General features: G+C 42.1%; 3 protein-coding genes across 3 annotated transcripts; all 3 read right to left on the minus strand.

The window, feature by feature from the left end:
* Nucleotides 1-6,553: 6,553 nt before the first annotated feature.
* Nucleotides 6,554-21,249, minus strand: unc93b1 (unc-93 homolog B1, TLR signaling regulator; the record flags this gene model as incomplete). The annotated part of the gene is made up of 13 exons (XM_084318301.1): nt 21,046-21,249; nt 20,540-20,659; nt 20,272-20,413; nt 19,489-19,642; nt 19,140-19,301; nt 18,873-19,002; nt 18,628-18,721; nt 16,234-16,358; nt 15,158-15,340; nt 14,708-14,981; nt 14,351-14,469; nt 14,118-14,240; nt 6,554-6,817 (listed from the first exon to the last, which is right to left on the minus strand). The coding sequence occupies exons 2-13, from the start codon at nt 20,657-20,659 to the stop codon at nt 6,554-6,556; spliced, it is 1,890 nt and encodes a 629-aa protein (XP_084174427.1). The 5' UTR covers nt 21,046-21,249.
* Nucleotides 21,250-35,303: 14,054 nt separating this feature from the next.
* Nucleotides 35,304-39,269, minus strand: timm10 (translocase of inner mitochondrial membrane 10 homolog (yeast)). The gene is made up of 2 exons (XM_084318158.1): nt 39,060-39,269; nt 35,304-37,958 (listed from the first exon to the last, which is right to left on the minus strand). The coding sequence occupies exons 1-2, from the start codon at nt 39,128-39,130 to the stop codon at nt 37,763-37,765; spliced, it is 267 nt and encodes an 88-aa protein (XP_084174284.1). The 5' UTR covers nt 39,131-39,269; the 3' UTR covers nt 35,304-37,762.
* Nucleotides 39,270-39,550: 281 nt separating this feature from the next.
* LOC311231552 (uncharacterized protein) lies at nt 39,551-43,904 on the minus strand. The gene is made up of 2 exons (XM_084318176.1): nt 42,635-43,904; nt 39,551-40,156 (listed from the first exon to the last, which is right to left on the minus strand). Exons 1-2 carry the CDS (start codon nt 43,722-43,724, stop codon nt 39,804-39,806), a joined length of 1,443 nt encoding a protein of 480 aa, XP_084174302.1. The 5' UTR covers nt 43,725-43,904; the 3' UTR covers nt 39,551-39,803.
* Nucleotides 43,905-72,089: the final 28,185 nt, after the last annotated feature.

The following is a 72,089-nucleotide window of genomic DNA, read 5'->3' on the forward strand; positions in this document are numbered from 1 at the left end:
GGCAACAGTTTTTGTTTGTTTGTTTGTTTATTTACACATATAAAAACAATAACATATATAATCCACAAGGGATGTGTAGGAGAATTGCCTAAAACCCCTCTAGGGGCTTGCACGTGGCATTCACCAGAAAGCAAAATTACACTGATATTATATCAAGATAAAATATAAAATCCCCCCCCCCCCCTCCCCAAACAAACACACACAAGCAGGGCCCTATTCCCCGTACCTGGCTAACTGAGTTAGCCGGATAATTTTCAGCATAGCTTGACTTAAACCAGACCTTTCCGTTCCTCGACGTCGGATTTTCTAAGTCGCTATGGCAACAGATCGAAAAGTTTGAACCTGCTCCAGAGCAGGTTTAGTTGAGTTAGCTGGATATAAGCTGGCCACTCCCTCGGAACAAAATGGCAGCTCCCTTCCTCAGAGAGATTGTTTGGAAACGTACAGATTGCAGAATGGGGTACAATACAGTACGGCTCAATACACACAATTGTTAAGGGGATGCAGACCCAGAGAAAGACTTTCGTCTTGTTTACATCAGGGTCCCCCATTTTCAATTCATAATGACATTTATGACATACAGATATATCATGATTGACATTTATGACATACAGATATACAGTACTGTTACATTTGTGACATACAAGATATGCAAATATACAGTACTGTTAAACAGAGATCCTAACAGAAAATATATATACGAGGGGGAGGAAACTGTACATTGGGAGGGGGTGGGTGGGAGGGGGTGTTTGAACATTTACGGGGGCCAGTTTCGAATTGCAGCCTCCCGTAGGTGCTCTTTGATCCCATTATACCATTCTGAATAATGTTTTCGCGAGATGATTTCCAGAATGTATTGATTTCATAGAATGTGTGAAATAGGCCTATAATTAAAAACAATTAAAATACATTAAACTGGTAAAATAAATGCTTTTGAAATGTAAAATAATAGACCTAAAATTCTGATAATAAATAATATTCAGCCTATGGATTTCCTATACTACACGACACCTGTTTGAGCTGCGGGATGAGGCGCGCTTGTTTCTGATGGAGAATGTGTCCCAGATCGCTGCCCACCTGCCGACTAAGTTTAAGTTTATTTGGATCCCCATTAGCCACAGCAGTGCTGGGGCTATTCTTCCTGGGGTCCATAACACATAAAATACAGTTACAGACGTATACACTCACAACATTTACATGTCATACAGACAATTAAAACAACAATAAAAACCCTTATACACTCATAACATTTACATGACATACAGACCATTAAAACAACAATAAAAACCCTTGTACACTCAACATTTACATGTCATACAGACAATTAAAACAACAGTAAAAACCCTAATCAAATTCATAATACAATATAAAAATACAAAATTATACAATATTTTAATAATATATCCCTATCAGACACATGCCTTTTCATCCATATATACCTATCTCTTTATCAGACACATACATTTTAATTTACGTACACACTATCTATTAGGGAATGTCAATTTCTTTGGTTGAAAATGTTGTTTTACCACGATTTTGAAATTTGACTAGATATCAATTGAGGGGGAATACGCACAGCTATACCTACCTATTCGAAAAAAACATTATCTGCACTGACTTATATAAAAAATAAGTACAGATCACGTCTGAATGAATGTGGAGGATGATCTCCGAGTCGCTGTCTCCAAAATTAAACCCAGACTATTGCCCATCCATCTCATTAGGTGAGTTGAACATTATAGCCTTCTAAATGAAACACGCTATATGTATTCATTTTATGGTTGTTTGATTATTGTGTTATTTTGTGTAGTTATTGTGCGTGTTAAAAGCCTCCAATGCATATGTGTGCGTGTGAACGTTTGCATGTTTCAACCACCTCTATATAATAGTGGGGGCCGCGGCTCTCTGACACCGTTATTACGGGGGTCGCGGCCTGAAAACTTTAGGAACGATGTATTTATTATATTACATGATACCTAAGCGCATACAGTACAGATATCCTCATAAGTATCTATTAATTCGTATCAATTAGATATACTCTTTATCTTTGGGCTTGTTTTTGTATACTTATTCTGAAAGAGTTGAAATAATTATTTTCGCTAGCAAGATCTCATTCGATTATTCATTCCATTAAGCCTATTGCCAGCAGTTACATTTAAATAAATATAATCTGATTGATTGGGGTAATGAGGGACTTAAAATGTGCCTATAGATTATGCATTTAACTTGTCGGCGAGGCTATTGAGCCGTACTGTATTGTACCCATTCTGCAATCTTGTTAATAAAGTTTTAAATCAATCAATCAAACAATACCGTTAGAAAATCAGGATTTCTGCGATCGACACCTGCTGTCTTTTCAACTGAAGCGGCCGCGCGCACTTATCCTGAGTATCAAGTCTGGTTCGAATGAACTAGACTGAATCAGCGTTCGAGGAACAGGGAAATCCCGGATTCAAACATCGGGTTAATTGAATCTGGATAATGGGACTTTTGATCGACTTAGTTGAACCAGGTACGGGGAATAGGGCCCAGGTCTACATAGACACTGAAGCAGGCACCCGTGCCATACGATTTCTGGTATAGAGAAAACAACTAATGACAGGAAGAATATATAATAAAACGAAAATACAATAACAAAATACAACAAGCCATCATTCCTTTACAGTTTGTAAAGGAAGTCCATATGGGAAATATTGGTGATCTAGGAAATGAGATTTCAGTGCTCTTTTGAATTTCAGAAAAGAAAATTCCAAAATATGTGGAGGCAAAGAGTTCCACAACTTTGACCCTGGGTAGAGCAAACAAAACTGAGATTGGGAAGTGCGGGAAAGGGATGGTCTAAGCAAACAGGAACTACGTGTGGGGTAATTATGAATTTGGTGATTGTGGGCAAACATGTCATGAAAAAAAGGGGGAAGGGCTCTGTTTAACCAAATTGATAGTTTGTTAAGTTCTTCATTTATGACCCTAATGATGGTATCAGGATCTTTATGTGAATAGAATACACTTGTGTCATCTGCAAATAAAATTTTCAACAGCCTGTCTGAGACGTTAGGGAGGTCATTCATATATAACAAAAATAACAAAGGCCCAAGAATTGAACCTTGGGGCAGACCGCAAAGTAAAGGAAGAAAAGGAGAATTTTTCCCATTATAGGATACAGACTGATGTCTATCTTTAAGGTAACTGGTGAACCATAGCAGTGCATTGTTTTTTATTCCAAGATGTGAGAGCTTCTGCAGGAGGATATAGTGATTGACTATCAAATGCCTTTGATAAGTCTAAAAAAATACCTATAGTGTTTTCCTTTCCGTCTTTAGCTTTGTATATTTCATTAATTAGATGTGTGATTGCCATATATGTTGCATGTTTCTTTCTGAACCCGTACTGGTGAGTGTAAATAATATTGTGCTTATTAAGATGTTCAATTAATCTTTTATAGACAAGCTTTTCAAGTATTTTTGACAAGGTAGGTAGGATGGATATAGTCTGTAATGGTTGAAGACGGCTGGGTCATCATCTTTATAAATAGGGATGATCTTAGCTATTTTAAGTTCCTGTGGGACGATTCCCTTCTCCAGTGATATATTAAAAATATGACATAATGGCTTCACAATGGATTCTTGAATGGATATCAGTAATCTACCTCCAATACCATCATAACCCGGAGAAGAGTCCGCCAGGTTTATCAAGATCTCCCGAACCTCATCCTCTGTAACCGGCAAGAAATTAAAACTGTCATTGATTGGAGGATTCATAAACTGAAGGGGACTATGATTACTAAATGGAATCTTTGCAGCCAGTGTTGGACCAACTTCTGAGAAAAAATTATTAAAGTTATTGGCAATTAATTACGGGTCAGTGATAATACCCCCATCAACCTTAAATTCATTAGGCAACTGATTACGTTTATTTTCTTTGTTGAGGATAGAGTTAATTGTTCTCCATAAGTCATGTTATTTTTGTTTTTAGATAATTCCATATTGTAGTAATGCTTTTTAGCTCCTCTGATAATGTGGTTTAACTTATTTCTATAGTTCCTAAATTGAGCAAGATAAAATGGAGTGGGATTGAGAAGATATTTTTTGGAAAACAACCTATAAGATTCCCTAGATGGGAAAAGCAAGGCATACACTCATTAGGAGACGTTTTCAACAAACAGGGTTTTTGTAGTTTCGATGAAATACGCAAAAAATGTAATCTCACCAAGTCCACATATTATTTTTACGCACAGTTATTGGCATGTTTGAAGGCTCACGGTGTTCCATTAACGATACCAATTGCACACCACAGATACCACAAATTTTTCTATGAAAGAGAGACATCGAGAGGTTTTGTATCAGATTTTTATCATCAATTACTAACAGCCTCGTATGAAACCCTCCACCTAGACTCTATTTGGAGGAGGGATATACCAGACCTGGAAATAGATTTTGAGTGTCAAGAAGCCTGGGCAAATGTTCGACTTGAATCAAGGAACCCGGACCATCAACAAATCAATCTTAACTATATCCATAGGACATACTTGACTCCTATAAGACTGAACAGAATGGGTCTTAAACAAGACTCCAAATGCTCCTTATGTACAAATGGGGACGAGGGGACATTTATGCACATGTACTGGGACTGCCCACCAGTTAAAATATTCTGGAAAGAGGTGACCCAGCAATTATCAAATCTCTTAACTCTGAATATACCTGTACACCCCTCTGTATTACTGCTGAATGATGTTTTTGAGAATGCAGTACATCCACAGCTAAAGAGATTGGTTTTATCGGGTATCACAGTGGCTAAAAAGCTGATAGCATCACGATGGTTCCAACCGGAAAAAATGTGCCGAAAGGTCTGGATTATTACATATCTCGATGTGATTTATCAAGAAATATCTACAGCAAGAATTTTGGGTCTCAATTAATCAAAAATGAAAATGTGGTTAGAAGTGGTGGAGATAATAAAAGCTAGCATATAATGGTAGTGTCTGGTTAGGAGCGTGGGATAATGGATGGATTATCCAATGGGGGGTCCGGGAGGGGGGGGTACGAGCTAGAGCATGTGTGTAGGGTATTAGATAGCAGGTATTGGGGGTATATCCTGTATTAGACATTTAACTATATGGTGATTTCATTGGATGTGCACTGTTAATAATGCTTGTATATCTTATCGTGTGTTGTCATGTTTGTTTATATGTTTGTTTAAAAAAAAATTAAAAAATAAAACAAAAAAGATGATATTTTTTATAGAATCTACGTTTAGTATTTAGGGATTTGATAATAGCTGGGGTTATCCATGGTTTGATCAGTTTATGATGAGGCTTGTGAGATGCCTGTACAAGGGGAAAACATAGGTCATAGGCCTGGGAGATACGTTCAGAAAACAAAGTAAGACTTTTTTGCATCAACAGAGTGGAGGATATCTGTCCATGGATACTCACCGACCACTAGTCCAAACCTGGTCAAACTAGCTTCATTAAAGCTTCTCTTATATTTAGGATATAGTATAGATGGAGACTTATCATGTTCCCTATATAATATGAGAAAGATTGGACAATGATCAGCAATATCCATGCACAGAACTCCTGATTTCATGCTCTTATCCAACACATTAGTAAAGATATTGTCAATCAGAGTGGCAGATGTCTCCGTCACTCTGGTTGCTACTGCAATCATAGGATGAAAGTAGTGGGAATACATTGTGTCAATAAACTCCTTAGGTGAGTTATCATTCTTATGGTTTATAAAATTGATATTTAGGTCACCCATTAAATAGCATTTTTCCCTTCTTTGGAAATGACATCCAGAACATTTGTTAGATCAGCATTGAATGCAGACAAGCTAAAGCTGGGAGGTCTATAAATACATGCAATAATGGCCTGGTGGGTTTCAACAAAAACACAGCCTCAGCAGAAAGGGTTAAATACTTTTCGATGTCATGCCTTTCTTTATACACCATGTTCGGATTGAGATATAGAGAAACACCCCCACCCTTTTGGCCTTCTCTGCATCTATGAATATGCTTATAGTTATTGAATTCATACAAATCAGCATGAACCCCTGCTCTATGCATCTAGTGCTCCTACTGCTGAGCAGTTGACCTTGTATTAACATACATATTAGAGCCTGACCGATTTAATTGGCTGATATTGGCCTATCAAAGACATTGGCGTGTTGGCCGATAGGTGCCGATATGATTTTTTTTTACAGAACATAATGAGAAAAATCACTACTAAAATGACAATTACCTACATATAAAGATATGGATAAGCCCTAAATATCAAGTATCAGTCTGGCTCTAATATACAAGAAACTTGAACTTGAACCTGATGAGTGTTGCCACAAGTATTGTTGCATAACTAATTAATGTCCTTCTATATACAACGTGTACTATATATATATATTACAGTATGACTCATCTTGATCATGACTTATTTGTAACCAATGTATCAATATTCTAGCAGGGCACTTCATGGTGTCATGAACACTGTTACCTTACTTCTTCTCCTTCTCTGCCCTCTACAGACCCTTTCCTCTCCTCTTCCCTCCCTTCCTCTCTTCTATCATCCCTCATGCTCCTCCCTCTCTCCCACCCGCCCGCAGTTGTCATCCCCTCTCCGACGACGACCCCTGGCCCCTTCCCTTCCGGCTCTGGGCGAATCAGATCCCTGGGATCCTGCATCCACGCCACAGTCCTCCCTGTTCTCTGCTGCTGCTCCTCCCTCCTCCCCCCGCTGCTCTTCATCCTCGTCCTCATCCTCCACAATGCTCTGCTCTGAGTCAGACTCGTCCGAGTTGTCCTCCTCCAGATAGCGGTAGCCCTTCACCTGAGGAAACAAATGGAATGATATGGTAGTGAAGGATGTTCTTTTGGCTAAACCAAGGTTCCTATTATGAAGGTTTGGTGACCGATGTGGAAGTCAACCACTACTGCAGTGCTGACTGCGACCAGCGCTCTAAAGTGTGTTGCTTTTTCAGTATAATCCTGGCCCCAGCACTGTCCTGTGGGCGCTGAATGTCTGAATTGTTGTTAAAGAGGACATATTTTAGTCCTTCTCAACAAGTAAATACAGGTCTTTGAGGTCCCCTAAACATGTCTTTGAAGTTTTTTTGCAGAGCAAAAAACCCCATTAGGATTATGCATTCTAGCAGCCCCTCCGTTTCAGTTCTGTTCTCAATGGGCTGTTTCTGTGCCTGTAACGAACAACCTGCTTTCTTTTTCTTTTTTTCAAATTCTTTATTTTCTCTTTATTTTTTTTTCATAGAATATAAAACAAAACATGACAGCACATAATACAGTAATAATAATAATAAACAGAACACCAGACAATAACAATAGAATAACAAATATAATACAAATAATAAATACAGAACCTAAAAAATATAAACAAATTATATGATCACAAACACCACAAAAGACATTGGACATTTCCCAGGACCAACATCCCAACCCTATTGTACAAGCCCTTTGGGCTTCGTTCCCTCCTAGCACTGTTTTTTTTTTTTTATAATGTGCTAAATAAATAAACTAAACTAAACCCTGCTCCGCTGCTAGATAGTGGCCTTTACTTTATCGGCCGTTGCGACCCACAGCTCAATGCTGGTCTGTCCCACCCCAATTATACGTGCAGTAGAGATTTCCATATAGATGATATCCAGTAGTGTCAGACACCAATTAATCATTGTGAGTTATCAGGGTCTTGGACAGAGAAACGCAATGGTTTGAAAGCTCGGCGTTGCTAATAAACATTTAAAATCATTTTTATAAACTGGTCAACACAGCTTTATTTTCGGCATCAGGCAGCTAAAGCTGTTTTGAGCAGTGTTGACCAGTTTATAAAAATTATTTTAAATGTTTATTAGCAATGCCGAGCTTTCAAACCATTGCGTTTCTCTGTCCAATACCCTCGTGCAACTGTGAGTACCTTTGAAATTTCTCTGCGATACTTGTACAACGAGCGTTTCGTGGAGGACCAGTTCTTCAGAGTTAATTATGGGATTTTCCTATGAAGGAGCAAGGGACTGTGGATTCACTCGTCCAAACCCTGTTGGCGTGCATCACAGTCACAAAAGGGGCTACCCCATAGTATGAACTCCCCTCCTCTCCCATTGAGGAATATTAACAGGTTTGTGACCAACAAGTAGTTGTTGGTTATGAAAAATTGGAGTGTCAAGTTGCCATGGGCATTTGACAGCACAAGACCTCTGTACATTACGCCATGTTTGAAATACGTGGGATATGATCAGTCCATATCGTAATTGGCATTTTATATAGGGATATTGGAGTATACTACATCCTGTAGTCTTTGTGGTAAGACCACTGCTGCTTCTAAGGAGCGCCAAGACACAGCAATTTCAGGGTCAAATCAGCTTATCAGGGGTCTCAGCGAGGAGGACCAGAAATACAACTTAAAATCGGGGATTGCCGAGCCCCCATCCTGTTTCCTACGTTGATTGGTAGTTCTTTTGATTCTCAGGCGTTTGTTATCCCAAATAAATGTAGATATCATACGTGGGATATGATCAGTCCATATCATAATTGGCATTTTATATAGGGATATTGGAGTATACTACATCCTGTAGTCTTTGTGGTAAGACCACTGCTGCTTCTAAGGAGCGCCAAGACACAGCAATTTCAGGGTCAAATCAGCTTATCAGGGGTCTCAGCGAGAAGGACCAGAAATACAACTTAAAATCGGGGATTGCCAAGCCCCCATCCTGTTTCCTACGTTGATTGGTAGTTCTTTTGATTCTCGGGCGTTTGTTATCCCAAATAAATGTAGATATCATAGTTTGTGTCTTGCGCAAGTGGTCTATTGGAGGAGGCAGGGGGAGCATTGAGGTAACAAAATGTATCCTAGGTAGTATGTTCATTTTGATTATGGATGGACAGGCCTGTAAAGAGTTAGGAAGGCTCGACCATCTATCCAGATCTTGGTGTATTTTATGTACCTGTGAAGTTATATTTAGTGGTAGGGCTGGGCGATATAACGATAACGATAAATATCGCGATATATTTTAATAATAGATATCGAATATCGAAATTAAAAAAGAATCGAAAAATCGTTTTTTTTTTTTTTTTTTTTTTTTTTTTTTTGACCTGCAACAGGGCAGTTTTAAAACCAGAGACAGTGGACAGACTTGTCTTTCTTGCCTGCAACTTAAAGTAATGACTTTGCTTGTCCAAATGACAATACTGACCAAATTGAGATGTATTTTTCTCTTGTCCATTTATTTTGTTTGCTTTCTAATTTAAAATACAGTTTGAAACCGTCTGTACACAGTAGGCTATGTGTGCTAGCAGAGCTAGACTCCAGTCACGAGTCACGGTGCACATGTGCGGTGGTTTGTCCACCAACAAAGCGCCAAAAGATCGAAAATAAACTAGCAGAGCCAGAACTGTTCAACTCCCCTGGAGCCACAGCCAGCAGAGAAGCCGGTTTACTTTAGCTTTTAAACCAGCTGCAGCCTGAGAACTGGAGTGTGAGGGGATGTAACACTAAAGATGGTGGCAATGACAAAGAATTGCTGCAAAATAAACATACATCTGTTGTTAAAAAAAAAAAAAAAAAAAAAAATGTAAAACAATTCGATAATTATCGATATTGAGAAATATGATAACATTATCATATCGTTATCGCGATATGATTTTTTTCCATATCGCCCAGCCCTATTTAGTGGTCTGATTTAGTGTGGGAAAAATCTCTATGCATACTGGGGTTGTAACAATAAGTACTTAAAATGTTCAACTATGGCAGTGTTTCTCAAAGTGTGGGGCGCACCCCCCAGGGGGGGCGCAGAGGCATGACAGGGAGGTCCTTGAGATAAAAAAAAATAAAAATTACAGATTACAGAAAATTATCACTAAAGTGCTATCTGTTGCCATATTTGGATAAGTTTGACCATTTCTCAAAATCTGAAAATCATTATTTAATAAAACACAGAAAAGGATCACCAAGTTACTCTGGATAAAAAAAAAACTTTACAGACAACATTGAGACAAAGCTTCCTGACACATCTCCATCCAAACTCTTGGAAGAACTCATTGAAATCTCATCTGATACCACCTAGAGAGCTAGTTTCAGAGTGTGGTGCTGAGTACCAAGTATCTCATGATGCAGCAGTTAAGGTGTTGATACCATTCAGCACCACATATCTGTGTGAAGCTGGCTTTTCATCCATGACAGCTCTGAAAACAAAATATAGGGCCAAGTTGAGCCTTGAGGATGACATGCGTGTTGCCTTGTCAAAGACTGACAGCAATAAAGACTGTTTGCTTATTTCCTATGTTTGCTTTGTAAATTCCCAGTCACTGAGTGAAGATCTGCTGTTTTGCAAATATGAAAGGTCACGATATTGGTGTTATTTCAATAAATTTAAACATGGCCCATTTCATGACTATTTTGTTGGGGCGAGGGGGGGGGCCAAAATATTTTGGTCCACCAAAGGGGGGCCTGACAGAAAAAGTTTGAGAAGCACTGAACTATGGGGATGTCAGCCGGTAGTTGCACCGCTTTGGCCAACTCATTAAGAGGTAGACAAGCTGATTTGGGCCAGTTCATTTTGAAGCCTGATAATTTACCGAAGTCATCAATTATATTAACACGTTGAGTGCCAGCAGGGGGCGCACGATTTATCGCTTGAATGCCAGCCTTTTTGGACTGCTTTTACGATATTTCATGATTTTCACAGAGCTATTTCTATATTCTATATTATGGCTATGTGTCTAATACGCCTATCGCTTATCAATGACTTGCTTGCAGTCAACATGTATGCAACGGATTGTTTTTTCATCTGTACATTTCCGTTTTATACCGTTTTGAAAAACGAACGTTTTTGGAAATCTCTAGGGGGAAAAAAAGATTCCGTGATAATAGCTCTTTACTGGAATACACACAACACGTTGTCATTTTCCGGCTGATTTATGAATTGTTTTCAAATAAACGCTAGATTATCGATAGTATATGTGTACTTATGCACGCTAGAGAAGCGGGCTGAAAAATCGATTATCTATGCCCTGCCTGGCGCTAACGGCACGCACACACACACATAGGAGACACGTTGTGGAATGTGTGAAAGAAACATCCGATTACCCCGAGACTGGTAAAATAGATTCCTTACCTCACATCAGATGTTCTGCAAAAAGATTATTCCAATTCCTGATCAGAATAATTCCAAATATCCAAATATCGATCGCGTTTATTGATCCAACGATCCAACCTCGAAACACATATTCCACGCTGCTCTGAGTGTCCACAATGAATCCAATCGTCTCCGGTTACATGACTGAGAAGTAAAATGTGGATTCCGGGTTTTTTTCCCCCAATGCATTTCCATTGAGTCCAATGGGTGCATTACCATCCGGGAGACGATAGGGGGCGGTATTATCCCTGTTCGAGCTCATAGACAGTCCCAATGATAACGTGAGGCTAGATTGATGAAAAATGAATGGATATCGCTAATAAAAGCAATAACGAGATTTCTCGTCCCTGGCACGCAACGCATGGCATGAAATCACGAGATTTCTCGTGGCTGGCACTCAATGTGTTAAGTAACTTTGTGGCTGATTGGGAGGGGTCTTTCTGGGAGGGGTCTTTCATAAAAAAAATTAAGTAATCCACTTAAAGAGCAATTTTGTGTGTTGTATCTAGAGCTGCCGCGGTATCGGTATTACCGCGGTATCGCTGTTACATCATGCCCACCGCAGCGTTGGGCTGAATACCGGCATCACTGCTGTTTTTTATTATATTATTATTATTATTATTATTACGCTCTCGTTGGGCTTGCGGCTCTGCAGATATACCCTACTTCTCTGTCGAGATTCCAAGCGACCCTATTGGGTACCAGAAAAGTCACATGAAACACTGCAGACCACTGATTGGTCAGAAGAGATACGCGTCACATGCTTGGAGCATCTTGCAGTGCGTTTACTTCCTGAATCTCAGCCATCACAACACGGCTAATAGTACGTTAGCTCCCACCGGAGACCGGAGTGGATTACCGACGCCGTCGCTCCTCAGGGAACGAGGCATAATGATTTTACTGCAACGAAATGTTATAATAAAAGCCCTTCGTTCTATACACTTGTCTGATTGAAAACTTTATTAACAGACCGCAGAATGGGTACAACTCGGCACGCTCTGAGCAAAGAAAGGAACTTAGATATTAATTGAGTAACGCTTGCCTTGCTATGTGGTCCGGTAAATACGAACGTGTAACTATACTAACGTTAATGCCACAAATCGAATGCCTTTGTAATCATAAGTAGTAACGTTATAATAATAAGAAGAAGAAAGGGTCGGGGGGGTAACCGGCGGGCGCGACACCGAGGGGAGACTTCGAATCAGTGTTTCACTTTTAATAACGAATGCGTGCATGCCGAATCCCAAACAATATTCATGCTGCAAAGTCATCCTCTAAAGATAGACATTTAGACTAGAGGCAGGCTATATGCTATATAAAGAGTAGACTACAAAAAAAATGCATTCAAACTTTTTTTTTTTGTGTGTGTGTGTGCGGTAATACCGCGGCGGTAGGAAATATTTTGCAAATGTGTGCGGTAAGGAAAACATGAATACCGCGGCAGCTCTAGTTGTATCATTGATTATTATAGGGGCGATTTCTTCTGTTTGCCTAATAAATTGGGCTAATGGTTGGACGGAAAGCGCAAATAGTCCGGGGCTCAGAGGACAACCCTGCCTAGAAGACCTAGAGACCGGGAAGAGTGTGGAGCATATTTTGCCTGGCATTATCATTGCTGACGGTCTCTGGACCCCTTTGGAGGCTGGGAGGAAGGTTCCAAAAGAGCCCCCCATCCAACACTTGCCAAGAAGTCTGCCAAAAAAAAAAGATTAGAAAGGGACGGCCACACAAGATGTGGCCAGCGAGATAACAAGAGGGCCTAATTCAGCCCGCTGGCCCTACTTTGGGCAGCGCTGCCCTGGCACTGAATCAGGAGGGTTGGCCAATCAGAAAAAATGGATTGCGATATTATCGGCCTACCGATATTGGCATTAAAATGTGATATCGGAAATTATCGGTATCGGTTTTAAAATATATATATATATTTTTTTACATTTATTTAACCTTTATTTACCCAGGCAAGCAAGTAAGAACAAATTCTGATTTTATTTATTTTCAAAAGTATGCATAATGTTGTGTTAGTTAACCCATTCTCCGCCACCACTTTGATTCGTCCTAATCCCTTCTCTGCCAGCTCTATTTGTCTATGGATATGTTCACCTACTTTGCAGGGCCATAACTTTTTAAATTGTATTGCTAAATTGACATTACTATGGCCCATTCAACATCGATTAGCTATTGTCAGATAAAAAATTTCAATTGTACAAGGTCCTAAACGTCATGACTCATCATCTGCTGGTGACCGGAGGGGGGGGGGGGGGGGGGGGGGGGTCGTTTATAATGCAATGACCGACGTTAAATGAATCATGTAGTATGGGTGATATGTTGATCATAGCAGTTTGTATGGATAATAATAATCAAACACGCTGAAACTCACCGCAGCTTCCTCTGACTGTTGGGTGATCAGCGTGGAGCAGAAAGATCGCTATTATGGGATGTTGATCTAGACGAACCATTTCCGGGTTGTATAATAATATATACGTCCAAATAACGTTGTTTATTGAGTTATGGCAACCGATCGATTATCCAGTGTGTCAAGATGGAGTCCCGCGAGCGATCGCGAGTGGCGGACGGAATAGGGGTGACACCAAGCACTTCCGGCCCCACTTCCGGTTTGGCGATCGGCCACCAGGTGGCGATATTGAACCGTTGGAGAGTTGAGTGGAGATCCCCAGCACCCGTCAATGATGCGTCGGTGAAATATGATTACCATGACAGATTTTTTAAATATTGATCTCTATGACGGCGTAATCCGTCATTGGCAGATTAAGCATGGCGAGGAATGACGTCTGAATCCGTCATTGGCGAAAGATGGGTTAAAAGATATATGTAATGTTAATTACGTGAAATTATTCCGTTTTTTTGGGGGGGGGAAACCCTGCATATATGGGTATCGGTTGATATCGGTATCGGAAATTAAGAGTTGGACAATATCGGTATAGGTAAAAAAGCCAATATCGAACATCCCTAATTGCGATTGGTTACCTTGTGCTGTGGGCGGGGGATCCGAGGCAGTCTGAAAGGCACCTTCCTGGCCAGGCGACGCTCCATCACCCAGTAGCAATAGCAGGCCAGTAACAGAGTAACCAATAGGATGGAGAGTTTGGCCTAAGGAGGAGGAATGGAAGGACGTGAGAAATATATTATATAGTTCCCAAGTTCTTCACCAGGACAGGAGTGACAGGAGTGTACACACAAACACACAAACAGTCACATACCCTCATGGGCAGTCTGGACCAGAGGTAGACTATGAAGATGGCGATGGCCTGCCACCAGTGGTAGATGGTGTAGACAAAGTCCAAACGCTCCTTATCCTCATACAGCATACCCAGTAGAACTGGCCCACGGTGAGGAGGGAGGAGAGAAGCGGTGAGGGGGTGAATACACTCCTGTGAGTCTGTATGTATGTATGTATGTATGTATGTATGTATGTATGTATGTATGTATGTATGTATGCATGTATGTATGTATGTATGTATGTATGTATGTATGTATGTATGTATGTATGTATGTATGTATGTATGTATGTATGTATGTATGTATGTATGTACGTATGTATGTATGCGTGCACTCACTGCTGAGTCCAGTCTTGTTAAGGGCCGTGCCAAGGCCCCAGAGTACAGAAAAGACCAGCAGAGGCCCCAGGAGGCCCGGGGAGCGTGGAGGTGGAGCCCACCACATCAGCACTACCACCAGCACCAGGTGCACGGCCGCGCCCCCTAGCAGACACAGCCAGCGTGGAAAACGCAGGAGGAGGAGAGAGAGGGAGGAGAAGAGGGAGCAGGAGAGGCCGTAGACCACTATCAGGAGCCAGAGATGTTCCAAGCCCACTGCACACACACCATATGACTAGGAAAGGAGGAGGAGAGAGAGAGAGAGACCATGGATTTGTTAAATGATCATTCAGCAAATAGTATTCGATAGTTAGTCATACGGAGAGAGAACACTGGCTGACATGTAACAACCACAAACGGAAAAGGAAATAGTTATTTTCACATCAACGCAGGGCAGTGATGTGTCCATACCAGGGAGAATCCAGTAACAGCGAAGACCATCTCAAAACCACTGTAGACGAAGAAGGGGCAGAGCAGACGGAGGCGGTAGTCCCTCAGGTGTTTGAAGGGCAGCTGGAAGATGTTGCCCCAGCCAATGCTGCGGAGGTCTATCTCTTCTGTTGGACGGTAGGCAGCGCCGCACAGCACCAGGAACTGCAGGGGAGAGACAGAGCGATCCATCTCTTTTGTATCCTGCCGAGTGATGTTTTCTGATGAGCCAGCCATGTTTTACTGTGATCATTTGGGAAGCCGGGTGCAGAGGAGAAGAGGGCTAAGCAGCCATGTTTTACTGTGATCATTTGGGAAACCGAGTGCAGAGAATAAGACTGTTTAAATCAAGACCTCAGGAACATTGATGTACATGGCATTATGTGTATGTAGAGGGATGAATGTGGTTTAATGTCTTGCTGTACTGCATGTCCTGCTGTACCTGCAGGCCTGTCCTTGTACCAGGCATGTCAGTACATATACAGTACTGTGCTGTCGACCACTGTTACCAAGACAGATGACTATACGTTCAGTGTAGCCTACTTGGTGAATAAAGTGTTACTGGTAGGGATGATGGACATGATAGGGATGATACATGATACCGTTGGCATTTTACTATTGGATAAATCCCCCACCCCTCTCCCACTCCCAGTTTACAGGGATCATGGTGACTGATGTTATGATTCAGAAGGTGAGCTTACAGTGATCATGGTGACTGATGTTATGATTCAGAAGGTGAGCTTAGTGATCATGGTGACTGATGTTGTGATTCAGAAGGTGAGCTTAGTGATCATGGTGACTGTGATGTTGTGATTCAGAAGGTGAGCTTACAGTGATCATGGTGACTGTGGTGTTGTGATTCAGAAGGTGAGCTTACAGTGATCATGGTGACTGTGGTGTTGTGATTCAGAAGGTGAGCTTACAGTGATCATGGTGACTGTGGTGTTGTGATTCAGAAGGTGAGCTTACAGTGATCATGGTGACTGTGGTGTTGTGATTCAGAAGGTGAGCTTACAGTGATCATGGTGACTGTGGTGTTGTGATTCAGGTGAGCTTACAGTGATCATGGCCAGGAATGCGAAGGCCATGAGGATGCTCTCCACCTGGATGAGGAGCATGGAGCGAGGCAGGCTGACCAGCACCGTGGTGTTGAACCCTGGAATAACTCCACTGATTTCTGCACCTGAAAACACATGTGTCACAGTTGATGAGTGGGGGTGAAGGCAAACGTTTGAATTGGGCAGTGAAAAGGAAGAAAACAATGAGAGTGAAGGTGGCTCATGTGTTTAAGGGGAAGTTCAGACTGTGGTGTAACGACAGTAACTGCTGCTTTATGAAAAGACACAGAATCACACTGTAGCACTCAACACTTTGATGAACATTGTTACTCAGCTGATAGAGTTGTACTGTACATACTGTACATGTTTTTTAAAAGAGAATTTCATCATTGGCTTCATGAAACCATGTGAGGTCAATGCTGTAGATATAAGGGGTCTATCATTTAACCCCTTGCGACCTACATTAGCCCTTTGGTGGAAGGTGGGGGCAGGGGATCATGAGAGGGGGACACAAGGTCAACAGTAGATACCACATAGACGTGTTATAAACCCTGAACACTCATCCACCAGGAGGCTAGGACCCTGAACACTCTTCCATGAGGAGGCTCGGACCCTGAACACTCTTCCATCAGAAGGCTAGGACCCTGAACACTCATCCATCAGGAGGCTCAGACCCTGAACACTCATCCACCAGGAGGCTAGGACCCTGAACATCCATTTGAGAAACAACTTACACAGTGTGAAATTATTTTCTGTTCATCAAAAGGTAGAATATATAATGTTGTCAAACAGCAACCTCTAGGCAAAATGTGACAACATGGTATTGGTGCTTTGTTTAGTTTTTTTTTAAGATTTCTTTTTAGCGTTTTTCCAGCTTTTTATGGTCAGACATGACCGACAGAGGAGAGGGAGAACGGGAGAAGATGTGGGGGAGAACATGCGGCAAATCCGTCCGGAAGCGGGAGGTGAACCCAGGTCTACCACCGTAGGTCTGCGTCGCAGTATGCGGTGCACCACTCGAGCACCCCTACAGTTTTTGTTTTTGTCTGATGTCTGGTTTGGATTTTAATTGTGATAGGGGAGGGGTTGCTACTGCTGGCCACACCTCAGGCTCTGTCAAGAGAAATTCAGTGTACAATAAGTTATTAAACTCCAACCCACACGTCAGACCAAAACAAAAAAGTAAACAGAGTGCAATACCTTAACTTATTCCCCGCCAACAACAAGTTTACTCGTTACTGGGAGCCAACGCTTGAACGCCAACAAGTATACTCGTTATTTGATAGTTTTTCCTTTTTTTCCGATATTTGTATTCATTATTCATCCAGGGACCTTGGTGTTACCATAGGGAATGAGTCTGAAATCACCAAAGTGCAATACCGGCCGCATCCAGCTAGACGGCGGTATCAAGCACCCTTTGTAACCTTGTATCTTGGCCTGTGTAACGGCCAGATGTCTCCAGCCTCACTTTTCCTTGTCGGGCGAGTGGAGCGGTTCTCCCGGTTCCATTGAAGTGCGTCAAATATCCGCGATCCATATGTTGTGGTGGGTTATGCCGTGGACCAAATGGACATCGGATGTACCAGATGGCGATCAAACAATTGGAATATTATTTTTGGAATACTCCCGATCACAGGTAAGGACTATCTGACGTAAATTTTAGCTTGATCCTGCAATGCTTTTATACCGATCGGGCTGATAAGCATTTAGTGTTCAATACGAATGCCGTTACTGACGATCAAATAATCAGAAACACCCCCCCCCCCCTTTCATGCATTCATGATGAAACATAATACCTATGACATAGATGTGATTTGGGAATAGTAGCGTGTACAGGCAAGAAACGGCAACGTCTATAGTAGAATTGACATATAAGGCTATTACTCAGCCTTTTGGGAATTACCCCAGACCACGCTATAACGATACTTATATTCACCACGGTATAACACTGGAACGTATGGATGGAAAAATTTATTCTTTTTCACATATTGAACGATAGATAGGTGATGTTAAATGGGCCATAGTATTGTATCCATAGCTATAATATAGAATATAGTTATAGCTCTACAAACAAGGTGATGCACTCCTATCTTTTAAAGCGTGGCAGTGCTAGAGCGGGGCCCGACTAATTCCCGGCGGTCAATGAGTTAATAATAATAAGCACTGTTTGACTGCCTTACAAACTGGCTGCAATTGTAGCTTACCACCACCGGTATGACTGTGTATGAACGAATAATGGACTCTGTGAAGCGCTCTGAGTCAGAGAAGAGCGCTATATAAATCCAATCCATTATTATTATTTATTTATTACAAAAGTTATTAGCTTTAATATGTAATACACATTGTGTTTTGAATGTAGACAAAGTGGGAATAGAGTTGAAACAGTGTCTTTACCACAGCTCTGGACCCTGAAGAGCGTATGATTGTAGTTGTGCAGGATCCGGTGGAGAAAAAGTCGCATGGGGAACTCCGCAAACACAAAACTCAGCTGAGGGGAAAGAAAAGGAAGACACATGCAACAGTGCTTTTTGTTTTGTTTTGTTACATTTATTGTGAATACTTGTGTAATTCAGCGGTGATGTGAGCGTACAGGAAACTTGAACTTGGAATATTGTAGAGATGATAACTTGAAGACTCACATGGAAGATGATGTAGAAAACAGATTGGAAAACGATGATGTAGCTGTGACACGCCCCTTTTGGCAGTTTCTTCTGCTCCTGAACGTGCTCCTCCCTATAGTTGACATACTCATAGTACTGTTGTGCCATTCTGTGTAAGGTAAGGTAAGGTAAAGTTAGGTAAGGCAAGGTGTTGCTAATTCCTACTATGTTGTATGTGTGATTATGTTTTTACTATGAAAATGCAGCACAGAGTAACTTGAAGTTACTGTATTTCCCTTTCCTCACCTAGTGATGTAATTCCCCAATGAGGCCCACAGGGGCACAATGGCTACACCAATAGCAACGGCAGATGGAACCAGGGTGTAGTAACGCTCCCAGTAATTGGTAGAGACAAAGAGGGCATAGATCCCAGATGCCAAGAACATCATCCACTTAGTGCCAAGGAACCTAGATAGATAGATAGATAGATAGATAGATAGATAGATAGATAGATAGATAGATAGATAGATAGATAGATAGATAAATAGATAGATAGATACACTTACATCTGTGGGCCTGTACAGTGTGTGTGTGTGTGTGTGTGTGTGTGTGTGTGTGTGTGTGTGTGTGTGTGTGTGTGTGTGTGTGTGTGTACCTGATGAGTACAGGGGTATAGAGCAGGCCTACGATGGGGGTGACATTGATGCCCATCAGCATCTTCTGGTCAATGTCCTCCAGACCCAGGTTGGTGTACTTGACATCCCGGTAGGTCACGTCATAGTGTAGGATAAGCTGCATCTGCAACAGCCCTAGTCTCACACACAGGAATCATAATCACAAACCCATTATGAAAGAACAGTATTTTTTCTGTCTCTGAGACTCTTTCTCTGTCTCTCACATACAAACTTTTCATTTCATGCTCCATACTGTAGTTACCTATGTATATCGTTTGGCATAGTATGGTCTAGCACAGTGGTTCCCAAATTGTGGTGCGCGCATCACAAGGGGTGCGTGAGCGCCCTCTAGGTGGTGCGTGACATGAAAAGGCTAATGGTGGTAAATAAAAAGAATTAAAAAAAAAAAACATATTTTTTTTTACAATAAAATGTCATACAAATCTTAGTCAAACCTTTAGTATTATGGATATTAAACATGCTGGCAAAGTACATGCATCCATGTTGTCGTGAACATTTGAATTAAATAAAGAAATTCCCTATCCATAGTCGCCGTGGGAAGAGATAAAATAAAAAATAAAATCTGTGCACGGAGACCAGCAAAAAAAAATTCGAACAGAAACCCATTGGGGGGTGCGTCAGCTAGGTCGGGAGGTGATAGGGGGTGCACGGCCAAAAAAGTTTGGGACTCTAGCACATAATGTTTTGACAAGCATATATCAAAATATATATATATTATTTTTTTTAACCAAAAATATGCCTACCCATGTAAACACTATATACGATCATGCCTCCAACACTGGCTGCCAGGACATTCTTTATGACTCCCAGCCTCTTCCTCCTGTAGTACTTCCTCTCCTCCTCTTCCTCATCATACTCAGTCTGGGGGCCTAAGAACTCCTCCATCTGACAGAGAATGGGAGGGAGGTGGCTTTGTGTTAACCACTGATTATTTCTAAGGATATTTTGCAATTATAAGAGGAACATGTGATTTACTAGAAATGTATTGTAAAAACAAAAACTCCCGTGTACCTGTCCCTGTATGTTGCCCTCTTCGCCGACATTCAGCAGTTCATTGATGTTGCCATTGGGGGGCACCACAGGCTGCACCACAGGCTGCTCCACAGGCTCCTCTGAGTTAGCTCTTTCCATCTGGTGGAAAATATTAAACTATTTTATGAATTAAAAAAAACATTGCATTTATTCCGCTGAAAGGGTGGGGTTTTTAATAAAGATTAAATTAGTTACTTGTGGGCATACAGATGAGGTGTGTATTTTGAGCTGATAAGTGGGTAACGTTGAATTGGTTGTTAATTACTTACCTAGTTAAATAAAGGTTAAATAATACTCGTAAGGAGAACACCGCTTACTTAAATGTTTAATCCGAGTTAACTGAACAACAAAAACGTTATCTTCAACAGGATTTACTATCATTATATTTTCTAAAATTCAAAGAGGAAGTCTTGATGAACTATGGCCTATATGCCTGTTTATCCCACCCTTTATGCCCGTGTACACGATTTAAAAAAAAAACTTACCCTGGGGTGCTTCGCTCGTACCAACTTGACTTGTATCTATGATAGATAGCCGTGTTACTGTTCGTTCTAAGGTTCGACGACCACTCGTCAAACTACTCACTTCATTATCTGTATAATTTCGGTTCCCCTTTCCACCCCGCCTCATAAAAAGGACATTTGACGACATGGGAACGAGAAGTGAAACTGAAACCGTTCTTGTCTCCTCCAACTTCCAAGGAAACTATTAAAAAAAAAACGGGGGGAAGAGTCATCTCGTCAGAATACCAGTGTAATATGTTCTGCTTGGTCACGGTGGCAGTTCTATTTGGAAGATGTAACGTTGAATAATACAATTTATTATACTAGCTGTCGTATTCGATTTAAAGAGAATAATCTTCAGGACGAGGAGATTGCATTAAGATGTTTATTCAAGGTAAGCATTAAGTAATCATGAGTGTAACTCCATCCACGGCTGGCAGCCAACTGGCTGTCAGGACCCCTTGTGCAGGTATTCATAATAGCAGGGTGCGCCTGGCGCGCCTGTCGTAAAATGAGATATTCAAAGCATGAATATTACATCCTCCTTCTTTTAAAGAAAGCTTTATAAGCTATGAACAAAATTGAAATAAAGAAGGTTGTGCAATACTCTGTAAGAGTTTCTTTGTAAACAATAACCATGTGCGTTACATGTGTCAGGACCAGGCAATGTAAACAGGTAAGATTAATATGTTAAACATAAGGATTCTTGTATCAAGGTATTACAGTTCGTATTGTGTGCCCTCTTATTCTGGAAAGTCTGCTTTAATATTTGAATACTTCAGCTGTGAATAAGGTATATATTCAAGGCTTATTTGGTCGTGTGTCTCACCACTCTTACCATATGCAGCTCTTGTTTGTAGAATTAGCTTGCTAACAAAATGGGAGTATATCGACAAGTAAGCAAGGTAAGTAGGTCATAGATTCAACACATATAGTAAGTCATCATTTCAGCATACATTAATATTTTGTTACATTTCACCACCCCCTTTTTATTTTATTTTTTTTTAATGGGGTAAACTGTGTTATAATAGGGCAGCGATCCGCCTGCACCCTGTACATTTATAGGTCTAAAACGTCCCGAGGCTTCACTGCTCGGCCGGATCTGGTGTAGTATGAAGCTGAGTTCTCTTCTGAGTCCTCTGACAGTTCAGGGTCGTTGGTCTCCGGCGGTTGATCGACGCTCTCTGGCATACCGTCGCTGTCCTGGAAGTGTTCCTCTTTTGTGTCCCTCAGGTGCCTGCGGTTGCGGCGGTATTCGCGTCCATCTTGGGTGCGAACGTGGTATGACCGTGCAGTGTTGGCTGGTTGTATGACTACTGCTGGCCTCCAGCGTCCATGTTCTTGGAGCCTGACAGATTCACCACAATGTAGTGGGGGAAGTGGTCTAGCTGACCTGTCATAGTATTTCTTCTGGTGCTGTTGTCTCTGCACTCGTTTGTCATGTCCATCTTTGGGGCTTACTACCCCTGGCCGCAGCTGTTGGTTGGTGCTCGTGAGGGTTGAGCGTAGCCTGCGGCTCATCAACAGCTGTGCCGGCGATTTGAAGTTGTCGACTGGGGTGTTACGATACTCCAGGAGGCTTAGGTACGGGTCTCTTCCGTCTGCCTTAGCCTTGTCCATGAGTGATTTTGCCGTCTTCACAGTTCTCTCCGCTAGTCCGTTGCTTTGCGGATAATGTGGGCTTGACGTGACGTGTGTAAACTCCCACGACTTGGCGAATGCCTCGAACTCTTTAGACTTGTATTGTGGTCCATTGTCTGAGACTATGGTCTCTGGGACGCCATGCCTGGCACAGGCTGCCTTTAGCTTGTGGACAACAGCTGCCGATGTGGTGCTGTGAAGTCTGTCTAGTTCGAAGAATCTGCTGTAATAGTCGACGGTCACAACATAGTCCTGGTTGTTCCAGTTAAAGAGATCTGTCCCTACAACCTGCCAGGGGCGGTCTGGGATACGATGAGGCATCATAGGCTCCTTGGTGTTTGATGGGCGGCGCTCTTGGCATATTGAGCACTTCTCCACGACTTGCTCTATATGTCTACCCATTCCAGGCCAGAACATGATGTCTTGTGCTCTCAGTTTGCATTTTTCCATTCCCATGTGGCCTGCATGGATCTTGATCAGCATCTCTCCTCTGAGGCTGGTAGGGATGACTATTTTCTCCCCTTTGAAAATGATTCCATTCGATTTGGATAGTTCATCTCGGTGATTCCAGTATTCAGTGATGTTCTGGGGGCATTGTTTTCTTTCCTCAGGCCATCCCTCCAGGATAGCCTGGCTGAGCAGCTTTAGCTGTGTGTCATTGTCTGTTGTTTCTCTGATCTCCTGTAGCCTGTCGTCGTGCACAGGTAAGCTGTTGTATACCATGTGTACCTGAAGGTCCATCCCTTCACTGAGACCGTCGTCGTGAGAGGTGAGTGATTTCCTGGACAGCGTGTCGGCAACTGGGATGTCTTTCCCAGGGCGGTGCACGATCGTGAAGTTGTACTTGTGTAGTTGTAGTATCATCCTCTGTAACCGCGGTGGGGCTGCGGCGATCGGCTTCTTCATGATCGACTCCAGGGGCTTGTGGTCAGATTGCACCATAACATGGCGACCGTAGGCATATTGGTGGAAGCTTTTGAATCCATAAAGGACTGCGTACATCTCCTTTTCGATTTGTGCGTAGTTGACCTCGCTGTCCGTGAGTGATCTGGATGCGTAGCTAATGGGCCTTCCTTCCTGCATCAGCACAGCACCCAGACCATACTTTGATGCGTCCACTTGCAAGCTGAGCTCCTTATCTGGGTCAAAGTAAATGAGGACTGGCCCCGGTTCACTGGTAAGTATGTCTTTCATCTTTTGGAATGCAGCGTCATGCTGCGCGTCCCACAGAAACCCATTCGATTGTTTAAGCAGCTGTCTCATGGGTGCGTTGATCTCGGAGAGGCTCGGGGCGAATTTCGCCAGATAGTTGACCATACCTAGCACGGTCTCCAGTTCTGCACGGCTCTTTGGCGCCTCCATCTCCTTGATGGCAGCTATCTTGCCTGGGTCAGGCTTCATGCCGTCGGCTGAAAGGACGTGCCCGAAGTAGCTCACTTCGGTGGCTCCGATGGTGCACTTGTCTGCGTTGAGCCGAACGCCTCACGATCTCACCAACATTGCATGTAGATTCTTATCGTGTTCCTCTCTGGTCGCGCCATATACAAGGATGTCGTCTACTACAGCTGCTACTCCGTTCAGTCCCTCGTATGTCTCGTCGATTTTCCGTTGGAACTCGTCCTGGGCAGAAGCGAACGTCGTCAGCTTCGATGATTCTGTGGAGAGCTTGATGGACCAGTATCCCGACCTTGCATCCAGTACGCTGAAATAGCGTGCACCTGTTAGTCTGGGTGTGATGTCCTCTAGTGTCGGCAGAGGGTAGTGCGGGCGCTTGATAGCCTTGTTTAGCTCCTTAGGGTCCAAACATAGTCTGAGCTTGCCTGTTCGTGGTTTCTCAACAATGACCAGTGCACTGACCCACTCCGTTGGTTCGATGACTTTAGCAATGATCTGTGTGTCTTCCATACTCTGTAGCTCCTTTTTTAGTCGGCCACGCAGGGCGATCGGCGTCCTTCTCAGTGGGCAGACTACTGGCGTGGCGTCTGGGTCTATATGGATGTGACACTCTCCTGGGAATAGTCCGATCCCTTTAAACACGTCGTGGTATTCTTCCATGATGGTCTGTTTATCTGTGTAGGCATTTACTGACAACACTAGTTTAATGAGGTCTGTCATGTACGAAGGTCTAACGACCGCACCGAATGGTATCTGGAGCAGGCTGTACATGAACAGAAACAGCCTCTCTCAGTAAATGTTTTCAAAATAGTCCCGGGCAGGTAGGTAATAACAAACACAAGACGTTGTTCCAAAAATAGTAAATTATATTTATTATGCCGGGTAGGAATTGAAACCTCCACTGATGTTTAGATAGGCAACCAAGGGAAAAAACAACCCACAAACAATTAACAAACAGGGAGAAGGTTAAGGGGAGAACAGACAAGGTAAATATAATAATAAAGTAAACTAGGTAAGCGCCCACAGACACTCACCAACCAGCCAGGGGTTGGTACTGGGAAAACCCCAACAAAGGTACCAAAAGTACAATTCCACACTCAGTGGGATCTAGGCCTAAAGCCAACAGGAGAATCCTTACTCCAATGGAGGAGTGGCGCAGAGGCCAACAATATCTATATACATATACTAGTACTTTAGTCCACCCGAAGCAGCAGCTAAGCACAGTATCAATTCCACCACAGTGGCAAGCAATGGCAACCTCACTCTTCTCTGGTCACGGGCAATTGACAGAATGAGGCGCCCCGACGTGTGTGTGCTGTCAGGTATTTGGCTACCCATCCCTCTCGAGGTGATTGCCATCAGCTGTCATTCATTAGGCAATCAGCACTCTTCAGTAGGAATGGGCAGCACCTGACAGGGAGAGAAAAGAGACAGCATTAGCTCTCATGTTCACACACACACACATCACATACAAAACATAACACATTAAATATACTAACCTGATGTTCAGAAGGTGTCATAAATACAGTAATAATGGTAATGACCAACCCACGTACCCAGGTACGTCACAAGGTCCATATTCAGGCATGCCTGTAAACCTAGAACTGGGGGTGCCTGAGTGTCTACTATGTAAAAGTCTAACATGTCACGCTCTTTGTATTTACACTTTAACGTGCATGTGCCCTTTACCACTAGTTTCTCTCCACCATATCCTGTCAGTCTGCGTGAAGTAGGCTGTACTTTGCGTTTATCTTGTAAACTGTGATACTCTCTCAAAGGAATTACATTTACTTGTGCACCTGTGTCTAGCTTAAATTTAAGCTCTGTGCCCTGTTTTCCTACTTGTATGTCTGCGAACGCTTGTTCTGTTGCATCAAACCGTCTGTCTGTCACGGTGTCTACATAAAGTTCGTCTGACTCTTCTCCTGACTCAGAGCGCATGCTAATCTCGTGTACTGACTTTTTCTGGAAACTACCGGCCCTGCAGACTTTAGCAAAGTGGTTCCATTTTCCACACTTCGTGCATTGTTTCCCCCTAGCTACACAGTTATCTCCTTCCTTGTGAGCTCTACTCCCACAGTATCCACAGTTCTTACGTGTGTCTGTGTCGCTCGCTCTGTTCGCTCTCTCTGTCCACTCTGTTCTGGGGCGGTACCTCTGTGCGCTATACTTCTGTTCATGTCTGTGCACCTCGTGCACGAGCTGCTCCTGTGCGCTGCTCGTGGCGCCAGTAAAGCTCTTTATCTGTGATTGTGCTAGCTCGTGGGCTCTAGCTATATCTACCGCTTTGCCTAACGACAAGTCTGATCCAACGTTTAATAGTTTCTCTCTTACTTTTGTTGAGTGTATGCCAAACACTATGCGGTCTCTAACCATCTCATCATTGTTCACATATGCACAGTCCTTCACGAGTAGTTTCAATGCAGTGACAAATTGTTCAAATGACTCGCTAGGTTGCTGGGTTTTTTCATGGAATTTGTACCTAGCGAAAATCGTATTCCTCCTTGGAAGTACGTATGCTTCGAAATTGTCATAGTAGCTTTTCAATACCTTTGCTTCATCTGCACTGAGAGTCCATGTGTTGTGAATGTCTCTCCCTTTTTCTCCGCTCCACAGTAGCAGGTAGCTACATTTCTCGTCCTCTCCTTTCTTCTTGAGTGGGCCCGAAAACATTAGCTCCGCGTGCTGCCTGAACTTCTTCCATTCTCCCGGTAAGTCCAGAGAATCCCAATTCATCCGTGGCGACGGGACTCCGTTGATATCCATGTTCATCCTGCTTCTGACACCATGTCGTATTCGATTTAAAGAGAATAATCTTCAGGACGAGGAGATTGCATTAAGATGTTTATTCAAGGTAAGCATTAAGTAATCATGAGTGTAACTCCATCCACGGCTGGCAGCCAACTGGCTGTCAGGACCCCTTGTGCAGGTATTCATAATAGCAGGGTGCGCCTGTCGTAAAATGAGATATTCAAAGCATGAATATTACACTAGCTATCTGAGGAAATATACGTCAACCAATATATCAAACGTTTGCTAATGAACAATGCAACAAAGTTCCGATTATTCTGACATCCGAGGTGTAGAAAAGACGAGAGGTAGGCAAGGCCAATAGGGGGTATCTGCAGAGCCAGGCGTGGACGGGTTTGAGGCGGGGCTTCGTGGCGTAGACAAGTATTAGTGGCCTGGACAAGTATTTGCACTACTGCGCATAGGGGGGGGGGGGGGGGGGGGGGGGCTCTGTGCGCATAGGGGGGGGGCTCTCTCGCTCGCTCCCTCTCTCGTTTACGACACACATACACAACTTAACTTTCGTCTCGTTTACATCAGGGTCCCCCATTTTCAACTTCACTTTCGTCTCGTTTACATAGATCCCCCATTTTCAACTTAACTTTCGTCTCGTTTACATAGGTACGTAGACAGTAATGTTACATCTAGACATTTATGACATACCAGATCTAGTAATAATAGAGTATATATGTAGCCGGTGTGATCTCGTCTGCGTTGTGTTTTAGTCGATTCGACCCCTGTTAAGGGATCGCCCTGAGTGGGAGTTGAACCCCGGACGCCCGCTTCCGGGTCTGGATGCCTCTGGGGAGTGAGTTTACTTGCAGCACCGCTTACCATCCACAGCCACGTCACTACTTGTACCCGTGACTGTGGATATACTGCGGTACCTCCGTTACATATACATTTGAGGGGGAATACATTTACATTTAGTCATTTAGCTGACGCTTTTATCCAAAGCGACTTACAAGTTCTGTACGACAAGCCATCAGGAAGGGCACAACTCTATCAGCTGAGTAACAATGTTCATAAAGTGTTGAGTGCTACAGTGTAGGTTAGTTTATTAGGACAAGTGCATGACAGTAAGGTTAGTTAGGGTTAGATTTTTTAAAAAATTTTATTCAGATAATGGTTGAAGAAGTGCGTCTTTAGTCGACGGCGAAAGATTGGACGGGTTTCGGCTGTCCTAACTGGGGTGGATAGTTCATTCCACCATTGTGGGGCAAGGACTGAGAATAGGCGACTTCTCTTTGATGACCCTCCCGGAGCTTGGATAGGAGTAGGAATAAACTGTACATATACAGCACTGTTTGAACCTGGCACACAACATACTTCACATGTCATTTTTCTTTTTGTGGAGACGAAGATGATGAGTACCAGTCTTCTCCTCAGACATATAAAATCAGTTTTTCAATACAAGTACGACTCAAGACAGAACATTAGTATGCAAAATAAAAAATTAACACAGATTTTGAGTGTGAATGAAAACTTTATTTTAACAAGATTGCAGAATGGGTACAATACAGTACGGCTCAATACACACAATTGTTAAGGGGATGCAGACCAGAGAAAGACGTTTGTCTTGTTTACATCAGGGTCATATCAAACTTAAACAGTTGGTTGGGAATGTATGTCCATACATTGTTTGCTGGCTACATGTCACAACAATATGACCAATCAGTAGTGCAAATACTTGTCCAGGCCACTAATACTTGTCTACGCCACGAAGCCCCGCCTCAAACCCGTCCACGCCTGGCTCTGCGGCTCTGCAGATACCCCCTACTCGGCAAGGCAGGTGAGCGTAGATGGTTATTACAGGGATGACACGATACAGTCTAGTCCTATGCAGAGCCACAGAGAGTAGGGGGTATCTGCAGAGCCGCAGAGCCAGGCTGGACGGGTTGGAGGCGGGGCTTCGTAGTCTGGACAAGTATTAGTGGTCTGGACAAGTATTGCGGATGAGGGGGGGGGGGCTCTCTCGCTATGTGTTGGAGTGCGCAATGTGTATGCGCATGCGTGTGGACTGGAGCATGTGAGAGTATAAAGAGTCCATTTTTTGAAACCCGTCCAATCTTTCGCCGTCGACTAAAGACTCACTACTTCAACCATTATCTAAATAAAAAAAATCTAACCCTAACTAACCTTACTGTCATGCACTTGTCCTAATAAACTAACCTACACTGTAACACTCAACACTTTATGAACATTGTTACTCAGCTGATAGAGTTGTGCCCTTCCTGATGGCTTGTCGTACAGAACTTGTAAGTCGCGTTGGATAAAAGCGTCGGCTAATCATAAATGTCTAGATGTAACATTACTGTCTATGTACCTATGTAAACGAGACGAAAGTTAAGTTTACTCTATTATTTCGCCGTCGACTAAAGACTCACTTCTTCAACCATTATCTGAATAAAAAAAATCGAACCCTAACTAACCTTACTGTCATGCACTTGTCCTAATAAACTAACCTACACTGTAGTACTCAACACTTTATGAACATTGTTACTGAGACGAAAGTTAAGTTTACTCTATTATTACTAGATCTGGTATGTCATAAATGTCTAGATGTAGCAGTACTGTCTATGTACAAGTTTACTCTATTATTACTAGATCTGGTATGTCATAAATGTCTAGATGTAACATTACTGTCTATGTACCTATGTAAACGAGACGAAAGTTAAGTTGAAAATGGGGGAAGGTAAGTTGAAAATGGGGGATCTATGTAAACTAGCATGGCTTTGTCATTATTCCAATGTACCCCCCCCCCCCACCTCCAATGTACAGCCGCACCCAACCCCATCCCACCTACCCAACCTCCTCCAATGTACAGTTTCTATGTCAAATGTATGTCAGTATTCAAATGTACAGTGTGTGTCCCCCCTACCCAACCCCCCCCCCCCCCCCACCTCCAATGTACAGCCCCACCCCACCTACCCAACCTCCTCCAATGCACAGTTTCTATGTCAAATGTATATACACTCTTTTTCTGGATTTTTTTAGTATCACAAACAGTACTGTATTTGAAAATCTGGTATGTCATAAATGTATAGATGTAGCAGTATTGTCTATCTGTATGTCGTGTGTGTCATATGATGAATTGAAAATGGGGGACCCTGATGGAAACAAGACGAAAGTCTTTCTCAGGTCTGCATCCTCTTAACAATTGTATGTATTGAGCTGTACTGTACTGTACCCATTCTGCAATCTGTTAATAAACTTTTCAATCAATCAACGAGACGAAAGTGAAGTTGAAAATGGTGCGCAGTAGTGCAAATACTTGTCCAGACCACTAATACTTGTCCAGACCACGAAGCCCCGCCTCCAACCCGTCCAGCCTGGCTCTGCGGCTCTGCAGATACCCCCTATTGGCCACAGAGCCCAACGTCTGGGCGGGGCTTCGTGGCGTGGACGTGGCTTGTGGCATGGACCTGGCTTTGCACTACTGCGCATGCGGATGAGGGGGGGGGGGGGCTCTCTCGCTCGGGTGAATACCAAACCAAGCCGCATTTCTCGGAGACGCTCTCTGATTGGCCGACGCCTGTTTCTACACTGGTTAAGCTTAGGCACTCTTCGAAGTTGGTTATGGTTAGAGTTTGTCTTAGAGCGTGACGGCAAGTTCTTTCGACGGTTAAGCTTAGGCACTCTTTCGAAGTTGGTTAAGGTTAGAGTTTGTCTTAGAGCATGGCGATAGAACGCCAGGTAGTTTGCAGGCTGTTTGGCGCCCCCCCCCCCCCCCCTCATCCGCATGCGCAGTAGTGCAAAGCCAGGTCCATGCCACAAGCCACGTCCACGCCACGAAGCCCCGCCTCAAGCCACGTCCACGCCACGAAGCCCCGCCCAGACGTTGGGCTCTGTGGCTCTGCAGATATACCCTACTCAACCTGACCGGTGTTTACTTCCTGAGTGACGTCAGAGTAGTACGGAGGCCGTCACGTATAAAGCTTGTGTATAGGACTAGCACAATGCTCTACATCCTTCCTCTTAAGTTGTGCTTGCAAATACTAACAATGCTCTACAGGCTAGTAGGCTATAACAAATTAAGCCAGATTACTACTAATATCTAGCATGTGGCTATTTGAACAAACCACAGGTTAACTGTACTTCAAGTGTACTGGTAATACACAACAGGTGTATAGTATGAACGTCATTACTCCTTTTTATTTTTTTCCCTGAACAGTCCTTGTGACAAACACTACATATATCTGCTGTTTGGCCTGCAGACGCGGCCTGCCCGTGAGATGTACGGAGACTGAGTGTGCGGGTGAGTCTTTTGAACAGTCTCTTGTATCCGGTGTTGTTGAGCATCTGCCTCCTCTGTGACAGGGTGACTGTTGCCTTCGGGTTGGCCAGTCGGATGTTGGAGAGTGATGTCGGGGTCGCTGAGGTCACCCTGTGGTGGTTCCGGTTCCGAGATGGGAAGAAGGTATCTCCGGTTCCTTCTGTACCCTCCTCCTTCTGACTCCACGACGTAGGACCTTGGTTCCTTACAGATGCTCTTGATTGTGCCCATCCGGTCGAATCCATGTGGAGTCTGTAACCTCACTACATGTCCCTGGGCCAGTGGCTGGAGGGGCCTGCTTGATCTGTCATAGCACGACTTCTGAATGCTGCATTTCTTCTCGAGCTGTGCTTTGATCATCTTGTTGTCCTTCGCCTTAGGAACCAGTAGTGTCTTGCAGATGGGTAGGGTGGTACGTGTCTGTCTTGACATGAGCCGCTCAGCCGGTGACCCAAGTGACTGGTCACGTGGAACGTTACGGAGGTTGAACAGATTTAGGAAGACGTCTGTTCCGTCCCGTCTGGACCTCTCCATGAGTTGCTTCGCGCTGCGCACAGCTCTCTCCGTCTCCGCTAGTCCATTCGCCTGCGGGAACTCCGGGGTACTGGTCACATGGTCGAAGTCCCAGGCCGAGGCGAACTCCTTGAAGCGCTGGCTTGTGTACTGGACTAGCACAATGCTCTACACGAGGTAATACTTTTAAATTGAGTTTTTTGCGATACCATTCAACTCAATATCGGCCGTACTAAAATATTCCACACTTTGCACAACCACAACAGGTGGCTCCAATGTGCGTTCACGCGCTACATTGACAGGTCAGACACACAGCCCTTCCTAACTTCCCTGGTCTCTTCGACCGGGGTAAGGGTTGGTGCTAGATCGGCGGAGTCATCAGCGTTATTGGTGGACTGGTGGTATCCGTTTTTGGCCAAGCTTTGGCAACAAAGTAGTCGTAATCTTAACCATAAACGATTATAAAACATATCCCTGACTTTAACCACTCCCACTACCTACAAAAATAAAATAACTGTAAACATTGTCTTCCGGGCCGTCCAATCGACCAAAACCAACAGCTACGGTACGCGTCTATACTTTCGACAACAAATTTGTGTTTCCGCGTTCGAGTTTTGCGCTCTGATTGGTCACGCGCGTTTCTGGTCATGTGACATGTGCGCCAATCGTGGGACGGCAAGTTCGGCGCCTATTTCCGGGTCTAACAGCCTGCAAACTACCTAACGCCTAGTTTATCACTGGTTAAGCTTAGGCGACTCTTTCGCAGTTGGTTAAGGTTAGAGTTTGGAATCAGGGCAGGCGTTCTATCGCCATGCTCTAAGACAAACTCTAACCTTAACCAACTTCGAAAGAGTGCCTAAGCTTAACCAGTGTAGAAACTTGCAGTCCCACGATTGGCGCACATGTCATATGACCAGAAACGCGCGTGGCCAATCAGAGACGCGGAAACACAAATTTGTTGTCGAAAGTATAGAGGCTTACGGCGTAGAACATTTTTGTAAATTCCAATCACAGACTCATTGTATGTAGAATGTTTTCTCAATTTAAATACAAGTTTGATTGTATGTGTATCAGGCAGAGCATCGTTAATCCAGATGAATACTTTATTAACAGCTCAGAACTCTGAAATTACATACCTGGGTTCCATACTAGAGGAAAATCTTTCCTGTGACAAAATGGCATCCAATATAATCAAAAAAGTCAACCAACAAACAAGATTCTTGTACCGGATCTCCTCTCTGGTAAACAAGAATACCCTGAAGACTCTGGCAGGAGCACTCATTCAAGGGTACTACGATTATGCTTGCACCTCATGGTACCAAAGCACCTCAAAGGCGCTAAAAACAAGATTACAAACATCACAAAACAACTCAGACTACTACTTGACCTTACTCCTAGAACCCACCTCACCCCTGCCCACTTTGACTACCTAGGATGGCTTAGAGTAGACGACAGAGTACAGCAACTTGCAATGGGCCCGGTCTACAAGATACACTACACCACACAGGTACCCATGTATAGGCGGCGGGTCTATTAGGCCAGGGGGGGCTATGCCTCCCCAAAATATTATGCTGGGAATTTTGAAATGTATATATAATATATGTGCGCAGGCTGCTGGCTATTGTGTGTCTTGTGCTGCAGCCCGCTGGCCGAGGTGTCAACGACGAAGGTGTCAGTCGGCTAGGTGGCAGCGTTTAACATTCCAGGTACAGGCAGTAACCAATCACGCATAGGCTCAGGTTAAATAATGTAGCCACATAATTCATAATGATCATCCTGATCCCGCAGGCGGAGTAAAGCAAACATCTGCATTCCGAATCTCCGCCCGCCGATCGCTTTGTAGCGAACACCAGCGCACTATTTTGAGTCAAATTTCAAAAAGCTAAATGGATATACGGTATTTTTCCAAGGCATATAAACGAAGTAATTTAGAAGCTGCACCGGGCTGCCCCTGGACATAACTACGGATCACCTGAGGCTATATGTTGCGTTATCTTAGCAAACAAGGGCTTGCTCTAAGTCTAAGAGGACCTGATGAGATCGTGGAAACGTTTTAGAGCTACTGTATGTACATTGTTTTCAAAGCACGATGAGATCTAAATTACGAAAGACGTTCCCTTCATTGCTGTTAGCACTGCAACTTGTGATTCAAGTCGTGAACGGTCTTTCTCAGCAATGAGGCACATCACATCCAAAAGAACAACAATGCGCCAGTCTGCTTCACATTGAAAGTGATCTCACAGGGGCAGCTAGGTGGCGCAGTGGGCAAGGTGCTCGCCACCAACACAGGAGATGCTGGGTTCGAGCCCAGCTCTCAGCGTTGCTACCAGCTTGGCTAGTCGTTCATACTAATACAATTGGCAGTATTAGGGGGTGGGAAGCTGGTGGGTGGGGATCGGACGTTGTGGACAGCGACTCCTACAGGTCGGTTGGTGCGCCTGCGCAGTAGAATCAGGAAGCGACGAGGGCGGCGTGTCCCTCCCACACGGACCCGCGCCGCTGAGAGATCGCGCTGTGCAGGTGAAAAGATGCGACGGCTGCCTCCTCGAGTACCGGAGGGGACACGTGATGCAAGGCTTTGTCCACATTGCAGCCGGCTTGTGGGAGGCATGGCCTAACAACATTTGAGACAGGGGAGGGTAGAATTGAACAATACGAAATTGAGGACGGGAGAAAAATAAAAAAATGGGGAGAAAAAGTAGATAAAAAAAAAAAGTGATCTCAGACAGTTAAAGCAGAAAAGATCATTGATGCCAAGAAAGACGAAACGTCGCATTTTGCTGCATTAAGGTAAGACAATGGTTCATCTATTATTGGATGCCTTCATTTGAACACTTAATTTGCACTGTGTATTGACAAAAAAGGAAAAAGTTCACGCCCTCCGCGCTATATAGCCTACCCTAATGTCCGGTTCACGCGCCGCCATATGACATATACATGTCGAAATACTTCCCAAAGGTCAGTGAATACCACGCCCACAACACCAGAGGGAGTTCCACAAATCATGTGCAAAACAGATTCGGCTCAAACAAGGGACTAAACACATTTCGCAATTATGCCACAACAATGTGGAATGCCCTACCCACAACCATAAAAAGATGTGAATCCCTACCCACATTCAAAACCACTCTTAAAGAGCACCTACGGGAGGCTGCAATTCGAAACTGGCCACCATAAAGGTCCAAACCCCCCCCCCAAATAGACAGTCTCCTCCCCACCCTATGTATATATCTTCTCCCACCCCCTCCTAATGTAGTCTCCTCCCCATCATATGTATATAATCTGTTAGGATCTATGGGTAACAGTACTGTATATTTGCATATCGTGTCACAAATGTAACAGTACTATATACCTGTATGTCCCAATGCCATAAATGGCATGCATGTTGTGTATGTCATAAATGTTCATGTTCCTGCACGGTGCAGGTGGTAGCTGCGACAATACACAACATAAAAGACACAACGTCACTATGAATTGAAAATGGGGGACCCTGATGTAAACAAGACAAACGTCTTTCTCTGGTCTGCATCCCCTTAACAATTGTGTATTGAGCCGTACTGTATTGTACCCATTCTGCAATCTGTTAAATAAAGTTTTCATTCATTCAACATAGATCTAATAAAGACTGATATAATTTTATTAGGAGGCTAGATGAACTTTAAACATTTGTACAATTTCAACATGCACATAAGTTTTACACAGCAACAACTGTCACAATGAAATCACACAATAGTGTTCTGAAAAATATGAAAATGATTGCAACCATCACACTCAAAAACATGGTCCACATATTTTCAAAAGTCCATACAAAAAAGAAAAAAATATTGGAGCAATGTCCATTATAACTTAGAAAAAGACTTAACTGACTAGAATTGGAGCAGTCTGTAAGTCTTAGGACAGTGACATTATTTTGGCGTTGTACTCCAGCACATTGACAATGATGGTTTCAGCTTTAATTCAAGGATGTTTACATCCATGTCGGGTTAACCTTGTAGGAAGTGGAGCCCTTTTTATACATAGGCCACCCATTTTAGGGTAACATTTTTATTCCACAAATTAGCAAACTAAAGTAACCATATTTAATATTTGGTTGTAAATCCTTTGCAATCAATGGATGCCTGAAGTCTGCGAGCCTTAAGTGGTCATTCGTGAAATCAGAGCCCAAACCCCCTCAACACGTTGCAATGGAATTCTAGCTGTACAAGTGACTCCGAATATTCAAACAGTGTAGTTGACTTCTGAGTGATGTTTTGTCCCATCGCTGAGGATAAAGATAATATAAATCATCACACTCCTGTCACTATAAGTGAAAGTACAGCTAGATATAGGTGCAACTTTTTCCTGTCCAATTTCTCCATCGACTTCCATAGTAAAATTGGAAATGAAAAAGTCAACTCAGAAGTCAACATGTTCATACTGTTAAGAGTATTCTGATGGAGTTCACTGTACACCTAAAAACCCACCAAATCCCTTTCAGATGTACAGAGGGGCATTGGTCTCTACTTTGCTAGCAGGAGACAAAATCATTTCACAAGATAGAGGGTTAGATAAATACAGGGTTGCAGACTTCAGGCATCGATGGATTTGCTATTGAATATAACAAATTGCAACTTTATTTAAGTTTGTTCATTTGTACAATTACTTTTAGTCCACTAAAATGTCAAAATAAAAAATGGGGGGGGGGGGCACAATTTATAGAAAGCGCTACAATTAATACATTCACTGACATGGATGTAGAGCACCCTCAATTCAAAGTCTGCAGCACTTTAACCTCAATTATTGGTCCACTTCGAACCTAATGTGCTACAGGAGACAAAAACAAAAAAGAAAAACACAAAAATGTCACCAACACAAGATTTACCAACTGCACTGTATATATGACCCATGTAACCAGAATCAGATGTTTGTATCCATGATGCCATGACATACAATGGCAAAAAAGTAAACTATGAATAGTGTATCTGGTAAATGAGGGGAAATAAATGATAATATATATTTTGGCTCCATGTTTATTTTCACCAGCCCAATCCAAAAAATTGGACACAGTTCTTTGTCTACATGACGGACAACTCTTCAGTTATGTTTTAATGTGTCAGACTTGTTAGAAGTGACTTAAGAATAAAGTATGACTGTGGCATTACATCCCTAATTAACATTGTGCACAATGTTGCACCATAAAGAACAGGGCATTATGTTCACACTACAGTCCCCTTTAAAATGGGGAAGCAAAAACAATGCAAACCAAGTTACAATCCCCTCCACTCTCAACTATGGCTTATTCACATTGTTTCTAGGTTAACAAGGATGCTGCCAGTTTGACAATTGTGTCTTTCAACTTTCTACAAGCCCATTGTTCTATTTATTTTAGATATATCTTTGTTGTAAGAATAATAGTAGCTAGCTTAACAGTTGTGCTTATACAGTAGATGCACTATTTACTGTGTTTGGGAACATGCACACTAGCTAGCATCTTCAACACAAGGTTCAGCTACAGAAAATTATGAGACAACATGGGCAGGGGCGTAAGGTGAATAGAGACTAACATGTAAGTTGAAGTTGTATGTCCAAAACAATAATAAATGATGATCCATCAAATGGATCTCAGTGGCCAAGACGTCACTATGGCCAGTTTCAAGGTTTCTAGACCATCTTCGCCTAAACCACCAAAAGCAACAATGGACGGCCTATAGGCAAAATCAACCCTCATTCAAAACCTTTCAGGCCAATCTTCAGCTAACCCCACCCACCCCTCCCCACCAAGTGCTCAATCACCTCCAAGCTCATACTTTGCTTCATCATCGCTGTGAAGAGAAGTTTCTCCTAGTCACCTCATCATCAAGCAAGTCTTAAGATTTTCACCCAAGCAACCAATTCACCCACTCCTCTCTTCTTACAACAGTCTCTCCTATACAGAATCCAAGGCATGACAACCAGTTTCCAAGCCCTCTCCCAAACACTACTTCCCATTGACCATATTCACACGGCATGCATTTTGCTTTGTCATACTCTGGATGGAATTCCTTTCCACCCTGTTCCCATATAGGCCACTGTGTGAATATGGTCAATTCCCCCTCTCTCGTGGCTCTAGCTGCTCCCAACAGCAGACTTCCTCATCATCTCTTCATCCTGCACAGAGAGCTCTGTGAGTTTGCGTCCCAGCCTCTCATGGAGATCCAGGTATTTGGCCACACAGCGGTCAAGGCACACAGACTCTCCCTTTGTCAGCTCTGCCTCCTTGTAGTGGGGGGGCACACACTTCCTGTGGCAGGCATTGGTCATTCTATAACAGATATGGGAGCAAGTTACATATTGGATAAAGTTACAAGGTGTATTCGTACACAGTTCCTTTACTTCTGTAAGCGGTATTTATTTTGTTAAAATAAGTGCTAATATTCTACATTCCGAAAGCCATCACTGATACAGAGTGTTTGATCAGTAACATGGGTCTCCCAGTCCCTCTGCTCTGCAGTAAACACAACAGTAAATAAATGTGCTGGTATCTATCCCGTTACCAATTTATCCAATCAGGAGAGAAACCTAGATATATATATATATTTTTTAAACTTATTTCAAGAAATCTTGCCAAGACACATTTGCGTGAAACTAGTCCCCCCTGCCATTAGTTTGCAGGCTGTTAGACCCGGAAATAGGCGCAGAACTTGCCGTCCCACGATTGGCGCACATGTCACATGACCCCTCCTGGTTGGATAAAGTGGGAAGGAATACCAGACAATTTATTTTGTTTACTGCAAAGCGGAGGGACTGGGAGACGTTAGTGACCACAGTCAGAATGTATAGCTATAATTTGTAACATGTAGACCACTTATTCTAAGAAAATAAAAATACCACTTAAATTATGGTATGTCATAAATGTATAGATGTAGCAGTACTGTCTATCTGTATGTCATGTTATGATGAATTGAAATGGGGGACCCTGCTGTAAACAAGTCGAAAGTCTTTCTCTGGTCTGCATCCCCTAGTTTTCAATCAAGCAATCATATTTAAGTACAAGTAGAGGATTATATGCATTTGACTTGTACTTATCAATCATGATTATGCTTAATGTCATTAAAGACGGGATTTGTAATTAAATGAGTCGCTTACAACAGCCCCCAATTTAGTTGGTCCATGCAACACATCTAACCATACATGCAAAGCTCACAACTATAGCAGTATATGGTCACTGCGTCCATTACAAAATGGCTTGACGTTAGCTTGCTAGACTACTGTACCGTAATGTCAGATACGCCAAGTTAGCTATATAACGTACAATACAACTTCCTGATGTTAGCAGTCTACGTTATTATATGCATTACGTTAGCTAGTATGAAAATGTGCAGTGTAAAGTCAGCCAAGTGGGAGGTTAGCCATTCAGCATTACCGGTTGTACATATCAGCCATCATTTCCACTTCCAACTCCGCCGCCAGTTGTTGTGCCTTCATCGGGTCCATGGTTTGCAATTCTAGTTCAAATGTTCTCCAAAAAATTTATAAAAAACAGAACGCCAGATAACGCTGCAGAGCCAAGCAGTTTACAACTCAACTGGCCGCTTCTTCCGTAACCTTCAAATCTGGAAAGGAAACACGTGCGTTGTTCCCCCCGGTCATTTGAGAACCGCACACACATCCGCTATCAATAAAGCTTAATTCAAAATGGCAAAAAAACGTCATCCTGCTAGTATAGGGAAAGAAATCCTTTCTAAAAGTGTGACGAGACAGCATGCATACCAGGTTGTGATAAAACACCGTTGGCATTTATGATTAATCATTTAATAAAATAAAATTCTCATCAATTTGTAACAAATGGGGTTACACTAACAGCCCATATCCAACAACATACTGCCAAATGATTAATCCAAATAAAAACCCGGCCATTACCCACATGAACCAAAAATGAAATAAGTAACTAAATATTATCCATTCTTGGACAAATTCAAGATTAACAGATGCAAGTGCAAATTTCAAAAGTTCTTTACAAAGATTCAGAATAAAATCTACCTAATTTGGTAATAGTACTCTGATAAACCAGAGTAACAAAAACATACTGTAGTCCGAACAAAACCCTTACAGATTGACTGCAGCGTTAACTATATAAACAATGCGCTAAAAGCCACACATTGAAAACCTAGGTAAAGGAAACCTCTTCGCCAATCACATCAATCTCATTTTCATCTTCCTCTTCCTCTTCTTCTGGAATCAGATCTATGAGGTTAAGTCCTGTCCCCGACTCTCTGAACTGAGGGCTTTTTTCTGGGCTGTAACTCAGAATGTCGACCTCCTCTTCCTCCTCAACCCTCCCAATGACCCTATGGATGTCCGTTGATGGGTGCCTCTTCTGAGGAGTATGTGGGTTTAGACTGGAGGCAGCAGCCACTTTGCTTTCGTCCAACAGGTGGATATGGCTGTGCACAAGGCTATCGACAGTGGCTGCCGATTTCTCTCTGTACAGCTCGCTCAGGCTCTTGGGTGCATTCTGATCTGTAGGAGTGAAGGGAGGAAATTACATGATAAAGCTTACATGTAATTTTCAGAATTATAGAGTGCCTATTAGGTTGCATGTTTTGACAACATGATGAATATCACTGCTTGATTGATTAATTGAAAACTTTATTAACAGATTGCAGAATGGGTACAATACAGTACAGCTCAATACACACAATTGTTAAGGGGATGCAGACCAGAGAAAGACTTTCATCTTGTTTACATCAGGGTCCCCCGTTTTCAATTCATCATAACATATATGACATACACGACATACAGATAGACAGTACTGCTACATCTATACATTTATGACATACCAGATTTACAAATACAGTAGTTTGTGATACCAAGAGTCTAAAAAAGAGAGTATATACATTTGACGTAGCAACTGTACATTGGAGGAGGTTGGGTAGGTGGGGTGGGGGAACTGTACATTGGAGGTGGTTGGGTGGGGTGGGGGGGGTTGGGTAGGTGGGGTGGGGGAAACTGTAGGGGGAAACTGTACAACTGTACAAGCAAAACTGTACATTGGGATATCGACAAAACCTTACTTTGTCCCAAGAAGAGGGTCTTGTGTATTATTGGGTTAGGACATTTACTGTACATTTACAGGGGCCAGTTTCAAATTGCAGTCTCCCGTAGGTGCTCTTTGAGAGTGGTTTTGAAAGTGGGTAGTGATTCACATTCCTTTACAGCTTTGGGTAGGGCGTTCCACATTGATGTGGCATAATTGCAAAACGTGTTTAGTCCCTTGTTTGAGCCGAATCTGGGTTTGACATGATTTGTTGAGCTCCCTCTGGTGTTGTGGTCGTTTTATTCACTGACCTTTGGGAAGTATTTTGACATGTACATGGGTACCTTAGTCGTATAGTGCATCTTGTAGACCAGGCCCATTGCAAGTTGCTGTACTCTGTCATCTACTCTAAGCCATCCTAGGTTGTCAAAGTGGGCAGGGGTGAGGTGGGTTCTAGTAGTAAGGTCAAGCAGTAGTCTGACCAGTTTGTTTTGTGATGTTTGTAATCTTGTTTTTACTGCCTTTGAGGTGCTTTGGTACCATGAGGTGCAAGCATAGTCGTAGTACCCTTGAATGAGTGCTCCTGCCAGAGTCTTCAGGGTATTCTTATTTACCAGAGAGGAGATCCGGTACAGGAATCTAGTTTGTTGGTTGACTTTTTTTATTACATTGGATGCCATTTTGTCACAGGAAAGATTTGCCTCTAGGATGGAACCTAGGTATGTAATTTCATCTTTCCTTTTGACAATATTGTCACCCACTGTAACTGAGAAGCCGTCGGTCTTGCTGAGTTTGTTATATATATATATATATTTGTATCTCTCTTTCTCCGATTTTTTTCTGTTTTCTCCCCGTCCCAATTTAGTCGTTGTGCCAATTGTCGCTGACATTCTTATTCGCTGAATGACGGGGTAAACAAAATAGCCATGTGCAACTGTGAAACCTGAAACCGCGCCCACTCCTCATTGAGCGACACCACAAGTTCACTTAGTAGCTACAAGCTCGTAATTGAATTAAAATGAAGACAACTATAGATCGTTTTTTTGTAAAGAAAAATGTTGCAGTGCTTGTACCGGTCTTATTCCTGTTTACAATCATTTACATAACATCTTAAGAAATTACTGTGTATGGGAACTGACAAAAAAAGGTAACGGTAAAGGTAACGCTTAAATGTATTATTGCAATGGCAAAAGGCGCTGTGAAGATTTTTGGGTGCACCTAAATTATAATAATAATAAACTTTATTTGTATAGCACTTTTCAGACAGAAGTTGCAGTTCAAAGTGCTTCACAACAGTAAAAAATACAGGCATAAGCAAGCATAAAAAAGATAGGTTAAATTATGTGCTGCTGGTGCACCTAAATGAAAGAGTTAGGCACACTGGTGCAACCAATGTAAAAAGTTAATCTGGAGCCCTGTAATGGCATTTAAATGCTGTGACCAAATGTTCATCTGAAACAACAATGCTATTACCTCACAACTGAGGCAGGAGAGCTTATTGAAGACTATCGTAGAACCAACCAACCTTTACCCCCCCCCCCCAAATAGACAGTCTCCTCCCCACCGTATGTATATATTTTCTCCCCACCGTATGTATATTTTTTCTCCCACCCACCCACCCCCTCCTAATGTACAGTCTCCTCCCCATCATATGTATATAATCTCTGTTAGGATCTATGGGTAACAGTACTGTATATTTGCATATCGTATAATGTCACAAATGTAACAGTACTATATACCTGTATGTCATGTATGTCCCTATGCCATAAATGTCATGATGAATTGACATATGACATATGTTGTGTATGTCATAAATGTCACTATGAATTGAAAATGGGGGACCCTGATGTAAACAAGACAAACGTCTTTCTCTGGTCTGCATTCCCTTAACAATTGTGTGTATTGAGCCGTACTGTATTGTACCCATTCTGCAATCTGTTAAATAAAGTTTTCATTCATACCTTTATCAGGATACTTCAACAGATGCTCTTCTTCTCCTCCATCTATTTCCATATTAGTCACCTCTTCCTCTCCCACACCAGTCTTCCCCACACCGTTTGCCCTCAGCTCCTCTATAGCTGCAAAGCAAGATAATGGATGGTCCTCATCAGCAATAACAATCTCCTCACTGGAAAAGTCCACTTTGCAATCCATTTGTCCAGCCACACTTCTGTGCAGTTCCTCAAGTCTCACTTCCTCGGGTCCCCCGGTCTCTTCACTGGGGGCCATTTCCAGATATTTTCCCTCCACGTCAGTGCCTCGGGGATGCTCTATTTTGTCTGGCTCCATGGTTGGACATCTTCCACCTAATGGTAAATATTTTACCATCACTTCCAGGCATTGCAAAGCATTGCTATTTCCACTTTCTTGATCGTCTTTATTAGTTTCAACAGGCAGCTCATTGTTGTTTACATCTTGGCCTTGTGGTTTGTTGATTTTTTTCAGAGTATCCTCAACTTTGTCTCCATGTTTTATAGACCGATCTTTGCCAGCTCTAATAATTTGACAGTGTTCTTTATCAAATAGAGTACCAAGGATGCCATCGGACGTGTTAATCGTACCTCTGTCTCGTCTCAAAGTGGCGTCTTCATTAATTTTGGTTTCCTTTGTTACCTCGCCAGAACCGCTGTCCGTTTGACCACAATCCAAAGCTTTCCCTTCCTTTTGGAAATTGTTCTCAGTTTCACTAGTTTCTTTTGTCTCACCGTTTCCATCGGAAATCCTGGTCTTGAAGTGCCTGTGTTTTATAAGCTCTTGAAACTCTTTCAAAGTCACTGTTGGCATCCGTTTGGTGGGTGTACGTTTGTTATCTGGGCTTATTGCCGTGTCTTTGTCCGTTTTAGTACCATTAGCATTCTCAGGACTTGGGTTCTGCTTTTGGTCTGTACTTGGCTCAAGGGCCGAAATGCCACACAAGGATGCCTGCTCTGGATTCTGTGTGTCTTGTACAATACTCCTTACCATTCTATCTGATTCTGTATTTGTATCCATCATCCTCTTCCTGTACTTCCTTTGTTTGTCCCCCCTTTTTTGCAACTCTTGTGTTCCCATTTCTGCTGTGGCTATACGTTTGTTATTTGGGCGTATTGCTGTGCGTTTGTCTGCTTTATTTCCCTTAGCATTCTCTGGATTTGGGTCCTGCTTTTGGTCCCCATTTGCCTCAAGAGCTGAAATGCCGCATGAGGACAAGGTTTGCTCCGAGTTCTGTGCGTCTTGTATCTTACTCCTTACCATTCTATCTGGTTCTGTATTTGTATCCATCATCCTCTTCCTGTACTTCCTTTGTTTGTCCCCCCTTTTTTGCAACTCTTGTGTTCCCATTTCTGCTGTGGCTATACATTTGTTATTTGGGCATATTGCTGTGCGTTTGTCTGCTTTATTTCCCTTAGCATTCTCTGGACTTGGGTTCTGCTTTTGGTCTCCATTTGGCTCAAGAGCTGAAATGCCTGAGGACAAGGTTTGCTCCGAGTTCTGTGCGTCTTGCATCTTACTCCTTACCATTCTGTCTGGAGTTTTTTGCAACTCTTGTGTTCCCATCCTGGGAGACGCATCATCACGGTTCTCATGAGCTGTGGGGGGAACAGCACTGGTAGGGTGAAAAACCTCTTCTGGCTTTATCTTCCGAGGTCTCCCACGCTTCCGTTTGGGTGGTTCCACTTTGTCCGTGATCCCAACAACCTTGGCCAGGGTTCCAAGTGCAGAGGGAGACCCTACAGTGTCACTCTGTGCTCCTGGTTGTAGAGTGTTTTCTGAATAACCTCTAGTTCTGATAGTTCTAAGGGACCTAGGCTTCCTGGCAGCCATTTTAGATCTCTCTGTGACCTCCGTCAGTTTCTTCGGTTCCCCTGTGTTTTTGGGTGACATGCTCAAAGGGTTTCTGACCCTTTCCCTGTCTTCAGCCAAGACATTATTGGTTGACAGACTGACCGAGCAGACACTCATGTTGACTTGACTGCGTGTTCCACCTTCGTTGTATTCCAATAATTGATCACGGCTATTTTTTGCACAACTCAGCAATTTCCTCATCTTCTTTGCAGGTTGTGTGTTGTCTCCTGTATCGACCCTTGGTCGCTTTGACAGATTCTCCACCCCATCACACTTGGATTTCAGTTTTGCCACAATCTGACTAGTAGCGGGGAACCTTTTATATTTCCTCTTTTCTGCTACCTTATTTTCTATGCACACTCCTTTGCTTGTTCCACCATGTCCATTAATCTGAACTGAATCATTATTACACACTAGACGTGACCGACGTTGCTTTGACTGGCGAGGGTCATTTGTATCTTGTAGTGAAGGACATGTCTGCTCTTGGTGAACCATTGCAGTAAGAGGAAAATGTACGATTTCTGTGTTCATCAGGAGCCAAGAAACCCCCCTTTGAGGTGGTTGTTGACCTCTTTCACCATGGCTTCTAAAATGGTTGAAGGCAGTTTGGTGACATTTTGCCACAGAGAGAGAATTCTGTAATGGAGAGAGACACTTAGGCAGGAATAAATCTTCCCCACAAGGTAAGGAATGAGGCTTTGGTGACTGTGCAGCATTTCCTCCAGAGTCAATTGAGAGCTTTGGGAGCAGTACTGTAGTTGAAGAACCTTCCTGACATGCAGAGTAATGCAGTTCCTGGCCACAGGTATTATGATCACTACAGTAGAGAACGGTGGGAGTGACCGATCTTACTCTGGCTGCTTCTTGGTATGGACAATCCGGAGTGTCAGAGAGTGATGTGTCCCGACAGCTGTCCCCACTTCCTATTCCTGTGCCCGTCATAGAGGAGAGATGCTGAGCAGGACCCTGCAGATGCTGGGTCAGCATAGGAGAAGGTCTGGGCTGGCTCTGAGCCTCAGAGAAACACTGGATACCTGCACAACAGGGGACAGGAAGACTATTAATCCCATTTGAACTGCCACAGTTGGGGTTAAAGTGGGGATGGAGGAGGAGAGGGAGCTGTGCTGATAAATAGGGCTCATTCACATCATCAGACAATGCAGCACCTCGCCGCAGGGTGGTGCGTTGGCATGGATGGGCCATTTGTGTGACATAGTGCCGTGAGCTTTTTAACCCCCCCCAATCCCTTGTCTTCCGCTGTAATCGATTGGCCACCGCAGCATGAGAGGGGTGACGTTAATGCAAAAAGAAAAAAGGCGTTTTTTCCCCTGCATTGTCTAATTAGATGTGAATGAGCCCTTATGGTGTGGGCTGGGATCTGGGTGAACCTTTGAGGGGATCGTGTAAGATGCGTTTGTTGACATGGAAAAACTGTGTTGATGGAATTGAGGACTTACAGAGGTGGAGGAAATTGAAAGAAAGATAAATAAATAAGTATAGGAAAGGCAGTCACAATGAAAGCCTAAGTACACTAACCATTACCAGTGTAGTAAGGACATTGTCAATGTTGACTGCAGTGCTATGAATTGAAATGATCAATTTACTTTGAACATTTCTTATGTAATCGACATTGTCAATGTTGACTGCAGTGCTATGAATTGAAATGATCAATTTACTTTGAACATTTCTTATGTACGGTAATCTTTTTATATATATATATACCGGTACACACAGGTGAGCAAGAAGTTAATATATAATACATTAAATACCATTTCCTTAAAAAAAAGAAAAACGCAACAAAGTGCATCAATAAAACAAACTATATAATTGATACCTGTGTCTGTTGACAATGTGTCATCACTTCCTGTCCTGTAACCATGGCAGCACACACAGTGTGCTGAACTGACAGCAGGTTGCCTTGCTCCATGGTCTGGAATTAGAAGCTGGTAGGTGGCTGGTGCTCCATTATGGTTGTGCTGGAGGTGTTGGGGTTTGTTGCAGTCACTCTCTAGGTTCACAGAGGGGAGTATATTCAGACCCATCATGATATCCTCCAGAAGCTTCTCTATCTGCTCATCAGATTCATCTATAGGGCCACGGAGTTGAGGCAAGATTGCTGACTGGGGGCGAGTGTGATTTGGGGTGTGAAGGTCACAGGAGGGATTGTAGTGGTCAGAGGAGATGATGGTATAAGGTGGAGGGTTAGGAGAGGTGAGGGGGACAGGTAGAGGGGTCCGGGTCTCTTGTTCCTGAATTTGAGAGGGGAGGAAAGGAGGTTGGATCAGTGTGTGGTCGCTCTGTTAGAGATTGACCGATTAATTGGCGCCAATAGGACATTTTACAAACTATCGATATTGGCCGTTTATGTTAACGCTATCCCACTGTTTGATTAGACGTCTTAAAAGGGCACTAGCGGGTTTATTTTTTAAGCTAGAAGAAAAATACTGGTATATGAAACTGGCAATCTTGATGAATCCAACAGTACCAGCTATGTCATGCTAAAAGCTTTTATTCTGCACCTTTCTAAAAATCTCTGAGGGTGTATTATTCTTTTTACATGACTTAACTACATCAAAATGTAATCTATAACACCATTAAGCCATTTTAAGCTAGATAAGATTTGATGGGAGGAAAATGCCATGGCCATTTTGACTTCTCACCTCAAGATATTTGATTGAAAATGGGCTCAATATCACAGCCAGGCTAAGTTATGCTAGTCACATGCAGAAATATTAGTGTCTAATTTTCTTTAGTGGGGAGGGGTGAATTTGGTCAATTCAATTTGCCATCGTCATTTTCTTGCTACAAACTATTGTCATTATATTGGCCTTTAATATTCCACTACTCTACTCTCTGTTGCATGAGTTTTATCTCATCCTGTAGACAGATGAGAAAAAGTGAGCGGAGCATTCATTTCCTTCTCTCTAAATAAAATAGAGCAATAGAATTAAAATGACATAACATATAGTATATTCAGACAATTACAGAAAACCACTCAGCATACAGTAAAGTCAACTGGATGACACAAAGGAAACACAACATCATAAATCCACACAAACATTGTAAACACAACTCACTTATACCTTATGGTAGACGTATGTATTTTGGACTGTATTGGCTTCTTGTGAAACAGCCTCCTTGAACGGTCTCTCCACACCCACCTGGATACGGACCACAACAGAAATAAACTCTCCAGCGTTATCATGTTATTCTTGATTCTTTTTAGATATATACTCAAACAGTCTTCTGGTGGGATGCAGAGGGTTCATAGTAGGGGTGGACGATATGAGGCTATTAAATAAATATCGGGTACAGTTCATAAACGATACACTTTTTAAACGTATCGTGGACATCGTGATGTTTCTCACAATCCCTCACATCAGTTTATAAGCCGCCGCGGTTGAGATGAGACTTACTTTGGCGCAGCGTTCTACTCTCTCGTCTCTCCCTCACAGAAAAAAAATGCACACTCACCCCAACTTACGTCACGTATACACGCATGCACATACACACACGCACACACCCAGAGAGTGACGTGAAACACTGCAGACCACTGATTGGTCAGAAGAGAGAAGCGTCACACGTTGGAGCGTCCTGCACAAAACACAACACCGCCATCTTTATTTAGCTTCGCGTAGGATTTCATTATTTGTTTGCAGCAGGAACAAGTGCAATAAACAAAAAAGGATACATTCACTGTGTATTCTGCCTCATTTATTGATGAAACAAAACCAACATCAACACAATTTACCACCAAGAGCGGAGAGTTTAGTCTCACAAAAAGATAGCCGATTTGTTAAGCTTGTTGTTAGCTTACATGCTAATGTGATTGCGTTTTACCATTATAAGAGTTAGCATTTGTGGCTAGCGTACATAGCGTGATCAATATAATTCGCTATTGATTGTTTGTACTAGTAACATTAATGCTATTAGAATAGACACAACGTGAGGTAATCATAATCATCCATTTTAAACCGGTTATTACCTAATGCTAACGTTAGTAAAGTGGCTAACGCATAGCTGTCAACCCTATCGTTTTTCCCGGGATTCTCCTGTTTTTTCAACCTTCTTCACGCCCTGTTCACGTATTGGCACGTATTTTGTACTTATTAATTTTTACAAAATGGCTGCAATTCCCCTCCGTGACGACAGGTGGCAGCAGTGTAGATTAGAACGTTATCACAGGAAGTCAGACCGGGAGACGGTTGCGACCCGAAGAAGAATAAGAACAGCGAGCGGATTTGCTCAGAGCTCAGGGGAGAGACTGAGGCTGAGGTTACACCTTTCGTATCATCTTCGTATTGTTTTCTTATACGCATCGCCGCGTATCGCCGCGACGTCATGCGCCTCGAGTCACACTTTCGTTTTTTTTTTCGTTTTTGTCAGCCAAGCACACTGATGTAGTACACTGCCAAAGCAGTAGGTGGCAGTAGGTGGCAAACATGAAGGCAATTTCAACCAATCAGAACGAATGTGCCAATACACTTCCTGGTGGAAGCTCCACCAAAGAAAATGTCAATAAGGCAGCCTATGCCGCGCCACCATCTTGTTTACTCAATGCAGCAATAATTTTCCAGCAAAGCCTAATAAAAGTGCAATAAACAAAACGGATACATTCACTGTGTGTTCTGCTTGTCATTTGTTGATGAAACAAAACTAACATCAACACAAGTGACCACCAAGAGCGGATAGTTTTAGTCTAAAAAACGCTCGGTAGCATTGTTAGCTGCATGCTAACGTCAATGGAGTATGCCATTATAACAATATAGCATTGTGGCTAGAAGCTAACGTTAGCTCACGCTACTTAGCCAGCAACAAAACTGATGATATCGCGAGCTATCAGTAGTTAGATAACATTAGAGACAACGCTGTGTGTATTAAACAAAGGTGAATAGATGACTGGGCCATTTTGTTTAATGCTTGTTAAGTTGAAAGAGGAACTCTGAGCTAACAGGGTCTGAATCCTGATAGCTCACGTTAGCCAGCTGATCATGCAATCGGTAATGCTAGCAGAATGAATGGATGTAAACTTTATTTAACATATTGCATATGGGTACAATACAATACGGCTCAATACAAACAATTGTTAAGGGAATGCAGACTGTTGTAGCTTGGACTGGGGTCCTTATAACAATAACTTGACAACACATGGTAGCTGAAGCTATTTGGGACACGGAGCTCTGTCCCAAACACACACACTGTTGTCATTGTCACCGGAAGGGCACGCAGATGGTATCTACTGCGCATGGGCGTTTTCGCAACAACGGCTAGCGTGCTGACTACACGCTGTTGTCGACTCGTTTTTTTTGCGTATCTCCAAACGCAAACACAATTTTGCGTTTCAGCCGTATCCACAAAAAAACGCCAAAAAACGCGTTTCTGTGTAGATAGGACATCATACGTCGTCAAAAACGTATAAAAAACGCCAGGAATACACTAGTCTAACCATAGCCTGATGCACCGAGGGTGTCAAATCCATCAAATCAACTTAGCCAGTGTCTCTTGATTGCCCACTCTGTGGCTTTTGTCTCTGGAACAAAGGGTTTGCAAATCTTCTGTGGATAAAACAATACAAAGTTACTGTATGTGATGCAGGAATGTGTAAATGTGTTGGTGAATAGCCAGGGCGGCTACGTGGCGTAGTGGGCAAGGCGCTCGCCACGAAATGCTTTTCTTTTAAGTTATTTTGTGCATCACTCTGTTTTGAATTTGATGCAAATTTGCAATGCATGAGGGTCATCCTTTTGTGTTAAATGGCTGCATAAAGCAAGCATTTGTTGACTGATGTTGATAAGAGTATTAAAACTTGAAAAAGATCGGTTTACGGTATATTTAGAACAGATTAAAAAAGTTAAACTATGGACAATTATGCGATTAATCAGATTAAATATTTTTATCGATTGACAGCACTAGTATATATATATCCATATCTTTCTGAATATACCTGCATGTAATCATTCTATAGACCCACTTATTAGGGTTGCACGATACACCGATACTAGAAAAGTATTGCGATACTCGGCTGTTAAAAACGGTTCAATACAATACATTTTATTAGTAGCGATACTTTTATATGAATAGCCTGATGTGTATTTTTTATTAGTTGAGTGGATGCATGACTGGAGCAGTGTGCTTGTGTGTGTGTGTGTGTGTGTGTGTGTACGTGTGTGTGTGTGTGTGTGTGTGTGTGTGTGTGTGTGTGTGTGTGTGTACAGATGAAGCTTTTAGTTTTCCTGGGCGCTTTGCCGCGACGTGAGCATGGTTATATCACGTCGTGGAAATGAATTAGGAACCCAGGCTGCTGTTCTATTTTATGCCGCCAGGAGGCGCAAAGTCATTAGACGGACGCTACAACGTCCTACACAGTATACTGTATAACGATCTGTATGTTTTGTTGTCTAAAATAAATACCATACCATGTCTAAAGCAATGTTGCTGAATAAAATAATTAACCAGTTAAAACCTGTCGAATGGAGCAGTCAATGTATATATTTTGTGTAGATAGCTAGGTGGGCTCTATTTATAATGATATATTTTGTCTAGTACCGTGGTCTAGTGGTTTATCCCCATTCCTTTCAAGCCGACGCCCGGGGTTTGATTCCCAGCCTATCTAATATTTATATTTTTTTTTTTTATTTATAAAATTGCCCGCAACAATGTGCATAATACAATAGTAATAATATATAATAAGAATCCAACCAATAGAGCGACATTGTGCAATAAACAAGTAAACAAAGTAGGGCATATCGGCATTTGTACATGAGTTATTCTGAGTCAACTTATTGTCTGTTGTTGCTACGCAACTTCACTTGACTTGAAAAGACTTGATACCTCCCCCCATGCCCAACGATTAAAAATTAACGTTATTAAATGTATATATATTATTGCGCGAATCCACACTTCATTTCCCAGACCCACTTTGTTTTGAAACAACCAATCACGTTGCGCGATAGCACGAGCGATCCACAGTCAGTAATAATGTTACAGCTGAGTTCACGGCGAAATGTAAAATGCTACCCAGATTGTTGCGTTTCGTTATAAAAACTATGCGGTGATAAACAAAAAACGAATCGCAGTATGCAAAACGTGCGGTTCGAGGATCACAGATGAAGATGCGCAACGTCCAACTTCATTCGACACTTGAACTAAGAAGGTGCACAAAGATCGGTAAGTGAATGAACGAATTAATGAAAACTTTATTTAACAGGTTGCAGAATGGGTACAATACAGTACAGCTCAATATACACAATTGTTAAGGGGATGCAGACCAGAGAAAGACTTTCGTCTTGTTTACATCAGGGTCCCCCATAGTAACTTGGCTTGCTACTGTACAGTAGCTACAGTTAAATCAATGAGCCATCGACAGTGTGCTAACGTTATCATATACTCTCTTTTTTAGACTCTTTTTGTATCACAAACAGTACTGTATTTGTAAATCTGGTATGTCATAAATGTATAGATGTAGCAGTACTGTATCTGTATGTCATGTATGTCATGTTATGATGAATTGAAAATGGGGGACCCTGATGTAAACAAGACGAAAGTCTTTCTCTGGTCTGCATCCCTTTAACAATTGTGTTTATTGAGCTGTACTGTATTGTACCCATTCTGCAATCTGTTAATTTTCTTTCAATCAATCAATCAATCAATCAATCAATCAATCAATCAATCATTACATCCAAGATACACGGCTGCTGTAGTCTTGTCTTATAAAATACATAAACAATCAGCAATGTCTCGCTTGATGAATGGCCAGCAGTAGCCTAATTAATATTAATAAAAGTATTATCATTTTAATAATTGCGAAACGTGTTTAGTCCCTTGTTTGAGCCGAATCTGGGTTGAACATGATTTGTGGAACTCCCTCTGGTGTTGTGGTCGTGGTATTCACTGACCTTTGGGAAGTATTTCGACATGTACATGGGTATCTTAGTGGTGTAGTGTACAGTATCTTGTAGACCAGGCCCATTGCAAGTTGCTGTACTCTGTTGTCTACTCTAAGCCATCCTAGGTAGTCAAAGTGGGCAGGGGTGAGGTGGGTTCTAGGAGTAAGGTCAAGCAGTAGTCTGACCAGTTTGTTTTGTGATGTTTGTAATTTAGTTTTTAGCGCTTTTGAGGTGCTTTGGTACCATGAGGTGCAAGCATAGTCGTAGTACCCTTGAATGAGTGCTCCTGCCAGAGTCTTCAGGGTATTCTTGTTTACCAGAGAGGAGATCCGGTACAAGAATCTTGTTCTTTGGTTGACTTTTTTTTATTACATTGGTTGCCATTTTGTCACAGGAAAGATTTGCCTCTAGGATGGAACCCAGGTAGGTAATTTCATCTTTCCTTGTGACAATATTGTCACCCACTGTAACAGAGAAGCCGTTGGCCTTGCTGAGTTTGTTATTTGATCCAAGAGAGAGAGAGAGAACTCGCATGGGGGACCCTGATGTAAACAAGACGAAAGTCTTTCTCTGGTCTGCATCCCCTTAACAATTGTGTGTATTGAGCCGTACTGTATTGTACCCATTCTGCAATCTGTTAATAACGTTTTCATTCATTCATTCAGGAGCAAAGGTCAATGACCAAACAGACTACATACCATCTGTATTCCCTTCAACATCACAGTCTACACCATCTACGTCAACAAACATCAGTCGCCATGAGCGGCGTGAAAAAAGGAGAGTGATGCAGCCAAGGAGGATGGTGACCAACAGAGAACCAAGGTCGAGTCAAGCTCCTTGACCGCTTCATCTGTGGAGAGCAACGACACCAAATGCAAGATGATGACAGGTGTTACCTGGCCAGTGCTTCAGCACTTGTTTTCTTTCTTGCACACAGAGAAGACAAGGAGCACCATAATCTCACCCATAGATCAGCTATTTATCACCCTTGTCAAACTGCGTCACGACATGTCCTTTGACCTCATCTCCCACATCAGAGGTGTGTCAAAGGCAACAGTCAGTGATGTGCCCAACGGATCATTTCAGTGAGTGAGCGATTCGATACACGCTCACGGCAATGAACCGATTCACTGATTCGACTCACGGTTCAGTGGCGCTTCCGGATCCCGCTGCGAATCAAAAACTATAAAACATTTTGGCAGATGTTATACATACAATTACATACAATTATACATACAATTGTTAAGGGGATGCAAACCAGAGAAAGACTTTCATCTTGTTTACATCAGGATCCCCCTGTTTACATCAGTAATCATCGGTAACATTTAGAATTGATTTCAAGGTCCTCCTCCTTATATACAAAGTATAAACATTGCGATCATCTACTATTGAAGGTTCCGAGTCACAGTCTAAAGAAAATCAGTGATGCAGCCTTTGCTAACTATGCACCAAAGTTATGGAACACACTATGGACATTAGGGAAGCTAGATCTCTTAATATTTTCAGAAATAAGCTAAAAACGTACCTCTTCACCATAGCCTTCTAATACACCCCGCTGTTGATTGTACTGTAGCACTATTTTACTCTGGCCATTCTATTGCATAATTTTACTATCTATTCTACTATTCTATTATTGCACTGTATTATTGGTGTGCAAACCAGTCAACTTACAAAAAAGAGCCTGTTGGAGGATTTCAACAAGATAAATGCGACAACATTGCAAAATATTTCACTATAATATTTCAAAGTGAAGTAAAAAATATTATAATAATTATTTGATCATGTTAAATAAGTGTGACTGACTGAGTCCACATTACAGTTCTACTTTTGTTTTGATGTGAAAAGTGATGCTGCATAAGAGGACTGCATTTAGCACTGACTGAGAAAGTACATATTACAGTTCTACTTTGCATTGCATGTAATTTAGAATACAGGCAAATAAAAGTAATTTAGTTTAAAGTACAATCTTGGCTGTCTTTTTCTCTCAACGCTTCAATAGGTAGATGACTAAATGTAAATGTAATATCAAATTTTAACAGATTGCAGAATGGGTACAGTACAGTCCAGCTCAATACATACAATTGTTAAGGGGGTGCAGACCTGAGAAATACTTTCGTCTTGTTTACATCAGGGTCCCCCAACAATTAGCATTTCAATGGTGTGTGGGGGGGTTGCCAATCCAATGTCACACCTACACAGGTTAGTCACTACCCCCCTGTTGGGACGTAGTGCCAGTCTAAGTGAGAGAAGCTCTCTCATTTCATGGAAGAGTAGAAGACAACCAACAGTTGCACTTTCTACCTGCGAGGCAGGATACATGGCCTTAGCATCAGCCATACAGGAGTGTATGTATTTGCAACAGCTACTCAAGGGTATTGATGGATGTCAGTATGCACAAACCAAGGTTTATGATGATAACCAAGGAGCTATTGCACTAGCCAGGAATCCTGTAAACAGGCAAAGATGTAAACATATTGATATAAAATATCACTTCATAAGAGAAACTGTGAATAGTGGGAGGATATGTTTGGAATATTGTCCTACTGACAACATGATTGCTGATGTGATGACAAAACCAGCCACTAAGCTACAACTGAAGAAGTTTGCTCAGTATTTGTTTGGCACTTAGTTAGAGTGAAAGAAAAGCATGGATGTGCCAATATGTTTTTTGTTGTTGTTGTTGTTGTTGTTGTTTATTTTGTATTGAAGGCCAAAGAGGGAGAATATATATATATATATATTTGTTTTGTACCACAATAAGCTAAGTTCGAGTGGGGGTGTTAAATATATTATTATTATTATGTGCGCCCTTGCTCATTTGTGTTCTACAGAGGGCGATGTAGTAAATCCAGTATGTGACGTCACTGACGTTTCCTTTCCATTCCTGTTCCGGTCTATTATTTGTGAATGATTGTTGTTGATATATATAGCGGCACCGCAAGGAGAAGAAGAAGAAGGTTGACATGGGCAAAGTGTTCATCAACATCTCCATCGGCCTGTGCATCTTCAGCCTCGTCTGGTTCTTCTATGCCCTCTACATGCGCTCTGCCCTAGCTAAACAGGTGGTGACAATCCACCCCTCACCTCCTGTGCTTGACGCCAACAGCACCATGTTTGGGAAAATGTATGCCGCAATTCATATCTTACAAGAGATGCATTGACGTATGTGCAGGCTATTCTGCCTCCGTCTGATCAGTATGTAAAAATCACAAAGTTGGGGATATGGATGGGAATATAATTCACTGATTAAAAGAAAAACCAAAAAAAGAAGCAAAACTCATTCTGTCTCTAGTATTATTTGTTCACGCCAACTGTTTTGGAGATGAGGGTGGAAGTAATTTGGCAGTATGTTTTTATGGGGGGGGGGGCATTCATTCTGTGTTTATTGTGTCATACTGGGGAATAATATTAATATTATGTCCTATTGGGGACATAATTTAAAATTCTGAGCAATTCAATCGTTTTTTTTATGGAGAGGACGTCTGACAGGGGTGGGTGGGGGACACTGTACAACTGTACAAACAACACTGTACATTGCAGACCAGAGAAAGACTTTCGTCTTGTTTACATCAGGGTCCCCCCCCTTATCTGTCACCATAGTACATCTGTGATCCTCGAACCGCACGTTTTGCATACTGCGATTCGTTTTTTGTTTATCACCGCATATTTTTTATAACGAAACGCAACAATCCTGGGTAGCATTTTACATTTCGCCGTTCGGAATGAGTGAACTCAGCTCTAACATTACTTCCTGACTGTGCACCGCTCGTGCTATCGCGCAACGTGATTGGTTGTTTCAAAGTGCCCTACTGTAAAATATGCCCTACTTTGTTTACTTGTTTATTGCACAATGTCGCTCTATTGGTTGGATTCTTATTATATATTATTACTATTGTATTATGCACATCGTTGCGGGCAATTTCATTTTATAAATAATTAAAAAAATATATATATATTAGACCCAGTGGGAATCGAACCCCGGGCGTCAGATTGAAAGGAATAACCTTAAACCACTAGACCACGGTACTAGACAAAATATATCAATTATAAAGAGAGCCCACCTGGCACTACACAAAATATACACATTGACTGCTAATTCGACAGGTCTTAACGGTTTAATTATTTTATTCAGCAACATTGCGTACACAAACTTATTGTTACCAAGAAGCATTACACTAACGCTTTCTTTTGATGAAATGAATGGACAAGAGAGCCGTACGTCGGCCATCTAATGAAGTTAGATTTGACACGTTTTAATATTATACACTTTGACTGCTGAATTGACACGTTTAACTTATTCATTCTTTAATTCAGCAACATTCATTCATGCAGTCTGTAGACATACTGTAGGACGTTGTAGCATCCTATGAATGAAGTCACCAGCTGTAATGGAATTTAATGGAACTCGAGCTTAGTCCAGCGCGGAGCTCCTCCAATGAATGAACAAAAGCCGGCGCGTCGGGCAGTTGTCACCAGCTGTATGAGAGCGCCCCCGCTGGTCATTGTTAACATTAACCATGCCAAGCGACGTCATAACAGCAGGCAAACAGCTGTTCCTGGACTTTTCCCAGCTGTATCTGTATGTGTGTGTGTGTGTGTGTGTGAGAGTGAGTGTGTGAGTGAGTGTGTACGCTTTGGGTAGTGGGCGTGTCAACAGTGTCAGCTGAACTAGGGATAGGGCTGGGCGATATATCGAGTATACTCTATGTATCGTGGCTTGTTCTACATGAGATGTAGTAAATTACTATATCGTGAACATCAAGTATATGTTGCCAGTCAGTTTATAAGCCGCCGCGGCTGAGAGGAGACTTGCTTTAGCACAGCAACGGGCTAACATTAGCCGTTAACTAACGTTCTAACGTGACTCCGCGGCACCAGTTCCATTAGTGAGGAAAGGGGGGGTTATATTGACGAGGCTTGACAACAGAGGTTCAAAGATAACCTCACATTGGCTATTCGTTTCTTTATATCGCTTCATCCATCGGGCTGCTCCAGGTTCCAAGTTTCAACTCTGTGTGTTTACAATGACATCCTGGTGTGACATCATCAACTACGGCAACTTAGGACGCTCAAACCCCAAACTCAAACCTAATACATCACGCTCTCGCTCTCTCTCTCTCTCTCTACGTTCAATTATTTAAAATAGCCAAACATTACACTATAGATACTAACTGGATATTTGATGATAAACATTTAATTTCATAATCTGAAATATTCTAAAATCATTAAGTCTGCTATAAGCCATTATCCCTTTGTGTGTGATTATTATTTTCTCACAGTAGTGTGTATATATAAAGTGGGTGTGTGTTTTTGGCTAAAGTGGATAGAAAACAGTACTGTGCAAAAGTCTTAGGCACCCAAGAGTTTTTATATAAATTGTCTTACAGTAGATCTTTTTATATTTTTGTTATTTCATTAAATGTCTTTTAGTGCGTCAGTAGACTACTCTTAGTACATCTTTAGAAACTTAATTTAATAATTTTTGAAAGCATCTTCATGGTTTAATGCAAACATATGTTGCAGGGACTATTATAATCATCATATTGGCGTGACTGTATGTGTTGTGAAGGATCAGATTAAACCGAATATGTATATTTATTTATATATATATATTTAATTGTATTTGTATATCGTTTGATATCCCCTGTATATTCCTTGTACAATATGCACTGAATATCCCTTTAGTCTACTAAACAGCCCATAATAGTTTCATTCTACCATTGGACGAGAACCTGGCGCCAGGTTGCCATACCCCTAGGTCCAAGTTCAATCGTGCCGCCTAACATGTCGTGGCAAGCCCCGGTTCCGCGCAGGAATATGTCGGGCGAAATACGAATGGTACTATTTGTTCATAGCGCATATATATATGGCGCAAGTAAAGTAGAACTTTCTTTTAGTCCAGTTCTTTACCCTCCAACAGAGTGACAGACGCAAAGCCTCCCCACGACGCACGTGCGGTGTAGTAAGGCCTACTTGGCCCAGAATAGGCATTGAGATATCGTGTAGATTAATAGTTGAATAGTCATAGTTTGGCACTATACCGTCGAGTTGGACGTATTCTATTAAGCTAATAATAGTCTATTTATGTATGGTGCATCGTTCGGTTAGAGTTCTAAAGTTATCAGTACCCCCATCGTTCCTGACGTTATCTGGACGCTTAACCAGGCTGGGCAGACCCCTAGTGGTGCTTGCATCCGAGGAGCTCCGGGCCAAGAGCGACTGGACCTGTATATTGGATTACTCTACCCGGACGACGGCGAGCCTTCCACGGCTTGGATTATGCTTTGGGTGCTTTGATTATTCCATGGATAAAGGCCAACACTGCGGAGTGTTGGAACTACCCCCCGGAGAGGACTCCAGGTGAGACGGCGCTCTACACCAGTGAGGTCGCCTCACGTCTCTCCGTTGTGGACCGGCAGCTACCGTCCACAGAGGGTCCAGCTGTATTCGTCTGCGGACTGAGGTTCTGTGGGCACCGTGTCCAAGACTTTGGATTCTCCCAAGACACCGTCGGCCAGATGGGATACCGCCAGCGGCTTCTCTAACCCCCCCCCTCCTACTGTCTTACAACCAGCGGGACCCCCCCCCCCCCCTTAGTGTATCCAGCTATAATCATTTAAGTACCATCGCTATCGTTTCCTAAATATTCCAGGTTGTATACTTACTCCCTGCGTAACCAGAGATTGGACATTCAATGTTGATTTACCTACGAATACTCATTTGCCATAAAAGTGCATATTTCATATTTCAAATCATAAATGTAATTAAGTGACCGTTGTATACACCTTTTGCTGTATTAAACCTTCGATTTGGTACATTTGTGTGGATTCGTTTCATCAGGTGGGAAAGTGTTCATCATACTTATATCATGTACTGGATGGCCAGAAGTTAAAGTACAAGAGGTAGTGGTATTAAATATCATATCTAACAATACAGTCAGGGAATTGTACCCCTCAGTTACAGTATGCATCAAAGGGTTAAATCAAGCATTTTTAAGTGCTTTAGAGGAAATGTCAAAATATTGCGATATATATTGTGTATCGTGATATAGCCAAAAATATTCATTTAGAGGCCATATCGCCCAGCCCTAACTAGGGCCCTATGGAATACGCGATCGCGGAGGATTTCACGGAATTGAGATATTAACACAGAATTCAGAATTATCACGGAATGGCGCAGAATGACAGCTACCAAATCCATCCCGAGACAACGGACCCAGTAGGCTACTTTGTTGGCGGTGTGAAAATATGCAGAGAAACATTAATATATTTGGAACCGTTTGTATTAAATTGCAGTGCCAGCCAGGTTGACTTGCGCATAATGAGTCTCTCTCCCTCTCAAGTAGCCAAATGTTACACTATAAAAACAAACTGGATAGTTGATTTAACTTCATTAGCTGAAATATTCAAAAATCATTAAGTCTGGTATAAGCCATTCTCCCTTTCTTTGTGTGTAGCGCACGTCACATCTCCGGTCTTTGGAAAGACCAGATGAGGTCAGAGGAGTTTGATAGTATTTACTGAGATGGCCAGATAATGTTGATATTTAAACTTAAAAAATAATTATACAGAGAAGCTTCAGCAAATACAAAACGCTGTGACCGACAAAACCATCATGTATCACAATGGTGATGTCAGCCAGAGATGGGGAGAAGCATGAACCTTTAACACATTCAGTGCCATTCACGTGTTAACACGTTTCTGGGTCCTTTTAAATTAAAAAAATTAACACTCCAAAAATACCATACATCAGCATAAGATATATAGCCTAAAAATTATCCAACTTTTCAGTTATTCTTAACTCAAAACCTAGTGTAGAGTAAACATGTGTAATTACCGTAATTCCTCTAATAGTAACCGGGTCTCAAATACAAGCCGGGTCTCTATTAATGGCCGGGTGCGCTCTTGAACTAAGCAATTATAAGCCGGCCTCCTAATACAAGCCGGGTTACTAATATACTGAGCTGCATACTGAGCTAGTTACTTGATTTCACTTTGAAAACGTTGAAATGACCAGTGACCACCTGTAATTGCACTGTTTACTATTTCATACAGTACTTGGTTTCAATAAATGAACCCAGTACATTTTACTGGGTTCAAACTGACACAAAATGTTGATTTATTCATTATGATCAGTTTGAAAATTTGAAATATAGGCCTCCCTCTTATACAGGCCTCCTCCTAATACAAGCCTGGTACCCGCTACAGTTGAAACAAATACAAGCCGGGGTTACTATTAGAGGAATTACGGTACATATAAACTTGTAATCGCGATCGCCGATGGGATCATTGGAATTATTCTTTTTGGATTACCTTCTGGCTAAGGTAAGGACCCCCTATGTCTATTTTACCGAACGTGGAACATGTTTATGTAACGATCACAGTGGCTTACTGTACCGGTCATAAACAAGGCTTTTCGGGGTAAGATTGCTTTAGGCAGAATCATGTTATATACCTTTGATTTGAGAGTATTTGGGGGTTCAGGGAATCAACCAGAACGATTCGGGCTTATTGCACATAAAGCGTCCTCTCTCACGATCTATGGAAAAAGACTGGATTCTTTTGGAAATGGGCGATGTTCAGCGTGTAATAAACTACAAACTACAGTGTGTAGCGCAGGACCCCAGAATAATATGGATGTCGGTAAAGGGAACGATCAAGGATTTCACTGATAGCTTTTCCTCCAAAATGCGCAAGAATCGATGCTCAAAACTGGCTGAACTGGAAACGCTTTACTCAACGTTATTTAATTCTTTACAATACAACAACTCAATTAGACTGGAAAATCAAGTTAATGTACTAAAAAAAGAGATCAATGCCATATACAGACAACAATCGGAAATACAAATACGTAGCACAAGACAACAGCAGTACTCTCAAGGTTCTAAACCAAGTCACCCGTTAGCCATGCGATTAAGAATTAATGCAAAATTTGCAGATATAACTACCATTAGAGCACAACAAGTACTTGTTACAGACCCTGAAAAAATAAACGCGACATTCAAAGAATTCTACTCCAATTTATATAAATCAGAAACGCCCTTCGATCAAAACAAAATGGACACATATCTTAATCAAATTAATCTCCCTAAACTTTCAGAGGATGACGCTAAACAGTTAGAAACACCGATCACACTAGAGGAAATCAAGAAGGCCATATCCGAAATGCAAAGTGGTAAGGCTCCTGGAAGAGACGGTATCCCACCAGAAATGTACCTCTCTTGTTGGGACATAATTGGACCCCTATTACTAAATATGATTTTATACTCAGTCAAGGAGGGGAACTTCCATAAGAACGACAATATTGCACTCATAACAGTCCTCCTTAAAAAAGACAAAGACCCCACAGAGTGCGGTAGTTACAAACCCTTAAGCCTCCTCGGAACCGATATCAAACTGTACTCTAAGGTATATGACGTCTTTAGTTCATCCGGACCAAACTGGCTTCATAAGAGGCCGCTTGATCACTGATAACATAAGACGATTACTGCACGTACTAGATGCCGACAAGGACGACACCATACCTAAGGCGATGCTGTCCCTGGATGCAATGAAAGCTTTTGACAGGCTGGAATGGTCGTATCTATGGGCAGTATTAGAGAGGATGGGGTTAGGTAAAGGTTTCATTGATATGATTAAAGTAGTATACAAAGACCCATCGGCCATGATTACAACAGGTATAATCACCTCCGGAATCTTTCCGGTATCACGCTCAGCTAGACAGGGTTGCCCTCTTAGTCCCGGACTTTTCGATCTATCATTAGAGCCTTTAGCACAATATATAAGACAATCCCAATCCATAGAACCAATCGTAATCAAGGGCACACAACATAAAATTAGTTTATATGCGGACGACGTAATACTGTTCATGCAAAACCCCAACACCACATTGCCTCATCTGCTCAAGTTGATTGAGAACTTGAGATTTATCAGGATTTAAGATAAATTGGCCGAAGTCGGCTTTCCTTCCACTTAACGCCCCTGCAAAAAAAGATATAACCCTCCCAGAAGAGATACCTATGGTAAAACACTTTAGATGTTTGGGAGTGGAAATATTCCCCACCATAAGACAAACGGTGAAGCACAATTACACAAAAATCCAAAACAAAATCAAAGACGACCTTGATAGGTGGGCAAAACTTAAAAACTCAGTACAGGCACGGATATCAATAGTTAAGATGGACGTACTACCTAGAATCAACTTCTTCAGCTCAATGCTACCGTTACCCCCTCCAGAGGGTTACTGGAAAAAATTACACTCCTCCACATACACATTTATTTGGAATAACAAACCACCACGTATAAAAAGATCCACCGCACAGAGAAATAAAGCAGACGGTGGTATGGCATTTCCAAATTTTTTCCACTATTTTAAGGCGTACACTACCCTTGTGCTTGCCTAACAATGGGGGAAACCGCTGGGGATTGGTGTCAGTTTTGATACATCATGTTTAAAGCCATATAATTTTACCTGTTTACTATTTAAAAAAAATAATTCTACCCATGATTAACAGTAATAGTATAATCTCAATATATCTCTCAACATATTACTCATATTTATGAATTATAACCACTCAAACCTGTGTTTGTTTGATAGAACGTGTTTTTTCATCAAAAAAAACGGATAAATGTTGTTTTTGACCATATTTCCAATATTTATTTTTGATAAATACCAATTAGAAATATCTCGACGAATTACCTCTGAATACGAATCAAAAAAAATATTAAAGATTCGATGACTAGTTCGGCCAGAAACGGCGTTGAGGCGAAACGTTAATAAGTGCTCAACTGACTGCGGGCGAACCGGAAAAAACGGATAAATGTTGTTTTTGACCATATTTCCAATATTTATTTTTGATAAATACCAATTAGAAATATCTCGACGAATTACCTCTGAATACGAATCAAAAAAAATATTAAAGATTCGATGACTAGTTCGGCCAGAAACGGCGTTGAGGCGAACGTTACTAAGCGCTCAGCGGTTCGAAAAAAACGGATAAATGTTGTTTTTGACCAATTTTTCATTTTTTTTGATAAATACCAATTAGAAATATCTCGACGAATTACCTCTGAATACGAATCAAAAAAAATATTAAAGATTCGATGACTAGTTCGGCCAGAAACGGCGTTGAGGCGAAACGTTACCAAGTGCACAACTGACCTAAATATGGTGCGGGCGCTTCCATGTGTTGCCGCGGCAGGGATATTGGGCTCGCCTCGGTGGTGGGACGAGATCCAGACCTGATTCGTCCAGGACACTTCCTCGTTGGCGCGCGCCGGCTATGGGGGTCTTGTTTTTCGGCGTGTGGCGCGCTGTGGACTGCGCGGTCCGGTTCGCCTCTGGTTCTGTCTTGAAAATCCACTCGCTCCCCCCCCCCACCACCACAAAACCTGTGTGCGGAGTTTCAATGACCGGTAGCCCGCCACAGCCTACTCACCTCCCCCTGAATTTTGGCAAAGTTATCTGTGGAGCGATGACGCCACCATGAGTTTTACATCGGTAACAGCACATCCCGGAAATTACAAGGTCCTTATCTCGTGGAATATGCAAAGGATGGTAAGATATATCGAGAATTGAACGAATAAGAGCAGATTTAAAAATGCTTAAAAATGCCGTTTTAACGTTGAAGTGGATGGTAGTAGAAAAAGTAACTAGGGGTGAACGAGTCACTAAATCTGTAACAATTTTTCTAGAGTGTTTCATGTTATAAGCTTTTCACACAATGAACATATATGTAAAATTAAGATATTTACCCAATTTCATGAAATAATAATAAACAGACACCGCTGTGCTCACACACACACTCAAAATATTTCAAAAAAGTAGAAAAAGACCCCAGGGGTGCACAAGGATTGACAACATGGTTTGATCCCCAAGCATTAGTATCCTGGAGAAAATTAGAAGAAAATATAGTAGCCCCACATAGACTGAAGGACATAGCATACCCATACACTATCAATTAAGCATTGCGAACGGAAATTTGGCCCCATAATTACTCATGCGATCCGGATATGGCGTGAAACACAAAAAAAAATCCTAACCCACATAAATGGCATAATCATACTCCCTTATTCAATAACAATGCACTCTTGATTGAAAAACGACCTATAAGATTCCCTATATGGGAAAAGCAAGGCATACACTCATTAGGGGATGTTTTTAACAAACAGGGTTTTTGTAGTTATGAAGAAATACGCAAAAAATGTAATCTCACCAAGTCCACACATCTCTTTTACATACAGTTATTGTTATGTTTGAAGTCTCAAGGTGTTCCATTAAAGATACCAATTGAACACCACAGATACCACAAATTCTTCTATGAAAGAGAGACATCGAGAGGTTTTGTTTCAGATTTTTATCATCAATTACTAACGTCCTCGTATGAAACCCTCCACCTAGACTCCGTCTGGAGGAGGGATATACCAGACCTGGAAAGTGATTTTGATTGGCAAGAAGCCTGGGCAAATGTTCGACTCACATCAAGGAACCCGGACCATCAACAAATCAATCTTAACTATATTCACAGGACATACTTGACTCCTATAAGACTGAAAAAATGGGTCTTATACAAGACTCCAAATGCTCCTTATGTACAAATGGGGACGAGGGGACATTTATGCACATGTACTGGGACTGCCCACCAGTTAAGATATTCTGGAAAGAGGTGACCCAGCAATTATCAAATCTCTTAACTTGGAATATACCTGTACACATAGGGCTGGGCGATATGGCCTAAATATGATATCACGATATTTTCTGACCTTTCGGCGATACACGATACACATCACAATGTTTTTCCTTTTTTCCCCAAACAATTCATTATGAGGCTTACCAAGACAGTATTTGAGTTTGCAAGCGAACATTAAAGACAAAAGACTCATGCATTTAGCATTTTTATATTATATATTAGATTTAGATTATTGGATTCTTAGATTATATATTTAGCATTTTAGCCTTTCGTTTTTTTAGATTATATATTAGATTCGATTTAGATGATTAGATTACATATTGTAACTATTTATTTATTTACATGTATGTATACATTTATTATTTGAACGGCTTAAGGCTATATTTGTACTTGATGTTTGTTGGTTGTGTTGCATACTTGAAATAAACTTCAATCAAATCAAATCAAACCCCCCCTTTTAAAAACAAAAACCTGTTTAACCTAGCCATCTATAAAACATCATGCTAAAACTGTGAAACAAATGTCCTACTCCCCTAAAGAAAGAAATACATAGCAAACATGACTCAGTTATCCAATAGTGCTGCTGCTTTTTATTTAGTTAAAATCTTTTAGTTAATAAGACTAAAAGACTACAATATATATGACTACAAGGTCCAGAAGCCGACTTCATGACGGCTTCCTGTCCTCGTATTCCATTTCCGGTTTACGTTACATTTTCAACAACAGATTGCTGCTAATTAAACACTTCATGGAAACGGAGTAACGTTAACGTTATGTCGAGTTCATACGTGTAGTGTAGTATGAACTCGACATAACGTTAACATTACTCCGTGTCCACTGTTGCGTCGCAGATGGATGGTACACTCTGTTAGCTCCGTAGCTAATCCGCTCATAGACTAATTTACCGATAGCAGTACCGTTAACGTCGGAGCTTACTCCTGGGTTTCAGGGGGCATCCCTAGCACCGAGCCACCGCCTCTCTGTCTCTGGCTAGGTGTGTGCGCTTGCGTGCGTGTATATGACGTAATTTGGGCAAGTGTGTGTGTGACTAACTTTTTTTTTCTGCAAGAGGGAGAGGCGAGAGGGAGAGGAAAGCATTTAGCACTGCGCTTGTTAGTCTCATCTCAGCCGCGGCGGCCTCTAACGCGAGGGCAAAACATCACGATATCCACGATACATTTAAAAAGTGTATCGTTAATGAACTGTACCCGATATTTATATAATATCGTCATATCGCCCAGCCCTATGTACACCCCTCTGTTTGATTGATTGATTGATTGAAAAGTTTATTAACAGATTGCAGAATGGGTACAGTACAGTACAGCTCAATACATACAATTGTTAAGGGGATGCAGACCAGAGAAAGACTTTCGTCTTGTTTACATCAGAGTCCCCCATTTTCAATTCATCATAACATATATGACATACATGACATACAGATAGACAGTACTGCTACATCTATACATTTATGACATATCAGATTTGCAAATACAGTACTGTTTGTGATACAAAAGTGTCCAGAAAAGGAGTGTATATACATTTGGCATAGAAACTGTACATTGGAGGAGGTTGGTTGGGTGGGGTGGGGTTGGGTGGGTTGGGTGAGGGCTGTACATTGGAGGGGGGGGGGGGGGGGGGGGTTGGGAAGGGGACACACACACATTTTACACTGTACATTGGAATATTGACAAAGCCTTACTTGGTCATTTACTGTACAACTAGGTTAGGACATTTGTAGGGGCCAGTTTCGAATTGCAGTCTCACGTAGGTGTTTTTTGAGAGTGTTTTTGAAGGTGGGTAGTGATTCACATTCCTTTACAGCTTTAGGCAGGGCGTTCCACATTGATGTGGCATAATTGCGAAACGTGTTTAGTCCCTTGTTTGAGCCGAATCTGGGTTTTACATGATTTGTGGAGCTCCCTCTGGTGTTGTGATCGTGGTATTCACTGACCTTTGGGAAGTATTTTGACATGTACATGGGTACCTTGGTCGCGTAGTGTATCTTGTAGACCAGGCCCATTGCAAGTTGCTGTACTCTGTCGTCTACTCTAAGCCATCCTAGGTTGTCAAAGTGGGCAGGGGTGAGGTGGGTTCTAGGAGTCAGGTCAAGTAGTAGTCTGACTAGCTTGTTTTGAGATGTTTGTAATTTGTTTTTTAGTGCCTTTGAGGTGCTTTGGTACCATGAGGTGCAAGCATAGTCGTAGTACCCTTGAATGAGTGCTCCTGCTAGAGTCTTCAGGGTATTCTTGTTTACCAGAGAGGAGATCCGGTACAAGAAACGCGTTCGTTGGTTGACTTTTTTTATTACATTGGATGCCATTTTGTCACAGGAAAGATTAGCCTCTAGGATGGAACCCAGGTAGGTAATTTCATCTTTCCTTGTGATAATATTGTCACCCACTGTAACCGAGAAGCCGTCGGTCTTGCTGAGTTTGTTATTTGAACCGAAGAGAATGGACTCTGTTTTGCCCATGTGTAATGATAGCTTGTTGTCGGCGAGCCATATGCAGATTTTGCCTAGTTCCGAGCTGAGGGCTTTTTCAACCTGTAACTTGTTCTTGTCAGAGACCAGCAGGGCTGAGTCGTCCGCAAACAGGAACAAGTTGCAGTCACAAGCTGACGACATGTCATTTGCATAAATTAGGAATAGTAGCGGTCCTAGTATGCTTCCTTGTGGAACACCACAGCTCACTGTGAGGGGGGGGGATAGGGTACCGTTTACTTCCACCATCTGTTCCCTCCCCTCCAGGTAGGATTGTATCCAGCTCACTGATAAACTATCAAAACCAATTGCTTTTAGCTTGTCAATCAGAATGGTGTGATTGACAGTGTCGAAGGCCTTTTGTAGGTCCAGCATGACCATGCCGCAGTATTTGCCCGCGTCCACCTCTTGTTTGATGTGGTCGTTCAAGTAGAGAAGGCATGTGTCAGTGGAGTGGGATGTTCTGAAGCCAGATTGGAATTCGTAGATTAGATTTTTTTCCGCGAGGTACTTTTCGATCTGTTCGTATACTATTTTTTCCATGACTTTCGAGATGGATGTAAGGATAGAAACAGGGCGGTAGTTACCCGGGTCTAATTTGCTGCCCTTTTTGTGCAGGGGTGTTACTCTCGCAATTTTGAAGTCCTTGGGGACATGTCCCTGTTTTATGGAGAGGTTTATTATGTGTGTGATGACTGGGGTGATGGCTGCTGCTGAGTCTCTGAGGAATTTGGAGGGGATGTTGTCATGGCCAGTGGCCTTGTTTGGTTGGAGGGCGCTCAGTTTTTTGAGTACCTCATCTGTAGTTACTATTTCCAGTTTGAAGTCGTCTTTGTGGACGCCTAGGTTCTTGTAGTATGCTACTATGTGTTCTACCCCATACTGCCCTGAGTGGGAGGGTAGTTTGTTTACCAGTGTTGTGGCTATGTTTGTGAAGAAAGTGTTTAAGTAATTGGCTACATCCAGCTCGTCTGTGATGAGCGTGTTGTCCGTCTTTATGTTTGAGAACCTGGTTGAGTTTTTTACTGCAGCCTAGTTGATTGTTGAGTAATTTCCAAAGTTCACGTGGTTTATTTTTGTTTTCCTCGGTTTTGTCATTGATGAAATTTTTTTTAGCAGTTTTGATCATGGAGTTTACGTCATTTCTTAGTCTGTTTCTTTCTAGTTTGAGTTCAGTCACGTGGTCTTGGAGTTCACTGCTCGTGCTTTTGGTAAGCTTTGACTGACTTTTACGAAACTCAGAGCATTTTTTGTCTCTGGCTTTCATAGCGGTCAGTATTTCAGTGTGCATCCATGGCTCAGCGCGATTTTTTACCCTGGTGGTTCTTAGGGGGGCCATGTTGTTTAGTATTGATGAAAATTTGGTTTTGAAGCCAAGCCAAGTTTCTTCAACCAGTGTACCATTGAGTTCATCTGACCAGTCCAGACCCTCCAGTTCAAGGTTAAAGGCCTCGCTAGAGTAGGTTTTCAGGTCTCTAGATGTGACTGTTTTGTGACAGCCAGCCTTTAGTTTTAGCTTTTTGCGGGTACAGAATATCATATAATGATCACTTAACCCGCATGCTATAACCCCTTTATTGGAGATCTTGGACTTGTCAGAGGTCAGTATGAGGTCAATGGTAGTCTGAGTTGATTCACATATCCTTGTGGGTTGGGTGATTAGTTGGCTGAGGCCGTGCAGATCACAAAACCTATTGAAGGATTTGAAGACGGGTGCATCTTTTTGTTGCATATCCGTATTCCAATCCCCAATAAGAATTTTTTCCGCATCCTCAGCTCCAGCTAAGCACACATCCAGAGTATCATAAAAGCCAGTTTGATCTGGCGGTCTGTATATTGTGCCGACTAGAACAGATTTTGCCCTTTCAAATAAAATTTCCACCCATACGGTTTCAATTGTCTCATGATGAAGGTCAGTACGGGTAATGAATTTGGTGTCCTTATGTATGTACATACAAACACCACCTCCATACTGGTTTCTGTCATTACGGACTATAGTATAGTTCTCTATTTCTATTTCAGGGTCTGTTACAGATGGATCAAGTTTAGTTTCAGTAAAGCATATTAAGTCTACCTTACCGCTCATAAACAGGTTTCTTATTTCGTCCAGCTTATGCTTAATGCTGTTTACATTAAGGTGAAAGATGTGTAGTCCGTTTTTATTAGCTGTGTTATTGATGTCTTCAAGTTCCAGGTAATTGTCTTCTGGTGCTGCTGTGGGGGAGGGAGGGGGGGGGCTTTGTCCTGTATTACTGTTGAATGATGTTTTTGAGTGTGCAGTACATCCACAGCTAAAGAGATTGGTTTTATCGGGTATCACAGTGGCTAAAAAGCTGATAGCATCACGATGGTTCCAACCGGAAAAAATGTGCCGAAAGGTCTGGATTATTACATATCTCGATGTGATCTATCAAGAAATATATACAGCAAGAATTTTGGGTCTCAATGAATCCAAAATGACATTGTGGTTAGAAGTGGTGGAGAAAATAAAAGCTAGCATATAATGGTAGTGTCTGGTTAGGAGCGAGGGATAATGGATGGATTATCCAATGGGGGGTCCGGGAGGGGGGGGTACGAGCTAGAGCATATGTGTGTAGGTTTTTAGATAACAGGTATTAAGGGTATATCCTGTATAAGACAATTAACTAAACTGTGATTTCATTGGATGTGCACTGTCAACTAATGCTTGTATATCTTATCGTGTGTTGTCATGTTTGTTTATGCGTTTGTTTAAAAAAATAAAATAAAAGAAAAAACTACAGTGTGTAGAAACGAACGCCTTTTTGTTGTACTGCCAATAGTCATAGTCAGGGCTGTACGCTAAGCTTTTTCACTAGGGGCACACTTGCCCCTAAATGAGAAATTTAGGGGCAAAAAATATTTTTTAGGGGCAAATTTTTTAATAACAATTTTACCATTATTAAAAAAAATATGTTCCTCCTGCCTCATTACTGTGGTCCTTTTATTTAACATTTAAGTGCGTTTGTTTTCAGGTTTGTATCTTTTATAATGAACCAACTGAGAGTGTGTAAATCACTAATAGAACAAAAACAACAAACTGTGTGTGTGTGTGCGCGCGCTTGTGTAGTGCTCCTTGAATGAGATCATCACAACACACACACACCATTAATCAGGAGGAGAAGAAACTCTGCATACATTTGTTTCACAATGAAAAGTGCTTTAGAAATCAAATGAATTATTATTATTGTAAATAACCTCATGAAAGGTTTATTATTTGTATGGGTAATTACCTGCTTCATATTTGTGATGTTACTGGTTTCAGTGTGTGCCTAAAGTGATCAATGTGTTGGGCCGTTTATAGAGATCTATGCCAATTAATGTTTATGTATATCCGGGACTTTTTTTTTATAAGAATTGAGAGGTATTTGTATATATGACCTTTATTTTGAAAACTGTTGCAACGCAACCTTATTTACATTTGCGCTTTTGACAGTGAAATGTTCAGTCCAACTTAGCTCGAAGGAAAGACTAATAAAAAAGGTTTAATTGACCCGTATGAGGCTCTTACGGTAGGACTTTGATTGTTTATAGAAGTGGAATGTAATACTATGCAAAACGAGAAATAAACAGTGATTTTACCAGCAGTCATTTCATTTCATATACGGGGAACCGACAATTATTAGTATTATATTATTTGCATATCGTCTCATTATTAGATAGATAGGTTGATATTGATACTTTATTGATCCGCGGTGTCAATTTAAGTAGACAGTATTTCACGTCCTAATAGTGGGGTACTCACGTAATGCATGGCTGATCCTGAACGTTAGAAGTTTCCGTGTCCCCGTCAATCAATCATCACATCATCACGTCAATCATCATCATCTTATCATCTCTCCACATCGGACGTGGTTGTCATAAAATTGACTGAAATCCATTATCCACTCCGTTGTTCTTGCGGAGCAAGAGCCATATTATTATTTAAAGGAAGCGGCCACATTCAGTTTCGTTTCGCTAGGAATTATGGGATTTGGTGTTGGATGTATAGACTACGCAGATAGGGACATGGTCTTTAATCGCACGATAGACTACAAGTTCCAAGTATATAGCGTGACCCAGATTCACTCCGCGCAAATCTTTTTTTTCACTCAGGCTATCGGTGATCGCAGTAAGTTCATTCATTGCCGACAGATTCTTTCATAGCACCACGACATTGTGTCGCACTGACAGCTCGCGTGAGTGGCGTCATCACACGCCTTGGATAATTTAGGAGTGAAATGCGAATGCAAGGCTTGAAAGCACTACTCGCAAGCCCGCCCCCAGATAATATTTACCAATCGCAACGGCCAATTAAAGGGGCAATTCGCGATCATATCATCGCAGTGTACAGGCCTGATAGTGTCTGTCAAATGAGCCATACCATTTTCTCCATAGCTATAATATAGAATATACAAATAGCTCCGCAAAGATCATGAATTATCTCGAAAACAGTCACAAAAAGCTGGCCTACTGACCGCAGGATGCACGGCCAAGCGTGGCAGAGAAAGAGTTAAAAGGTCCCATGCATTATAAAT

The sequence above is a fragment of the Notolepis coatsorum genome (assembly GCF_963971535.1).
Source record: "Notolepis coatsorum genome assembly, chromosome: 7".
In the NCBI taxonomy this organism is placed as follows: Eukaryota; Metazoa; Chordata; class Actinopteri; order Aulopiformes; family Paralepididae; genus Notolepis; species Notolepis coatsorum.

Coding starts and splice junctions, on each gene's coding strand:
- timm10 (XM_084318158.1), bottom strand. CDS start 39,130: ATGGACCCGATGAAGGCACAACAACTGGCGGCGGAGTTGGAAGTGGAA. Junction 37,959..39,059: donor ATGGCTGATATGTACAACCG/GTAATGCTGAAT, acceptor TATCTGTTATAG/AATGACCAATGCCTGCCACA.
- LOC311231552 (XM_084318176.1), bottom strand. CDS start 43,724: ATGGGAACACAAGAGTTGCAAAAAAGGGGGGACAAACAAAGGAAGTAC. Junction 40,157..42,634: donor GTTGAAGTATCCTGATAAAG/GTATGAATGAAA, acceptor TCACTCCTACAG/ATCAGAATGCACCCAAGAGC.